This window comes from Bemisia tabaci, chromosome 3 (genome assembly GCF_918797505.1).
Source record: "Bemisia tabaci chromosome 3, PGI_BMITA_v3".
NCBI lineage: Eukaryota > Metazoa > Arthropoda > Insecta > Hemiptera > Aleyrodidae > Bemisia > Bemisia tabaci.
Window position 1 is genome coordinate 56,917,896 of NC_092795.1, and position 72,089 is coordinate 56,989,984.

The following is a 72,089-nucleotide window of genomic DNA, read 5'->3' on the forward strand; positions in this document are numbered from 1 at the left end:
GTGGAAAAATATGCAAATTACACGGTAATTTTTTTCTTAGATTCACAGTTTTCAGCGAGTAGAATAAAAATTGTCAATGGATAATTTGGTTTTTTTTCCAAGACAAAAGAAGTTGCACAAACTTAGCAACATTGCTATGCTCGTGGTTCCTTTTTGCATAATGCAAAAAATTTATCAGAGAGGTACCAACCCACATTTTCGAAAAAATTGAGTTAAGGATGTTTTTGAGTTCCACTAGTCGTTTATTCTCTCCTGCCAAAATCTGAAAGTTGAAAAAAAGAAATTAGTTTGTGAAAAGAGGGGTTGAAGTTTATTTTCTGCATTGAGCCTTATACAGGAATGAAACTTCAAACCTCTTTTTCTCAGTTTCAACTTCATGTGGGTTGGTTCCTTTCTGATGAACTCGGTTCATATATGTACTGTTAAAAATCCTGGAGTTTTTTTTAAAGGTGTCCCCAGGCATGAGCGACGGTCTATCCAAATGTTTGATAAAATCATCGGGATTTGATTGAAATGTTTAATTTTGGGGGTCAGAAGAAGGAATTTTTAATATTTTAAAACCAGGAAACGGAAAACTGAAATTTAGGAACTCATATGAGTATGTACATCTTTCGATTGAATAATACTACAACCCTCAATTTATCATGGAATTAATGCTTTAGTCTCGATGGAAAGAAGAAGGAAATAAATTCATCCTCTATTGAGCTGTAGAGGGTGATACAACTTTGCTCATTTTCTCTAATGTCAATGTTTTTAAAATCTTGCACCAACTTTCCGTAAATCATTCATACGGATTACGTTTGGGTACGAAGCACTTTAAGAATCCCAGAAAATTGAAATTCGTATGTGCCTCTTCGCAGTGCTCTTACGCTCGGACAGTTCTGTGCCTATCTCAAGATTTGAAGGCGAAACGCCGTTCTGTTCATGGCTTATTATCAGGATACTACCTCTGCAAGTTTTAACGTGTCAAATTCGGCTATTCAATAGAAACCGGTGAAAATAGAATGTCATATGAGTAAGGGTCTCTTAATTTTTTTAATTTGAACATAGATAACAATCAAGGGAAAAAACAGCCGTTTGGTGCCGGGACTGCCGGGCAGCTCAAAATTGAGAGATTCTCATCATTGCTTAGAGAAACGTTTCACAAAAATTCCAGCGGTAAAAAAAAATGTTCTGAAAATTCGAAACAAGCCGGAGTTATACAAAATTGATTTGAGGTGTTCATCCAAAAAAAAAAAAAAAAAAAAAAAAAAAAAAAAAAAAAAAAAAAAAAAAATAGTTTGAGGAAGATCTGTTTAAACGATAATCTGTCATGATCGTGACCCAAAAATGTTGGATTATGATGTAAAATACGCAGTTAATTTCATAGAGATTAATTAAATTGCTCGTGACTGATTCATCATATTTCCCCTTTTCGACCTACTTCAACAAAAATCGATCCCCGAGAAAATTCCCGTAATATATGCATAAAAACTCCTTTTTCTCCGCGAATGCTAACATTTTCGTTTGGATTTCAATTGAGTGATACATCTACGTGCAAGGGCTCAAAAAGAGAAATCCGTAGTGTGTTCCAACACAGATATGGAGAAGGACAGGTTTTGAAAATTTACTATGCTTGCACAAAAAAAAAACACTTAAAGCACTGGTCTTGTGGTGACTGCGCTGGTCTTGCCGCTCCATGGGAGCTCAAAAAAATGCATCTCGTACAATATCATCAAAGATAGACTATGCTAATGTGAGATGAAAATGTTGAGGAACAGGAGGAAAAAGCTAATTACGGATAGGGCTTTCCGGGAATTCAAGCCGTGTTTTTCCCATTTGATGGAGGCTTTTTAGACGTTGTGACATTTTGGGACAATAGACTTTGGCATAAGGTAGCTTCAAAGCAAAACGGTAAAAAACCATATATTTCTCTTAAATACAAAATCATAAGAGCACCGCGTAACGTATAACGTCTGTGACGCGGAGCGCTCAGGGTCGAACCGCAAAGCGGTCAGGGGGTGCACCGGCGCACAGTGGATCGACTCAACGGAAGAGGTCGGACCAAAATTTGGAAACTTTAAAAGCTCATAACTCCGTTTAAACAAAACTTTGATGTTTTAAAAGTGGTTCCATTGGTTTTCTTGTAAAATTTTCTGTCAGGGGCACCCCTTAAAATTTGAAATCTGACGAAATAAACATCAAAATTTGCAGTTTAAGTCAAAAAGTTTAGGTCCGACATCTCTGATTGACTCGATTCAACCCCCCCCCCCCTAGGGGATGCGACGCACCCCCTAATCGTTATTCATTCTTGAGCTAACGATGATCTAGCTGCCCTGGTAAAAATTGGCGATAGGAGCTGCGTTTCAAAATACCACAGGAGCTCTTATAGCCGACTAAAGAAGGCTATTGAAAATCATGTAGCTGGCTGTAGAAAGCGGAGCAAATCATATAGCCGGGCTATACGAAGCTATAAAAAAGTATACAGTCGGGCTATAGTTCCTATCGCCGGGCTTTACACTTTATCGCCATTGGCTATAAAAGGCTATAAGAAATTGTGTAGAAATTCGTGTGCATTGGAAATCATTAAGTTTGATACGGAACTACCTTAATATTTACAAAACACACATTATATTTTCCTTTAAAACATATTTTTTTTCATCAATTAAAATGAGAATAATCCATTCAGAGTGTGCAAACATTTCAAAATCATGAGTTGAAAAACGCTGACTCCGCGAGATTAAATATTGGAGCACAAAGCGGAGCGGCGACACACTGGCGCCTACAAACCTAACAGGGATACTTCACGCATTGCGCAATGCGTGAAGTATCCCTGTTAGGTTTGTAGGCGCCAATGCGCGTTTCGCGCTCTCTGCCCGCCCGCCGCGCTCGCAGCGTGCCATGGCGTCTGAAGCAACTATTTCACACCAGAGGTATTATACAGTATCATGAAAAATTGAAGGCGCTCCAACTTATTAAGAATGGCAGGCATCCTTCAAAAGTACGGAGCTGTCCTCGCAAAATAAATCAAGATACTACGGCGCAAAAAGAGAGCCTTAGTCCAAAAACTAACTAAGTCCTAGTATCCGTATTTTGTAACGTTTAGCATAAACTTTATCGTCTGGCTGTTGCTTAATCGCCATCGGCTATAAAAGGCTATAAGAAATTGTACAGCCGGCTACAGAAGCTATTGAAAATCTTACAGAAGGCTTTGTACTATGGTATTTTGGAACACAGATTCTACTGCCAATTTTTACCAGGGTGCACAATCTCGAGAATCAAAACTAACGATGATCTGGCTGCACAAGGTACTTGCTTTTTTAGAATTTTTCGGAGCATTCCGATCAGTATGGCACTGATACCAGTCACCGCCATAGCGAAGTCCTGTCTGCGTCGCACGAGTCTCGCAAGTAGTAAAATTCTCTATCAGTGGCGTGGCGTGAATTGCGATATATCGATTGTTATGCCATTTAAACCCATGAAAAAAGATCGATTATTATGGTGTTCGCAGCGAACACCTTAGTAATCGATTCTTTACCATAGTTTCAAATGGAGAGATATCGATAATCGATTATTCACGCCACGCCACTGTTCTCTATACTGAGCATTCCAGTGGCGTGGCGTGCTTTGCGATTTCGATTTATCGATTGACCTGCGTTTTAAACCCATGAAAAAGGATCAATACACAAGGTGTCCTTACTAATCGATTCGTTACCATAACTTCAAATGGGGAAATGTCGATAATCGATCATTCACGCCTCGCCACTGGAGCACTCGCATGCAAAATCATGCCGCAGAACTTCCATAGGAATTATATCACCTTTCATCTTTTACCAAGCACCCGATGATTTTTCTTAATACTCTGGGAAAATTATATTAGAATTTTAGGCATTAATGCCATTGAAATGCTCGCGTAAACAAATAAATTACGTGCCCCGTTCCCTGACTCGAGTCCCACAAAACGCGCAAATAAAATCCTGTATTTTGTAGAAAATATATGACGTGACAGAAATGTGTGATACTTCTCGGTTTTAGAACTAAAATCTTCAATTGATCATGAATTTAATAATGTATCTTCCATAGAAAAAAAGAAAGGAAGAAAGAAATTTGTCTTGTTGAGTACCTGCGGACGACGACACAACTTTGCTCATTTTCTGTAGTGTCAAGTTTTTTTTTAATCGTTTACTAAATTTCTATCTATCATTCTAATTGATTAAAATTGGGTAAAAAGCGTTTTTAATATCCTAGAAATCGACATTCGTGTGCCTGTGTGCAGTGGTCCTCCTTTCCGCTAGTTCTCTATGCACTCGCGGATATTTTGATATCACTATTGCGCCTCTTCTATGCCCGCAAGTGCCTATCTCAGAAATTGAAGGCGAAATACCGTTCTGTTCATTGCTTTATCATCAGGGTACTTCCCCTGCAAGTTTAACCGTGTCAAATTCGGCTATTCAATAGAGGATCAAAAAAATAGAAGGGAGATATTCTACATTGCTCAAATGTGTAGTAAGATGAAAATTGAAGGTTGATTTCCGTGTCAACAGCTTTTATTACATTTGTTCCCTGAAAAAATTGAACCAAACATGTTATCATGGAGCCAGAGGATGGAGGATGAATTTAACGGCTGGAATTTTAGACTTACTTCTTCCTTTATCTCAATTGAGTTTTAAGTTTTGCTAGTCTGGTCGCTTGCAGATCTATCTTTGGGCTATAAAAGTCCATCAATAATTTATTTTGTCCCAAACCGTGGCTCACCTCTTTTTTTCTCAACATTCCTCGGTAAAAATTACTCATAGTGCCACTGAATTTTTGCCTGAGGGCGTCGGGATGTGCTGTAAATTTGGATCTATAGAGCAATGTTGCTATGAGCTCTCAGTGTGACTCATATTGCCGTGCGAAGGAAAAACGCCTTATGAACATTCGGTAGTTGCCAAATTTCCCTGGATAGAACATGTATATTTGAGGAAAGTTACGCATATCTTTGTTTTAAATTTTCATATATTCTAGATTAAATGCGAACAAATTTGTCCATAAAATGCGAAGAAAATTATTCACAATTTTCCCAGAAAATTCGTCATTTATTTATGGGAATATAGCGACTTTTGAAGGCTCATACGGCGTTTTTTCTTATACCACGGCAGCATAGGAGATGGAAAATATTTATTGACAATTTTTAAAAGAAGCTCCGTAATGGCTTGTACCAAAAAATATTCAAACATATCATGAAAAACTTATACAAATTTCATAAATATTATGCTCAAATACCGTCCTGGCCCAAATCTAGAGATCGCACGGTTAAGGCATAGATCCATGTACTTTTCGATGAATTACTTTTTACAGGTGAAAATATAAATTTAACCTTGGCTACGCACTCAATTTTTTATCTTTCGCTATTTTTAATCACACGATGCTATAAATATTTGAAATACGGATCATTGCGTACAGCACTCACAAAGAAAAATATTTTTGCACCATGGACGGACGCACCGTGCCTTCGGTTGCGTCACAGACTGACGTTAGATGCGTCACGGCAGGGGCTCACATTTTTCGCGCACGCATTTTTCTCACTTCCCGCGAACAAGATTTCCCTCGAATGAAAATATGTGCGTAGCTCATTTTTATCACAATGGCTGTATTGGCGTCGATGGAGTCTCCGTCGGAAGAAAAAATGAAAAAAAAAGGTGAGAGGAAAATGTGGATCTGTGGCTCGGAGAGTGCAGGCGCGAATTTTCGCGTCATTCGGCTCGGCATTACGCGAGCCGGGACTATACGTCGAATACGTCGCTCTTCAGACGTTTGCGTGTCTTCATTTCCCCGTGAGCCGCGTCGGTCGAATAACTTCATGCTTCCCGCGGCTTTCGAGGAAATTCAAGTGCGTCTTTGCGTCACAGAGGTGCGACGACGTATTGAGTTCAGTTTCGTCGGGAGGGTAATTATGTTACGACCATTACGTAACGGCGTCGCGCTATGCAGCTGATGAGCCGGTGACATGATGTTCTGACTGCGGCTTGCGAATTGTGCAATCCAGGCGACGACAAAATCATCTCTCTCGCCAAAATCCTAATCGAAAGCGATCGATGGCGATAATCAATGCGGCCGACGCACCCGTGGACGAATGACCTAGGTCAGTTCCATCGGATCGGTCCTGGTTACTCAAGCCGATCACCACGCAAAAACGCCGTATGAGCCTTCAGACGTGGCCAACTTCCCTTTGACAAATCGCAAACTTTCGGGAAAATTTGGGAATGTTTTTTTTTCGCTTTTTCAGAGAATTTTGTTCGTGATTTGATCTGAGGGGTCTGAAAATTCCAAGGAAAAATATTCATAACTTTCTTCAAAAATGCACACTTCCCGAGAGGGAATTTAGCAGCATTCGAATGCTCTTGAGGCGTTACTCCTTTACTCCTCAGCACGGCGGATCAGTGGAGGCGTGATATAATTGGACGTATTTCTGTCAAACGAAACTATTTGCATTAAGACATGAGCCCTGAGACCCATAAGAATATTTGCATAACAGGGCTCACGTCATAATGCACGTAGTTCCGTTTCACAGAGATACGTCCAATTATAGTGGCAATGAAAGGTGATTTCACGCGTTATCATCTTCAATCTACAGATTCGAAATATTAAGAGTGATTATCTAGCGGTTTGCGGAATCCCCTCTTTGTAATGAATTTTGTGCTTCCATATGTATCATGGCCAGTATAATTTTTATTGCACATAGAAAGCACAGGAAGAAGAGGTAGAGAACAAAGACAGAAATATTGTGGCATTCTTTAAAAATCATTGAATATTGACGGTAAAAATCGGAACAAAGTGCTTCCCTTGCAACGTTAAAAATTGGCTGATCATGTTTCATCCTCATAAAAAAGTAGTAACAAAAATATATCCTTTAAATTTTCCGGGAATATGTATCCCTGGTAAAAATTGGCGATAAGAGCTGCGTTTCAAAATACCATAGCAATTCTTATAGCCGGCTAAAGAAGGCTACAGAAAATCATATAGTTGGCTGTAGAATGCGAAGAAAATCATACGGCCGGGATATACGAAGCGATAAAAAATTATGCAGCCGGGCTATAGTTCCTATCGCCGGGCTTTACACTTTATCGCCTGGCTGTTGCTTTTTCGCCGTCGATTATAAAAGGCTATAAGAAATTGCGTAGAAATTCGTGTGCTTTGGAAATCATTAAGTTTTATACGGAACCACCTTAATATTTACAAAACACACGTTATATTTTCCTTTAATACATATTTTTTCCATCAATTAAAACGAGAATAATCCGTAAAGGATGTGCAAACATTTCAAAATCATGAGTTGAATAACGCTGACTCAGCCAGATTAAATATTAGTCCTAACATAAAGCGGAGCGGCGACGCACTGGCGCCTACATTCCTACAAACCTAAGTGGATACTTCACGCGTTGCGCAATGTTTGAAGTATCCACTTAGGTTTGTAGGCGCTGGCCGTCCGCTCGCCGTGCCGCGCCGCAGCGTACCACGGCGCTTGAAGCAACTATTTCACACCAGAGGTATTGCATAGTATCATACGTAACTGAAGGCGCTCTAATATATTAGGAATGGCAGGCATCCATCAAAAGTACGGAGCTTTCCTCGCAAAATAAATCAAAATACTACGGCCCAAAAAGAGAGCAGTGGTCCAAAAACTCACTCAGTCCTAGCATCCGTAATTAGTGACGTTTAGCATACACTTTATCACCTGGCTGTGAGTTGCTTAATCGCCATCGGCTATAAAAGGCTATAAGAAATTGTGTAGACGGCTATAGAAGCTATTGGAAATCTTGCAGCCGGCCGTAGGTCTGTGGTATTTTGGAACACAGATTCTACTGCCAATTTTTACCAGGGTGCATGAGTGATGAACATTCACAGAAAAGATTAAGAAGGACTGTTGGCTATTTAGACTTCATTGAGAAAAATTAACATGAGCTGTGCTGTGGTACGCAACGATTCAACTTACGCAGCGAGGGAGACCGGTATTTCGCCTTCAATTGGGGGGACAGGCAAAAACGGTCCCGCGGGAGTTTCTTTAGTGGTATCAAAATATGCATGACTTGGGTGCAGGCGCGAGCACTCCTCATGGAAACAAGAGAAGAGAGTCCTTTCTTACGTGCTTTACGGATATTTTTTGGTGGGTCAATCTATTTCTCTACTTAATTTAAACTTGGAGACTTACTTATTTAGAGAAATTTTTGTAGGCACAGAATATGAAGAAAAATAATAATAATATTTTAACGGATAAAAAATAGTTTGAAGAAAATATAAACGAAATTCAAATTTTTGAGTGCGAGAAAAATTAACCAAATTGTATCACTTTACGTAGTTACTCCAAGGAAGCAAACCGCTTGTTTCATAGAAAAAAAAAATTATAGTTTGTGTTCTTATCATACTCTTGGAATTCATCGTGATGTTCTGTCTCATTATTATCTCTTCTTTTTTTTCCTCTCATTTTTCTTTTTCACCTTTTTCTCATTCCTCCTCTGCTATCTCTTCTCCACCCCTTCCTCCTCATCCCCCTCCCCCTATCCTTCCTCCTTCTTTATCTCAGTGAAAAATAAGTCAGTTCCGTGATGCGATCTAAGTCGAAAAAATTAAAATGAATTATTCAATTGACTATAGCCTAATACATTTTTTTTTACCATGAAAACGATCATAAATGACTGGAATACATTTTTCTGAGGAATTCTCAGCAGCGTGAACAATCCTGCACATCTCAATCGTGTTGAAAAAAAAAAAATAAAAAAAAAAACAATTTAAAAAAACCCTAAAATTTAAAGTGCCGAATTATGTTAAATTCATGCCACTAGTTTTTTGGCAGGATAAATTTAAGAGCAGGGGGGCTGTCCATCGGAACGTTTTTTTTTTACGAAGCTCATGTCGGTGCGGTGCAGTGTGGCGGTGACAAGTGACTTGAACCCGCCCTCCCGCCGCCGCTGGAAAACAAGGGTGGGAAGAGGAGGGGCCACATGTAGCAGACGAGTTCCCTCTATGCCGGCCCGGAGTCAGTCAGATGCTGTAGTTGCTACTAGAAGCACGTCTCTCTGCGTTTCGTCCAGTTCGCGATCGCGAATTTTTTTAACCTGGTGAAGACAAAAAAAATTTCTTTGTCACATCCTCACTGACTCGGATCTGAATTTGTTTAATGTTAAAAAATTAGCAGCGAAGATTACTCTCCGATAGCTCGACGAAAATTGTACAATTTTTTCTGTACATCGGTTTTCGTGGATTCATTAACTACATTGGATTCAGTGGTGAATTTAAGTGCAACTTTTAATTGTGTAACTGTTGGAATTCCTCACATTGCAACCTGCTATCCACTCCGCCTCACATCAGAGTGGATTTTCATAGTGCATCGTCCAGTCACTCGCCTGTTCGTGGTTAAATCTTCCAATATTTTGTCGGACAACCGGAATTTTAGTGTCCAGAAATTTTAGGAAATAAAAATTCCTCTTTTAAAGTTTGACATTCGTGCGAAAAGTTGATGATTCCTGCCGTATTTGATGTTTTAATGTTTAAGTTCATCTAGTCTTGGAATACGGTTCCAATGCGCGTTTTAAAATGTGAAGCGTTTCTCACTGGGATCGCATAATTTTTTACGCGTTCCTGCGGCAATTTTGTCGTTTCTTTCGACCGAGAGTGAAAACTTGCGCCGATGGAATGTCATCTTAGAAGTGCACGCTAGCTGCCGGCGCTTAATTTGTTTTTAACTGCATTTGGATACGTTCGTCACGCATAATTACCAGGAGTGATAGTTGCTGTTGGCCGTTGTATGTGTTTTTCTTGACATGGCAGAAATATTCGGTCTGATGGCCCCTAAGGATTTATCACCCCACATTACTGGTAAGACTTTAAGTTCTTCTTTACTTATCATCACAATGAGCTCAAAATGACATTCTATGTATACATGTATATTTCGATATGATGTATGCACGTCATTCACATCTTCTAGCTTGTAAGATACCTGGTCGCTGTTGGACCAATTTATCTTTGGAGGGGGGTGGGGGGGGGGGGTGCGGAAACCATTTTACATTTTACAGAAGTCTAATGGTATTGAGCGATTACATACGACCAATACTTTTCTGGTAGAAGCAACATTAGGGGGAGGGGAGTGGGGTCTTAGCCCCCCCTCCCCCGCCACAAGGGTCCTTCTTCCTTCGCTCATCAAGAAATATAGGGATCTGTACACGGGGCAATGTAAAATGTACTAACTGATGGCAGAAGTAAAGAAGCTGAGCCAGAAAACCCGCTGTTATCATGAAGAAGAGGGACACAGTATAATGTGTAAACATTACAATCGAAACTGTGAACAATATTTTCGAAATAAAAGGAGTTGATGTTTTGGGTGTCATAAAACTGAAAGTAAATAAGAGGGTTTAGTACCAGTATGTCAGGTTGTCTTCAGGTTCGAAGGGACCTGAGATCGCGAAAAAGCGCCGAAGTATCGTTTTGAGTGGATGCGCATTTTTTTGGAAAGGAACGGCAGGTGTCAATGAGAGGCAATGTCCTGACATTTCAACCCCTGTTACAATTCACGCATTGTGATCTGAAAGTAATATTTTCAACTCGGCGTTTAATGTAGAAGGCAAGTAAATGTCGCAGCGCGCCAAAGAGCATTGTAGAAGCGGCTTTTATATGAGATACATACGCTGAATTTAAGTACCACTTACGATATAAGAATCATTTCTTTCAATTATACCGGTATTAACGCTTATTCGAGTGAGATATAGGACTTACCTACACGTATAGTACGTATCTCAAAAATACAGAATCCATATCACGTCGTTATGATTCAAGGGAAGATGTTGGGAGCTCTACCTGTTTTTTGCATCGCTTGACTCTCTTCCCTTGATTAGGGTAGGTGTCCATTTTTCGCAGGAAAATTGTAATACCAGGTCCATTATCAAATGCCGGAATAAAATATTGAATTTGCGGATAATTGAAATCACCGAGCAAAAGTATCTATACAGGTGCAAAGGGGTTGAAAAAATCACACGGATTCTTGGAAGCATTAGTTAGGACAATCAGCTAGCCTTCTTCTTATTGACGTCCAAGTTTTTTTCCTAATTTTTTCGAACGTGTCTATACTAATACCCGTTGTTCTTCACGTGGTTCAAAAATAACAACGCATCCTTCGCTAAAATTCAAATGACAAGTGCATGTGTGCACGTGCAAAGCTTCGAAAACCTCTTTCCTCATTCTCTGCGAGACGTTTTTTTGTTGCGTCAAAAGCACGGTGTCAGTGTTGGCTATAGCTCTCAATTTCAAAATGTGATAGCGCAGCGTTTATATGAAAAAAATACCTGCATTTTTTGGCTCATTATAATCACCCACAAAGGTATTTTTGCAAATTCCCACAAAAACCGCTGTTCAATTGACAGTCGTCAAATAGAAAGACTATTTACAAAGAGTCTTGAAAAAAATGTCTCTTCTGAAGCACTTTAATGAGCCTACGACACAGTGTTTTCCAAAAAGTCCTTTGTAGATAAATTTGATGTGTGTGTGGAGCGTCACGCACTCTTCTGACGAGAAATAGTTATCTTCCAAGGAGAGATATTCATGCCCACCAAAAAGTACAATGAATAAAAATAAATGAAAATTAGTAGGTAGAATACACATTCTAGTCCTGCCGAAAACTCACCATTCTAACAAGTCGCTCGCTGACCGATGCGTCTGATGGTTAAGAGGGCTTAAGTATGCATAGTCAACGTAATGTAATCGTAAGCCTTCACATGAAGAAACGCATTCATAGCCTTTCGTTAAAGTCATTCCAGCGTGTAATTGCAAACACCCAAGTGAGAGGATGTACACACTCACCAACTTCAAAAGGCAGAACAAATGGAAAAAATATATCAATGCTTGTAATTAAATACGAAGAAAATGGAAAGTTCTAAGAGGGTTTTGTAATGTAATTTAGGCATGTAAAAATTTGCCTCTCGGTTAGCATTTGATAGTCATGGAAAAGCAAGTAAATTAAACGATATCTGTGAAAATTTTAGCGATCCCTCCAATATTCATCAAATTCCACATCTCATTTGCAACTGAAGTTGTCTCGCCATTCCGCGGAGATTGATGCTGTCTTCTAAGTGCAGTTCTTAATTTTGCATATCAGGCATTGTATCCTTTTGAAACCTCGCCTGGTCTTGTTTCGGCGACCTGAGGAAGAGCTTTGCAGCATGGGAAATTCTACCTAAGCCATTTTTAACATTATGGAATTGTTAACATGAGGAATTCCTTAACACGCTGATTCAAATATTACCAAACAAAGCGACCTCCAGTACCTATCATTCCCTCTTATCTACCTTTTCTACACATAGGTCACATGACTTACAGTGCGCAGTTCAGCCTAAATGGAACTCTTCACAGCTTCAGGAACACTGTCGAATTTTTTTCGATTTTATCCAGGAAAAACTGTAAATCAGCAGTTAATCTTCCATAAAGATTTTGTATCATATTTTTTTATTTTTATTTTTCTTGCACTCCTTTATAGATGCTCTGATGCCTGAACGTACCAGAGTTTACAGTCAAGATGGATGACGTGGTGTTTGGGAATGTCGGTGGACGAAAAGGCTGACGCGTCATCATTTTGCGCATCAGATTTTTGCTTAACATATTGTAACTTTTCTCACGTTTTAGATCTTCAATATACCTCGTTCAGTGAAGAATACTTTTTCGTGACCGGTGAAAATTTTTCTAATCTTCTAATAAGATTTTAATAATATTGAAAATACGCACATTTATCATCAATTCTGGTCCAGCTTTTAAAAGGGAAAGTATAGATATTAATTTTTCGGTCCGTTTCTCACCTGATCCCTCATTTTGAGTTCTGTTCTCCCTCTGATGTTTTTAAGCGGATTCAAGTCTCATCGATCGTAAAAAACAGTTGCTCATTTCCAATCCATTCTCGTTTCAAAACCGAACGTTTCTGAACCAAGCTTGGTAGTAAGTACTTTTTGTATAACTCGTGCATTCTTGATGCGCTAATTTGTCAGTTTTATGAATTTGACATATCCTGTCTCTCTCTCTCTCTCCCCCCCCCCCCTTTTTAACTCCTTTCCGCAAGTAACGCGCATTATCCTCAAACTCTTTGAATATAAGAGGTTTTAATCCTCTATTTTTCCTGGAAAATAGTTCATTTTCAGGAACTTGAGTAAATCCTTCTTCGGTCACGCTCAGTGAGTCTTTATACTTGTTCACGTTATCGACCGACAAATGCAAAACTATAATCGCACCTCACCCAAAAAAATATTTCAAATTTTTTCATTCCGCCCTAATGAAAGGATCTCTGTAGTTCGTATACGAGTATTCCGTCTCATTATTTATTATTACGGGTTATTTCATCGGTGATTCTGTCACAACACGACATCTGTAGTAACTTATAATTACTTTTTTATGAATTTTTTTTTTTTTTAAAGAAGCGGAAGACAGTTTGCGGCTGCTTTATACTTCTATTAATTTTATCACTGCATTGAAGGAAATGGCAGCCAATCGGATGATTAGGGTCAGGCGAAGGGACAAATGGACTACATTTTGCAATTTGGAGCTATAGATTCTAGCTCGGTTTAAAAGCAACGTATGTGCCATCAGTTTCCCTATGCACATAATCGTTTTTCCAGAAGAGCCAGAATTTATAGTTCGAAATTGCAAAATGCGGTCCACATCTCTCACTGAAATGAAATGTAAATCTGTATTGAGTACTCACTCAAGTACGTAAAAGTATAAACGGCGCGACAATTGGCGCGAAAAAGTCACGGACATCGAACAAACGATCCGCCCATACTTCAGTATCGTGCGCTTGGGCAACAGTCGCCTTCAAAATGATGAATATACAACCCCTTGACAGCCGTGTTCAAATAGTTATCGCTTGCAAGGTAAGGGGGATTTTGAAGCCGACCGTTATTTTTACAGCTAGAAAAACGCTTTGAACCCCGAGAACAGCTCACACTGAGGCTCTCATTAAATTTTTTAAAAGCGCATGCTGCTTTAGCCTGTTTTTATCAATAATTGTTTTCAGTGGTTATAGGCAGAGGAGAGAAAAGATACTCGATTTTGTGTGCGGTTCCACGATTCAGTATCATCTCAGTTAGGACAGAGTGCTTCGCTAATTTTGTCATAATATTGCCAACCTTTTCGGTTACCTAGTATATTTCTTTAGAAATTAAGTATTATTTCAATTTTCCTTCGTATACTTTTTCTCAATAAAGTGAAGAAAGAATATTCATAGAATATCACCAAAATCAGCATTTAAATAACAATAATAAAAAAATATCGGTATTTGAATGGTGAGTAAACATTTCAGTATAACATATCCTATAACGAATAATTGCCAAATAGTGAAAGATAGCATCAATGTTGCAGCTAGTCTTTTCACAATAAAACTGCCGAAAGCTCAAAAAAAAAAAAAAAAAATAAATAAATAAAAAAAATAACAAGATACTCAGTAAATATTGGTTCAATATCACCATAATGATTAATGCCACGTTTTCAGCCCTGAATTTATATGAACGTAATATTGAGTCCATAAATTCAAGAATATTGCCTAGAGTGTCAACCAAATATTGCCGAAATATTTTTGCCTTTACCGAGATTGTACCATGCAGAAGATGTACTTTCGCATAGTTGGACTGCGTTGAGCAGGCAGGAAGCAAGCCACACCAGTTATTGCCAAATATAATCGGGCAATTTAATTTTTTACATGATAACGGTTTTGCGGATTTTTGTGCGAGTTTCAGTGAATTTTCTGCATAGTACGCAGCAAATTCCTTAAAATTTTCGAAGGTATCCGCACAAACATTCTCTTGTAAAAAATTAAATTGCCCAGTTAAATTTGGCAATAGCCGATGTGGCTTGATGCCTTCCTGCTGAATGCGGTCCAGATATCATCGAGCGAGATAAAAAGAATCATCATCATGAGTCGGAAAATATTATAATTTTTTTTTAAATTTTTTAGTGAGTTGCTTCACTAAAATTTCCGGTTGCTATAAGATGGCGTTAGTGGGAAGCGAGCACGGCACGACGAATGTTAATCACGCCCCGAGCGCGCGAGGTTCGAGGTGTGCTCGCCACCGTTTCTCGAGCAAATCGACTGTTAACTTTGTAATCAGTCTCTTTCCAAAAGATGCAAAGATAAGCTGCATCGCCATTAATCTGATGCGGTCCCACGCGTCTGCACCCGCTGACCCGCGCCGTGTGTCTTCTGGCAACCCCCCCCCCCCCCCCCCCACCCTCAACCCAAAATTATAATTAATTACTCAGGGTGCATTTAAATACGCGCGCCGCGCGCCCCGAGACTTATTTTTGACTTTTGATTTCTGGACTAGCCTCCTGTTTGAAGCTGGTGAAGCGCCTTCAAACAGAGGGCTAGTCCAAAAATCAACAACATACAGACATATACGAAATCGCTCCGATTCTGCCGTGCCAAGGAAAAACGCCGTATGAGCCTTCAGATGCTGCCATATTTCCTTCAATGAAAGTCTTTACCAGGAAAATTGTGAATATTTTTTTTTTTTCAAAATTTTCAGACAATTTTGTTCGTAATTGAATTGAAAACATTTGAAAATTTCAAGGAAAACTATGCAAAACTTTCCTCACCAACACATGTTTTATCCGAGGCAATTGGGCAACTCTCGAATGTTCATACGCCGTTTTTCCCTAGCCCCGCGGGATTGTTGACCGTGGTATGCGGTTTTCGTGGACGCAAAATCACGTGACTTTCGATTCCTGTCATTTTTCTGTCACTCAATCCCTCAAAAATGTAGTAGTGTGTGTGTTCCACAGTTATTTTATCCCTTCAACTGAAAATGAGACGTACTGTTCGTAACCATGAGTACTTACTGGAATGAAAAAAAAATAATATTTTTTGTCGGAGAACAGTGATTTTACCTGCAATGAGTAATTCTCGGAAAATACCCGAATTGAAACGCCGCTATACTGTGGCTTCTAGTAATCAGAGCGCTCTGTTGGAATAGATTATCTCCCTATTCAACGCTCCAGACCTCATAAAAAATTAGAAAAATGTAGTATTCAATCCACCATTATCTTTATTCCACAAACGACCTTTAATTTAGGGAGAAATCTGGATATTTGTTTAATTGTTTCTAGCAAAGATATCTTCTCTTGAATAAATGTAGTCCAAAACCACTTTCCCCCTTCTTTCCTTCTTTTTCAAATTTAGCATTGATATAATTTGAAAAATATAATAATTTCGCCGAGGTAATCCGTTGGTTTGAACGACCAAAGGTACGAAAAAAATGAAATCTTGAATATTGTCCCAAATTAAAATGAACGTGAGTGACACCTCATTGGCAGCATAGAACGGAGCATTGCGAGTTCACGCCTCACGCCATCGCGCCTTCAATTTTCCAGACGCAACACGGACATCCATCAAGTACGAATAGTTGTATGTCTGCGCCGTCATCAACGCGCGTCGTTTTCCTTCATCTATTTCCATATTGTGTTGGTTCCATTCGTCTCATTTCTATTGGTGCTCCAAAAGCTACGTGAGCAACACAGCTAAAGACAGGTAGGACGTAATTGGGCCTGGTTTTTAAACTTTTCTCCCGAATCTGGAAGACACCTATCGGCAGCGCAGGGTGAAGCATAGCGAGTTCACGCCTCACGCCATCGCGCCTTCAATTTTGCAGACGCAACACGGACATCCATCAAGTACGAATAGTTGTATCTCTGCGCCGTCATCAACGCAAATTGAGGTGCCTCTTATTTTAAAAAAAATGGTCTACAGTCTCTTAAGCGCCCGTATAAAGTCGCACGTCTGAAAATTGGTATGTTCGCGAGGGTATCGTAGTTTCTCAATGGAATTCATCAGTTAAATTTTTCCGCACCCCTCGCGTGTCTCTCGTTCCGTCAATGCTAATATATCTCACGAAGTATTGTGTACGTTTCTCACACAAATAATACAAACTCATTTTAAAAATGTATATGTTTTTGACTGTTTTGATAGTTTCTTTCATTTTGACCGTTTTGACTGTCATTAAAAAACGCGACCGATGAATTTCAGGTAACGAGCGACTAGTTCCTGCTGTTCCAATAGGCGGGTATTCAGTTTGCCCCATCTATGCTCCTTTACTGTTCCTCGCAAAATCACTCGGTCTACCTGTGCTGCCGTGCTAAGGAAGGATGCCATATATGAACGTTCGAGAGTTGCCAAACTTTCTCCGATTAAATGTTTATTTTTGAGGAAAGTCATGAATATATTTCCTTGACATTTTCAGAAAATTTAGATCAAATTACAAACAAAATTATCTGAGAAATTGACCGAAAAATATTCAGAAGTTTTTCTGTAAATTAGCGATTTACCGAAGGAAATTGGCAACGCCTGAAGGTTCATGCGGCGTTTTTCCATAGCACGGCATCGTATGACAAACCTTAACTCTAAAAGCTCCCTAGACCAACCAATTGATTGTTGTTGCGCACGAATGCGAAAAGAGCAGTAGTCGCCGAGGCTTCGTTGTTGGCCAGAAGCTCGGAAAAGTGGGATTTGGAAGGAGTGGGCACTGGTCAGCGGACAAAACCTAAGCGGCGCGGTGGCGGCGGCGGCCGGGGAAAATCAATGCTCGGCGTCGCTGCGCCGGGTGAGACAACGTGGCCGAGGCGAGGGCGGGGTGGAATGGTTATGTAAAGCGAGACAGAAATGCACCGCGTCCGAGTATCCGATAACAATAAAATAGAAGTTTACCAATAGTGGTAAAAAAGAGCCGAGCGGAGCCGCATCCACCACGGCGCGGCGCGTCGGTGTGAGTGCCGACGCTTGTAGCCGCGGGTGTGGTAGTGAGTGTGGCACCTGTGCGCGCGATAAATTAACTCCGGGGTCCGGCAGCTCTCAACGAAACAGGTGTTCCGACACACGGATGCGGTGGGAAGAGGCTCGCTGGCGCCGCGCGCATACCATTCAGTCTAGCATCCCCCGCCTCCTTCCTCATCCCTCCCGCCCGCCCTCCGCAGCGATTATCACTCCGCGCCGAGCAGCCACCGCGGTCGGCTACACACCTACCCCCGCCGCGCCACCGCCCCGGCCCGGCCGTGTCGTCAATTCGTGGTGTCTTCCCGGCTTTAGACATACATATGTCTTCCCCGCTATATATACGTACGCTCCTCCGCGAAGGCGAAGGACCATCTGGCACGAAGCTCTGCGCCTCTGCTCGTTCTAAATTAACCGTCGCCCGGCCGCTCGGAATCTGTTTGTTTTCAGCTGGCACCTCACTACCACAGGTCAAGGCTTCCACCGCGGCGTAGTGTCCTGCTCGCGCTACTGCTTTCCACTTTCTTCGCCAAGTCACTCGCCTTCGCTTCTGCCTCCCGAAGTGTCGCGCGCATGCGAACGAGTTGTTTCTACAATAAGGGAACACGCTTTTTGAGATGAGTCCTGAAGTACGTAAGCATACTAACTCTGCGGGGTTCATCTAGAAGATGAACTTATATTCTTTTAGAAACAGTCCATTCTTCATCCAGAATCCTGTCGCAGTATAGTACAGTAGAATGACATCAGTATTGTCGTAACATACTGACGTCAAATCAGTACAAAGATAAGAAGCTTGGTAAACATTATCAAATCACTTCGAGCTAGTTACCGTATTACCAACTCATCTGCGCGGTCACACTGTCGAATGGATTTTTAAATGATACAACTATTCGTGCTCTGAAGCCACGCTAGGAGGTATTCCTCCCCATTGAAGGCGTTTCTTATGCGTCGTCAATTTTCATCATAGGATTATCTCAAGCAGCCGCTTTACTCGCTCATCTGCGCTGCTACTCTGTCGAATGGGTTTTTAAATGATACAACTATTCGTGCTCTGAAGCCACGCTAGGAGGTATTCCTCCCCATTGAAGGCGTTTCTTATGCGTCGTCAATTTTCATCATAGGATTATCTCAAGCAGCCGCTTTACTCGCTCATCTGCGCTGCTACTCTGTCGAATGGGTTTTTGAATGATGCAACTATTCGTCCTCCGAGGCCACGCTAGGAGGTATTCTTCCTTATTGAAGGCGTTTCTTATGCGTCGTCAGTTTTTATCAAAGGATTATCTCCAGCAGCCGCTTTACTCACTCATCTGCGCTGCTACTCTGTCGATTGGGTTTTTGAATGATGCAACTATTCGTCCTCCGAGGCCACGCTAGGAGGTATTCTTCCTTATTGAAGGCGCTTCTTATGCGTCGTCAGTTATTATCAAAGGATTATCTCAAGCAGCCGCTTTACTCACTCATCTGCGCTGCTACTCTGCCGAATGGTTTGTTAGGTGATACAACTATTCAGATATGCCTCTTGAGAAGAAGATATATCAACAAAAACGGTTAGAGCGGCTTCTTTTTGAAAAGAAACGCGAAACGCCGCGCTTCCAAAAGTCACATTCTTGTTTTGAAATTGAGCTCCTTTTTTTCAGTGAACCTAGAGTCCCTTTATACTGAGAGTCAAGACAACACCATTCATGGAGTCACAAACGGGAATAAAGATTACAGAAATTGAACGTTTTTCGTAATCTTTGATCGGCCCATTCTCGAATTCCTTTCTTCGTTCCTTCCCTCATTCCGTTTGTTCCTTGCCGAACCCGTAATTCCCCGGTCCATTCCAGATTATAATCTTTGCAATCGGTGAAACTGTAATCTTTATTCCCGTTTGTGACACTGTGAAGGCCTAAAATACGGGAACCAATCAGAAATGGATTTAAATTGTCTTGACTCTCAGTATAAAGGGACTCTAAGTGAACCCTGCGTTGACTGAGCCCACTTTGTTGATTTTACGGTTGACCTACGCATCTATGGCACCCGGTTGTGCGAACCCGTGGCGCGGCCAACTTCACACTGAGGGTACGATCGAGGCTGGGAGGCTTGAATTGCATGGATAATGGAAATCCGCGCGCACAATTAGCAACGCTCGCCTCACCTCCCGTTCCGGTCCGGTCTGGACATCGTCGCCGGTCGGACCGATCTTGATCTGACCGGAGAACACGAACACGCGGCTTGGGTCGCACACGCGCGTTTTCGCGGGTGCGTTGGCGCGCCGCGCCGGCCCCGCTCGCATTGAGCATTTCCGAGCCGTGTCATTACAAGGAATAATTCACTGTCGACCGGGCCTGCTCCTGCTCACGATTTTCTCATGATTAAAATCGAAGATTCCCTTAATCCTTAATCCTTTCGCGCCGTCGTTTTTCGCTCCTTATACGTCAGGCCTGGCGCCGCCGAGCTGCGCCTGCGCTGGCACTGTCTGTGAGCTGCAGAGCTGCTCCCACCGGGAGGCTCCCCGCCGCACACTGGATCCAGTAAAGAGGAGAGCTCGGACAAAATTTGGAAACTTTAAACGCTTATAACTCCGTCTATACAAACTTTGAGATTCTAAAAAAGGCTTCATTGGTTTTCCCGTGAAATTTTCTTTCTTAAGGTTTAAAATGTGACGAAATAAACACCAAAATTTGCAGTTTTAGTCAAAAATTTCACGTCCGACCTCTCTGATTGACGCGATCCACTGTGCGCCGCCGCCACCACCGCATTCCAGCCTCCCATACTTCGTCACCCCTCTAAAAGGGCTTATCTCAATCTCCACGTGAGCCATTTTCTACGATTAAATCCATGCTTCCTGGGGCTCATGCGGCAAACGAGATACGCTCTTACGTCAGAAGGAGCGACGACTTGCGCATCTCTCGGCTCTTGGTCCAGGTAAGGAGGCTCCGAAATATATCGGAATCCCTCGAGTACCGCTCCTCGGTAATTGCGCCTTTCCGCACGAAGGAAATCCATCAAATTGATGTCTGTGGAGAACTCCCGAAGTGGCCGGATGATTTTAAAGGGAGAAGTGGGTTCTTTATTTTTGGGAATACTTAAAAATCATATATAGTACCCTCGTCCGTGACCATCCACAGGAAATAGGACATTAGTTACAAATAACAACTCAAAATTAAGAAATTTGAACTACTGCTCCGAGAAGTGGTGAAGGACATTTTGGCGCAAAAAATGCTAGGAAATGTCAAATTAAACCAGAACTACATAGGTATATTCGTCTGAAGTTGCAGTTCGGAGAAGTACAAATACTTGGTTTTTAGAAAAAGGTATTTAAAGTTCTAGCGCACCATACCGAAGGCTCTAAAATGTTTCAGTAAGGAGTACCCATATACTAGGCATCGGCACAAAAATTAACTACATTGTTCGCAACCTACTCAGTTAAATACTATAGAGAGCTTTCAGTTGAAAATGTTCACAATTTGACTTACCCTAAGAAAATTATTTTCTCTGAAAAATTTGCCCCCGTATCCTGCGGCCTTTACCCCAGTAAACGGCCTCGTACGGGGTATACACGTATGCTCGAATTCAGGGAAATACAATGAGCCGCAAATGAAGGAGAAAATAATATTAAAAATGATTCCCCTCTTAATGAGTTCGACTTGGGTTACAATGATTTCGGCTAAAAATGCCTCTGACCCTCTACCTATTAAAATACAATCAACAACATGCCCGCCGACGAATGGGTGCAAGACATTACACAGTAGTGCTCAGCAATGCGGCATGATAAGTTCGACGCAAAGGTTGCCGAATTTGAAGGAAAATACTCTGAGCGCCCATTAACATACACGGCGAACAAAAATTTGCTGGTAAAAAAGAAATGTAAACGTGCCGCGGATGGGAAGCAGATGTCTCCAATCAGAGGGCGCGGCGGGGTTGACGACATGCGGTCGAAATGTGCGCGGATTCGGGCGTTATTTTATTGGCCCACACATGATCCGAAACGATTTAATCGAAAATTTTGATGAGAATACATGGCTAAACGGCGACTGTTCGCCGGGGTAGCCGGATACATGTGCGGCTAATGGCTGCCGCTGTGCTGCATGGGGTTTACGATCCAAACGCCGCCGACAGCTTGCGCCTATTAGTCACGTTATCATTATCTCATTGCGCTGCAAACCCTGATTTGGATTTGGACTTTTTATCCAATTAAAGTATACAGTATAAAATTATCGGATACTATTTGACAGTGGTTTTCTCGAAAGGTGTGCGAGTTAAATTTGAGTATACTTCACCGAAAACAAAACTCCGGCCGTGGGAGGGAGCCGCAATTACGGGCTATGTAGACATACCGTCCGTTCCGGGCTCAAAGGCCGAAAATTCCGGCTGCTGGAGCCGTAGCTTCGGCCTCTGAACCGGAGCAATCGAAGCCACGCCTCCAGCAGCCGGAATTTTCGGCCTTTGAGCCCGGAACGGACGGTATGTCTATATAGCCCGTAATTGCGGCTCCCACGGCCGGAGTTTTTTTTTCAGTGTTTCTGACATCAATCACAATCATCAATCTGACACACAATCATTTCTAATTGAAATGTGATATATTATGCTGAGAGGGACTCTATGAGATTTTTATAAAATGATTCCAACGGCAAACCGAGATATTCGGCAAAAAAGTTCGATCGTATCCATAATAGTAAAAAATCCGATGCGTTTCTCCAAAACATCCATTCAAGTCGAGCTGCGGAATCAAAACTACCTCTGGAGAAGTAACCTTTTGTAATATTTTTTTGGATGAAGACGAACGCTTTTTAAAACACGTGCCATTACTCGGACAGTTTTAAGTCTCTTTTCAAAAAGTTAAGCTCACATTAACCGTTTAAATCTCCTTTAGTCAAACACGCGAAAAACATGAATGACTACATTTCCCGCTAAGATGCAATATCAATTATTATCAATCAAATTATTATCAATACAAGAGATCAACTGTCATATGACGCTTCATAACACCACCTCATTTCATTTACGGTAGGAAATAACAAAGACGTCTAATTTCATCTTTTCAAAGAATTGAGAGACCACTCAATCCAAATTTTATGATAATTTTTGTGATAACAGCATGACTGCGTTTAACAATACGTCGCACCTGACGACCGATTTCTATCAGATTTTTTAACTTTTCTCAACCTAAATATCTGAGGAATGTTTGGAGCTCTTTCTACGACTGAAAGTTTTGAAATAAAGTGTGAAAAATACAGAATGGATAAGAATAAAAAGTCATTCATCTTTCAGCAGCGAACGATATTGTTAGAATAGCACTCCCGCACTCACACATGGCATGCCTCTTCCGCGCTGCGCCACAGCCGCGGATGTGCAATAGATTGATAGGGCACATCTGGCAAAGGTTGTATTCAGATCGGAATCGAATCCAATGTTGCCCATTTTCACCAAGCTGTCCAACATTCATTTTCAATTTGCGGATGCCGTTAGTATTCTATTGTTCTGAAGTACTTGCAGGCCCCGAGAAAAAATTAAGTAGCATAAGTATTATCCCTGCCCTTCAGCGTTACGAGAGGTGCTAAAATTAAATAAAGAGAAGAAAGACGTAGCGCCTTGAATGGGAGGATTCCTAGTTACACCAGTGAAAAAATTAGGATGAAAAAGCATTGGACAATATTTCATGAGACTGCAATCTCTCACAATGTCTTCCTTATGCCTTTGTGGAAGTCCGTTACTCCTTCAAATATGCGGATAGGTAAACAACCACACTGAGGAGTACAATTGGTAATTCACCCAATTTTGCGATGTCTGTGGCTCCGTATAATTTATCCGTGTAGTCGTTGTCGCCGCTTCCTTCGTTTTTATTCTTGATTGTGTCCAAAAACATGTAGAATTCCCGTGGAACCATCATTTTAGGCGACAAATGCCTGCATTTTCAAAACTTGCAACTGAGTTACGTGGCTCCGTACTAAAAAAAAGTCCGGCCAAATGAGCCGAACGCTCGGTGCTCTTGGTCAAATCAAAATTTCGGATCGTCAAAACAAACTTGTGGGTTTACAAACCGACCTTTCGGTTCGTGTAACCGAAACATAAGACCGAACTTCGTTCGTCAGTTCACTTCATTGCCGAAGGTCGGTTACACATACCAGAAGTTAGATTTGACAAACCGGATAGTTGGGCTGATATGGAACACCGGACGTTCGGTTCATGAGACCGAACTTTTTTTCAGTGGTGGAGTTGAGTCGCGGATTCTAAATCGTAACATTTGATTGGCTGCAGCTATGTGACGTCATGGTTGCGTTTTGGGCTGGAAGGCGGGAGCGCGGTTCCGGGTCGGGATCGGGATCGGTGGTTCTATTAATAAAAAGGAGGACGAGTGAATCGGTGATCGAGTACAGAAGGATGATGAATTCAACGGAGACAAAGAATTCATAGTGAATAACCCGGGTAAAAATAACCTCCGAAAGGCGCTGTGACCGCCCAATAATGCGCCATTGCCAAGCCTGTCCCCGTCCGGCACTTCCCGACTTTTGCCGAGCTTTGTACTTGCGAGCGTGTCCGCGTAAGGGAATCGGAGCGGAAAGGAACCAAGCCACATCCGCTATTCCCAAATTGGACTGGGTAGGTAATTCATTTTTCTACAAGAGAACGTTTTTGCGCATTCTTTTGAAAATTTTTAGGAATTTGCTTCGTCCTATGCAGGAAATTCACTGAAATTCGCACAAAAATCTGCACAACCGTTTTCTTGTGAAAAATTAAATTGCCCAGTTAAATTTGGAAATAGCTGATGTGGCTTGCTTTTTTCCTACTTAATGCCGCAATCACACGCTGAATGTGGCTTGAATGTGGAAGTCATCGGCCCGATGCCTGAATTTTGCGCGTGCACGCGCAAAATTCAGCAACGATTCTCAACAACCATAGGACTAATGTTGAATTTTTCTGAACTATTCGAGTAGATTTGATACACATCTGGATGAAAATAACTCGAATTTGCTAAATTTCAGCCGTTGGGCGATGACTGTTGACTTCCACATTCAGCTGCTAAATTCAGAATGTGATTGCGGCATAACGCGGTCCAATTATCGCTATGACCGAGCTGCGTTTTGATTGGCTCATCAGTTTAAGGCTTTTGATGAGGCTAATGTGGAAAAGAATTAGGGGTGCAGATAGTTCAAGCCTTCCCCCAAAATCAACCAACCCTCCCTCATGTTTACCTACATATAAATTCATGATCGGTTCTCCTGGCAGTAACTTTAATGTAGGGCCCGCAATTTGGGCAGGCCCCTGGCCCATGGCACTCTGAGACCCAATCGCTTGCTGACATTTTCACGTTTAATCCCTTAGTCGAGCTTGGGGATATTGAGGGGGCCTAGAATTACGGTCTGCGGCCGGACCTGAGTTTTGTGAGTAACCTCACTGCCTCCTGGAAACTTTAAAAGAAAAAAAAAACAAAGAGAAGGAAAAAGAGAAAAGGGAAAAAGAATTATCTATCCTAGAGAATTGGACTTCCTCTCCGCCATAATGCCGTATTTTACTAAGTGTTTCCCCACTATGTTTCGTTTTCATTGGGGTTCCCCCGTTTTCTCCTGGTCTCGCAGGGCTCCCCCATATGTAATAACTGAGCCTTGCGCTAAAATTAACCTTCCTTTACCTTATATTGTGTCCACCACCATTTCGAGTTAAATTTTTTATTGAACGTGTTTGAATGGCACCGTTGTGAAGGAAAATGTTAGTAAAAAAAATAAATAAGTAGAATGGGAAGTTGTTTTATGATTTTTACTTTCGATCTTTCACAACCAATGACGTCCTTGCCAAATTTGGTAAGCACGACTTTTTTTAGACCGGACTTTCGCATTTGAATTCCGAACGTAGGGCCGCTCAGTTTTCACGGATTCACAAGCATGAACTCATGCGGTTTTCTGTTTTTCTTTCGTCTCGCGATTTGTAAAAAGCTGGATAGCTAATTATTGAAAATATATTCAAAATATTAAATCGAGCATGCGGGATTCGGGATTATAATTGGCAACGTGGATCATACGCGACGAAAGGTGTGCACACCGAGTCTGAGCGAGCACTAGATCACGTGATAAGCATTATTAGCATGCGCTATTCAACGCATCTGATAGCTGATCTCTTTATTTTTAGTCGTCAATTTTGACCTATTGCTCCGCATTTGAGTTTTTACACCATGAAAATCACACTCGATAAACATGCCGGGTCAACGGTTCGTCCCCCCCCCCCTTGCCCCGCCCTCTCGTTTTGCTAGCAGACTCACCGCTCACAGCTTTTAACAATTCCTATACGTATGCCCGTAAAATTTCTCGCACTGCCCAATTACTTCCAGATGCACTAGTGAAGTTGAAAAGAATCAAGAGGACAAGCCTGATTTTCGATTATACAAGGTGTTCGAAAAGTCCCCTCCCCCCCCTCTAACTTTTGACCTAATTGAGGTAGAGATTTGAAACTTGGAGGGTGTTCCTATATCAAAGGAAGCTACTTTTTGACCCCCCCAAAATTTTGGGGGGGCCCCATTTTGGGGGGGTTACGGACCCTAACTTTTAATTTTCAAATGGGAAGACCCCCTTTGTGATACCTCGTTCGAAAGAGCATAAAAAAAGAACATTTTTCGCGCAAACCGGAAGTCATTATCTCAAACCGTTTCAAAATGGCGGCCGGTCAAAGTTCCAAATGGCCGAAAATTGGCACCTCTGCTATTTGCACATGGATTTGCTTGAAACTCGGTATCTGGGGGTATTTTGGCACGAGAAAAACGAATTTAACGTTAGATTTTCAAAAAAACCCTAATTTATCAAAATGGCGACCGGTTTAGGCTCAAAAAGGCCGAAAATTTGACAAACTCGATTTTTTTTGCACCTGAAATTCGGTATCTGGGGGTATTTTGACCCGAGAATAACGAATTCAACGTTAGATTTTTAAACAAACCCTAATTTTTCAAAATGGCCGCCGATTAAAGTTCAAAATGGTCAACAATTGGCAACCTCGACTTTTTGCCGATAGATTCGCCTCAAACTCGGTGTTTGAGGGTATCTGGGTGGGAGACAAACGAATTCGACGTTATTTCACCGAGTTTCAGGCGAATCTATCGGCAAAAAGTCGAGGTTGCCAATTGTTGACCATTTTGAACTTTAATCGGCGGCCATTTTGAAAAATTAGGGTTTGTTTAAAAATCTAACGTTGAATTCGTTATTCTCGGGTCAAAATACCCCCAGATACCGAATTTCAGGTGCAAAAAAATCGAGTTTGTCAAATTTTCGGCCTTTTTGAGCCTAAACCGGTCGCCATTTTGAAAAATTAGGGTTTTTTTGAAAATCTAACGTTAAATTCGTTTTTCTCGTGCCAAAATACCCCCAGATACCGAGTTTCAAGCAAATCCATGTGCAAATAGCAGAGGTGCCAATTTTCGGCCATTTGGAACTTTGACCGGCCGCCATTTTGAAACGGTTTGAGATAATGACTTCCGGTTTGCGCGAAAAATGTTCTTTTTTTATGCTCTTTCGAACGAGGTATCACAAAGGGGGTCTTCCCATTTGAAAATTAAAAGTTAGGGTCCGTAACCCCCCCAAAATGGGGCCCCCCCAAAATTTTGGGGGGGGTCAAAAAGTAGCTTCCTTTGATCTAGGAACACCCTCCAAGTTTCAAATTTCTACCTCAATCAGGTCAAAAGTTAGAGGGAGGGGAGGGGACTTTTCGAACACCCTGTACACCACAAGAGGTCCCGCGCCGCAAAGTCAACCCCCCCCCCCCCTCCTCACTTAACATAAACTTTTTAAGTTTTTTGGGACTATCTCCGCTTTGACACATAGACTCATTAAAATGTCAATAAGAAGCCCTCTCCTCTTATTTCCTCTTATTATGCTGCTTTGCTAAGGAAAAACGCCGTATGAACATTCGGAAGTTGCCAAATTTTCCCGGATAAACCATGTGTTTTTGAGGAAATATATTCCGATTTTTTCTTGAAATTTTTAAGTATTTTAGATAAGTTGCAAACAAAATTGTCGGAAAAATCTGAAAAAAAAATATTCCAAATTTGCCCCGTAAATTCGGTATTTATTGAGGTAAATATGGCAACGTCCTAAGACTCATGCGGCGTTTTCCCTTAGCACGGTAGAATGTGTCCCAAAAATGCCGCAATGCCCTTTAAGTGGGATTAAGATTTCAAAAAATGGGGGACGTCTCCTGGACCCCTGCTTCACTAAGAAATTCGCCACCTAATCCAAAAATCTGTAATCCAGCCCTAATCAAGAGTAAAGAAAGTTATCCTAAAAAGCTAGAAATGTGCACTGCTTGTGTCATTGCTGGTATATACAAATGAATCTACGAATTATATATTTTTTTGTCTGTTTCAGGTGAGTTTGCTTTGGAGTGTTAAGAATACATCCGCTCAAAACTGTAAGCGAAATTAGTTAATTACTACCTCACGCATTCCAAGTTTTCCGGCCCGAAGCCATTCCAGGCGAGGCACTTAAAAACAATTTTCACCTGTTTTTAAAGCATCATTAAACCCTACTTGTATTTTCTCATGTGATAACATACTTAAAACTAGGCGCTATTCTCCTATTCTCTACTTATTTAATGTAATGAAATAGACAAACTTAGATACTTTCCCGAATATATATATATTTTTTTTTGTCCGGAACATCGGCTGACTTTCGGGAGTTGTGGAGTGCTCACCACACTATCCTCGAATTGAATTATGATTTTTAATCAAATGATTACCACCCATACGGCTACTTCACGATGACGAGTATTTTTATTTGCAACTCGTGTGATTTGTGTCAAGTATCAGCTCTAGTAAATCCATAAATGCGTTTCAATTAGTTGTGACTGCAATAATCGTACGGTAGGAATGGACCCTTGCAGCTCGTATCAATAAGAATCGAGTGGCTGTGAATAGTAGACAAGATCATGTCGAGGCTCAAGTGTGTAATGTGAGCAGCGCAACAAAAACAATTAAAAAGGCATCAACTAGGGTGGACAGCAAACAGGGAGGCCCTTTTCAAGTGACGGACAGGGACAATACAAACGCGCTATTGCCAAACAGCATCCCATACTTCTTTCACTGATATTAGAGCGAGCCAGATACTGCTGTAATGTTCTTTATTCCAGCTTAAGCTGGGTTATTTTTTAATTGGATTTTTAGTGGAAGAATTTTATTCCCTCTGAAAGTTCAAAACCCTTAAAGTTTAAAGTCTTGCAATAGCTGCTGAAAAATTACCACCAAATTTCCCTTCTCACGCAACAGGGCAGTTCTGCACCCGTAAAGCTACGATATGGTTTCACAGTCGCGAAATGTGAATGATCGATTATCGATATTTCTCCATTTGAAGCCGTAGAAATAATTGATCCCTCAAGGTATTCGTTGCTGACACCTTATTTATCGATCCTTTTCCATCGGTTTAAATAAAAGATACATCGATATATCGCAAAGCACGCCACTCCGCTGGTTTCCATGTCCCTAAACTTCGGGCTTTCGAACTGATAAAATTGACTCGGATTTGTGTACGGTTTACGGACAGCAGGTCTACAAGAAAAAGGGCTACAAAAAAAGGGCTACTTTTTTTGGTCTACAGTCAAACTGTCGTCATGAAAATGCCTATTAAAGTAGTGTCTATAGTAAAATATGTCTGCGGTATTAAAATGTCTTCGGTCTGACTGCCTACTCCAAAAATGTCAAAGTATGCATTTATGTCGTCTGATAAGAATCTCATTTGAAAGTTTATCCCCAAAGACAGGACGAGGCTGTGGATGCTGCAGAAGCTGCTGCGTAAAAATTGTGAGTCACATTTCGCGAATAATTTACCCCATAAATATCAACATGTATATTTTATATATATTTTATTTATTTTTTTATTTTATAAATATATTTTATATATTTTTAGTGGCCAACATACCTAAATATTTTGACATTTTCGAAGTGGGCAAACAAACCGTAGACATTTGAATAGTGTGGACATATTTGACTGTAGACATAATTTCAGTAGGCATTTTAATGTAGACGTTTTGACTGTAGACTGAAAAAGGTAGCCCTTTTTTCTGTAGACGTACTGTCCGCATACCTTGTGTACATCGATGACTTCTGATAAGCTCCATTCGATCAACTTTCGAGTGTGCCTGAGGAGGAGGGCGCCGAGAGGTGGCAAACGGACCGCGGGGAGGTCGGGATGCAGACGGCAGGGATGATTAAAGCGAGAGATTAGCCGGCGAAGGGACAGAAGCCAGCTGTGGCCGGCGTGACGGGACACGGGACGCGCCACGGGTGACAGGGATGGGGCTCGCGGATCACGTGTGCCGCGACCGCGGGCCGCAGTTGCAATACCACCTACCCATACCTGGCCACGGGGGGATTGAGGTTATGTCGGCCGTGAATCGATACGAAGCGTTTGCTTACATAGGAGTGCATTGGCGAAACCTAGTGAAAACCGGATTATTATTAAAAGTTGACCGATTTTCTCGATGTTTTTGGGCAGTAATGATTCTTGAGACGTGAAGTGATATATTTGAATTCATTTTGAAGTAATAAAACTTAATTTTAGGAGATATAGTGTATAATTCACCAGTTTCTTATCTTGTGACTCGTCTGGCTCCCTATGTTAAGGGGAAAATATTTGTCCTTAGTGAATGTGGCGGCATAATTGTAAGTAAGGGTTCTGTTTGACTCGTCTATTAATATTTGGATTAATTAATCGTTCAATTTCTCAATGCAACCAATGAAACTTTAGTCTCATATCTCTGTTTAGTCAGGATGATGGTGTCAATCTGGTATCGCTTACAGTGATTTGTGTTCCCTGAAGGCATGTCTGTAACTACTCTTTCATAAGCAGTCATTTCTCCAAGGAGTGATAGTGGTTGAATATCAAAATCTTAAGAAATTCACGCCTCAGTGTCTGTCTACGAAAATCAGTGTCTGGTTTTAATAGTTTCCCTTTACTTTAATCAAGAGTTCTCTGTCAGTGTCACTCTATGTTCCTGGAAGTACACAAATTTTTGCTTTGAGCGCTGTTTTGAATTCAATGGACTCTTGTCAATACTGAAGATCCACTTGCTCAAAACTGTCTATCAAAGTTATTGTCACCATAGAATCTTATTAAAGCCAGTCTTCAAAGATGAACAAGTAATATGACTGGTAACACTTCAGCTTGAATAATACTTTATCAACCATTGGTTTTCTTCTCAGTGCTTCTGCTGCATGTCTCTCATCCTAGCAAATCATTCTACTGAATGTGGTATTAATAGAATGCCTTTACCTTGTATTTTGGAACATACATCTCATTCGATATTTACGCCTCTAGATAATGATGCAACGCTAACTGATGCTGGTACCAAAATGCTCAGCGCAAGCTATGAATTTATAAATGATTAAAAAACTACTCACATTTAATGAAGGTATTCATGTAGATCAAATCCATGCACCATGCAAACTTCTTCAGTGGTTGATTTTTGAGGATCAGGAGGCAAAAAGGTGGAAGTTAATTGAAGCAAGTTATAGGAGATGAGGATTGGATTGGATTGGTTGTTGATTAAAGTTGATGAAAGTTGATTGAAGCGAATGATAGGAGGTAAGGATTAGATTAGAGTTGTCCTTAATGCAGAACCAAGAGATGAGATGTCAAGGACGCGAGGGAAGCATATCTATTTACAGTTAATCATGATGATAGTTACGTAATTGCAAAACACACTTAAGTAAAAGCTTTAAAAAAAGCAAAGTCTAATGCATCAAATGTACGTAAAAAAGTTATTGATAAAAATAGATTTAAGTTTGTAAAAGTTTTATTACACAACACTGGCAAAAAGCTAAATGCTCAGCAACAAAAGTTTATCACGTGTCAAATAATGAAGGCAATTGAAGCTTGCTTGGTTTAAAGTTCAACGTTGCTTGATAAGAAAGCACCAAAAAGGTTCAGCCCAAATTTACTGTATAATATCTTAGCAGAAGCAATTTTAAGCAGGGATCAAAGTATACAATGCGCACTTGAACAAAAATTAAAGTTTTGCAAGCAAGGCAGGGTTTAAGTGCAAAAAAATTTAGGGAAATATAGGGAGAAAAATGTATGAAAGTTCATTTAAGCACTACCGAAAATGCAGGAAAATGCTTGAAGCAAAATGTTTAAAGAGAGCCTTTGGAACTCAATTTCGCAATTTTCCTTGCGTTCACATCCTTTACCTTGGCTTTTGAGTACTTAATTTTGCTTTCTGTGTCATTCGTCGGTGCATCTGCATCTTCCTCTATTTCATCTGTTAGCTGCTTTGCTTTTTCGGCTTCTTTCTTTGCATCTTCTGCTTTTTTCTTGGCTTCTTGCTTTGCTTCTTGTTTCTGCAACTTTATTGCTATTTGGCGAGTAATGTTTGACTCATTTAGAGTCTTCGTATAGTTATTTAAAAAAATATTTGCAAGTACTCCTGTAAATTTTTTTACAACTTTTTGCAAAGATAAATTGCAAGAATCAGACTCACAAGAAAAAAGCATATCATCGAGAGTTTGCTCACACAATTTTACTCCGAGAGTTTTGAAAGCTTTTCGCTGGTTGTTCAATTTCAAAAACTGCTTTTCATACTTCTGAGAAATTAGCGTCTGAAACAATTTGAAGGAATCCATACAAAAATGAAATGAAAAATCAGACGGCCGGTTCAGACCTCCTCTATCCAAGCCGCTCAGATATTCATAGGTCTCTTTCACTCGTTCAATTTCTAAAGGTTTATTTGTAACGAGTGTTTCTCTGCATTCAGCGCAGACTTCCTTCTCTTCACGCCTCAGCTTTTGTAGAGTCTTGGTAGCTGCATAGCTGGCCAGGCAAAGGAGCACTCTTCTATCCGTCAAAGTGACCGTGATTTCACTGATTTCACTGAGAGCACTTTCAAATAATGTTGTATCTTCAGCTTTCTCACTGAGTGCAGTTGCTGTTGCTTTGCATCCTTCCGCAAAGGAAGTAAGTGAAAATTCACCAGAATTGGCCGATTTTAGCTTCAATATGCTGAGCAATTTCAGTTTCCTCTCTGACTCCAGAACTTGCTCGACGGTGACAAAATAGCTACAACCTGAGATTCTGCGGTAACCACCAAATCTTGCCTCCAAATTATCGGTTTGTAGCTTGCCGAGTAAAACAAATCCCCATCCTAGATCTATGAGGACGAATTCGCACAGTTCGAGAGTCGCTTTTATGGTGTGATAAAAGGCTGTATGAGTTTGAACGGTGAAACTTTCAGGGAGTCCGGGGAGCTCCCAAATTTCAAGGAATAGCAGGAGGTCTCTCAAAAATTTCAGCTTCTGATCTTTGGTCCCCATCACCGGCTCACACCACATGTCATTGAGCCTCTTGCCTTTGTCAGGATTTTTGACATTCGAAATTTTCCACCATCTGCCAATAATTTGGAGGAACATGATGGACCCGTCTGATATCTGCACATTATCCTTTTTCAAAGTCTGAAGCGCTACTCTTGTTGAATCTTGAAAGACAGCGTTGACTAATGAAACATTCTGTCTTTCCACAGAGGATGGATACACAGCCTTTCGGGTCAACTTAGGCGCAAGCTTCAAGACTGCATTTGCTTCAGCATGGTAGAGATTTTTAACGTCTTCAAATTTTGCCTCGAGGAATGTCACTTCGTTGGGCACTGGTCGGACAACATTACAGTTTGAACTGTCAAATTCGATAGGATTCGATGTGTGCAAGGGCTTGTCAAAAAGTGGCACTTGCCTGACGTCAGGAATTTTAAGAACCTGGTTTGGGGCATTCAGCCAATTATTTCTAATGTTCTTAAATAAGTGCACTTGGTCAAAGAGCAGAAAAAGAGGTTTGCTGGGGTCAAACGGGTTTGGTATACGAGTCTTCAAAACACCGCCACACAATAACTCAAACATTTTCCTATTTACTTGATTGTTGTCGGAAATAGCACACAACACAAAGAATCCAACTTCCACCATTAACTTCAAAACAGCTTTAGTTAATTGAAGCAATATTTCTCCGTCTAAATTTCTTACTGGAAAGAGAGCGATAACATCTTTGTTCTTCGATTGTAGAGAAGAAGACATAAATGCCTGGATAGTTCCAGCAGTCAGATCTGAGGAAGTACCAGAACCATGTTCAGCAATGCCGAAAACTTTTCCACCTTTATACACAAGTTTAGAGTTAGTGTAAATTTCGTCTAGTTGTAAGTTTACGGTTTTGTCTTCCTCAGCCAACAATTTAAATTTCTCCATCAAGAAGGCTTTTTGAGTCGGTCCTATACCACAACCGTCATTTCCTATCTTACAAAGCAGTTTTTGAAGATACCTAGGATGAGGGAGAGTTAGTTGTTCAGTTGCTCTCATAGACTTATAAGCTCCAGGAAAAGCATAAAAGATTGCAGCAGCCCACTTCAGCATTTCTGGAGAGTAGCGGATTGAAGTTGCGACAGCCAACTTCAACTGCTCTATCAGAAAATTAAGTTTGGCTGCTTTCTCAGCTTCGATATCGTCTCCTATCTCGCACCACACTACAGCATCAGAAATTTTTGAAGCAAAGTTGGTAACTTTCTCTTTTAAAGCTCTCTCGTCTCTCACGGGTAACATTTGAATGAGCGATTCAAATTTTGACCAGCGGTCGCACTTGAGATCAGGTCCAAGACATGATTTAAATGGCTCATATGAAAGCTCAGCAAAATTATTAAAAACTTTAATGACAAGATCTTCGGATATTTTTATGAAGATGATGAATGGAAGAGATTCTAAATTATCATCCTCAACCTTTGAGAGTAACATGTACCCATTGTATGATTCAGATTTCAGAGTTCCAATGCTTCGCTTCAAGAAACCTTCCTTGAAATGTTTCAAGTCCCGGATAGTGTCTCTCTCCTCCTGCAGCTGAAAGCTCCTCTTGAGCTGAGCCCGGGCCATTTCTTGGTCTCGCTCTGACGGGTCTTTCCTTCTTTTGGCAGGAACTGTTGATCGGTAAGCCGGTTGATTTGGGAAGATGGTGGGGTATGCATCCTTCGTTAACTTTGGTACCTCCCTTGGCACCTGAATAACTGGACCCTCCTTAGTCTTAAATTCTTCGTGTGTCACAACGAATTGAGGGTGAAAGTGCTTAATGCACACGACAGAGCTTTTTGTGACGGTGAAATTATCCCTGCTTAGTGCATTAATCCATTTAGCATGGCGCTCTGGATCCTTCACAGAATCAGGGAATTTGAACGTTGAAACATTCGGACCAGGCGAGCTCGCATAGTTAGATTTACAGCCAGGTACGCAACAACATCTACCCATTGTTCTCAAATTTAACTAATTCTAAATAGTCAGAGTTCTCTATTCTAATTATTGACTAGCAAGAGTTCCGCTTAAAGCCACCATTACCGAAAAATATTCAAAAAGTGCAGAGAACCAATGCTCATAGCGTGGCAAAGGAAAATTCAGAGTAAAACAGTAAAAAACCCAAATGCTTATAGCATGCCAAAAAATAATTCAAAGCACCATTAATGTGAAAATCCATGCTTTTAACAAAACGAATGCAAAATATCCACACACATATTTAGATTTAGAAATTCTTACGTCGTCAGGGATCCTGTTCGACCGCAAGAAGTTGCACTGCAGATAAAATGAAGTAAAATGAAGCTGTTTCACTACACTGAGAGTGCAATGAAACAAACTGGACCAAAGGTCTCAATCTTAATTTTACTTCATTTATAATTGAGAGGTCATCAAAATTAATTGGTGATGATAATCCCTCTTCTATGACAAAGTAAGCCATCGTACTGCAGCTACAACTTGTTACGATGATGGTAAAACAAACAGGGTGTGCCTTCACTTTAACACTAAATTGATTTGCAAACTTCCAGGAGAGCTGGATGGTGATAATCCATACAAAAAATAAACTTTTTAGTGGAAGGAATTGAGATAAATTTGCACAAAAAGCTTTCTCCTCCCGACACATGGAGAGGAGCCGACCGGACAAACATGAAATACGAACGAAAATGCATTGAAATAAATTCATTTTGCTGTTTTTCATCTCCTCGGCGGAAAGAACGACGGCACGGAATGAATAATTACCGAAATTGAGAGACTTTTAACGAAAAAACCCGGAAAAACACTTGATTTCGCACCACGATTCCATAAAAACACACGGAAGCACGTTCACCAAGCCGATTCACGGCCGACATAACCTCAATCCCCCTGTGGCCAGGTATGGGTAGGTGGTATTGGCAGTTGCCCATAAGGGTCGCCGCCGCGCCGCGTCGAAAGTATACGGGCCATTATTCAACCAGCCGCGCGGAGTCAGGTGCGGAACCCCTACTCCAACCCTTCCAACTTATCCACCGGTGGCTAAAAAACACGCCTTAATTGAAACCGTACTCACCCAACTGCAATCCAGTAACAGTCTTGATGATTCCCGGTCGGGTCAATGCCTCTATCAGGAGAGACATGCTTGAGGAGAGGGTGGTGATAAGAGGTTGTCGTCACTTTCCGGCTGAAGTATCACAAGCGCCATGCGACGTCTCAAAATTTCTGTCACCGTTTTTTTTTTTTTTTTTTTGACAGAGAAATTGTTTGTTGGATCTGTTTGAAAATTTTAACGAATCTTATCGGCAGCACGAAGAAAATTCAGTGAAATTTTCCAACTGCTTCGTCGAACAATTTCTCTGTAAAAAAATAAAATAGCGGCGGAAACTTTGAAACGTCGCATGGTGCTTGTGATGCTTTGGCCGTAAGGTGACGATGTTCCAGGCAGTTAGTTAAATCAGACATTTTATCTAATGCTAAGGCGACTAGTCAAATTTTGATAGTTCACGGAATGTTTTAAATTTATTGCGAAGAACTCACGAGTTTTCAATACATCGGGAAAAATAACTCATCAAATCTACGAACTCTCCTTGTTCCTTGCTTTTCAACCTCTTAAATGCTTTACATGTATTTATATGCTAAAATTTTAAAAAAATTGTATTTTATAATGGTATGCTGTAAATTTTTTGATAAAACGTTCAGGAGCTGAAAATCATATCAAGTACTACTGCATAGCGCAAATTTTTACAGATAATTCTTTCCTACAGGAGCAATGCACAGCTTTGTCTGAAATTAGAAAAATAATCGAAATTTCAATATGATTGAAAATACGTGACTAGGTTATCCCGCCAACAAGTAGAATCTCCATGAGCCCGGGCGGATTAACACTTGAGCGTGATGTTGAGTTCTCCTTCAAACCAGCGAGTATGCAATCCGGGCTACCGGGAAGTCGAAATAGTTGTATGGCGCCATACGCATAGTCACGTTGCGCACCTTCAAACCAGCGAGTATGCAATCCGGGCTACTGGGAAGTCGAAATAGTTGTATGGCGCCTTACGCATAGTCACGTTGCGCACCTTCAAACCAGCGAGTATGCAATCCGGGCTACTGGGAAGTCGAAATAGTTGAATGGCGCCTTACGCATAGTCACGTTGCGCACCTTCAAACCAGCGAGTATGCAATCCGGGCTACTGGGAAGTCGAAATAGTTGTATGGCGCCTTACGCATGGTCACGTTGCGCACCTTCAAACCAGCGAGTATGCAATCCGGGCTGCTGGGAAGTGGGAAGTCGAAATAGTTGAATGGCGCCGTACGCATAGTCACGTTGCGCACCTTCAAACCAGCGAGTATGCAATCCGGGCTACTGGGAAGTCGAAATAGTTGTATGGCGCCTTACGCATGGTCACGTTGCGCACCAACCGCCCCCTTCCTCATTCACCGGAATGCTCCCACTCCGACCCCTTCTCGCGTGTGCACGATCGAGCGATTCGGATCATTCCGGCGTGTGATTAGAGAGCGTTGGCGTTCGTCTACACATCGTTTGATAAGCGCGATAGGGCAGCAATTGCCGTGGCGGCCTTCGCACTCGCACTCGCACGCGGAAAAGCGGTGCAGTTGAGTCGTACAGCTGCTGCAGTGACCCACATGCGGGACAGATGTCGCCCGCACCCCCATCCCTCGCGCCACCGCGCCGTCGCCCCCGCGCGTCGGTTTAGCGCCACCGATCCGCCGCCGCGCCGCTCCGACGCGCCCCAACGCCTTGCCTTGCGTCGCGTCGCAGCTTTCGCCCCCCCCCCCCCCCCCCGCCACCTCCAGCGCCGCGCCGCTCGGGTTCGATTCGCCTCTCGGGAACACACGGCTCCAGTTGATCGCGATTTCATTGGCTTCGGACCACGTGGGGCGCCGCCGGCTCAATCAAACCCGAGTTCACCACTCTGCTATTCTCAGGAAAAACGCCGTATGAGCCTGCCAAGTTTCCTCCGATAAAAACCGAAATTACCGGGAAAATTCTGAATATTGTTTTCTGAAAATTTCATACAATTTTATACGCAATTTAATCTAAAATATCTTAAAATTTTAAAGGAAAATGCGCATAAATATCGTCAAAAATACATGTTTTATCTAGGAGAATTTGGCAACTCTCGAATGTTCATACGACGTTTGTTCTTAGCACGGGAGCACTACCGTGCTAAGGAAGAACGCCGTATGTGCATTCGAGCGTTGCCAAACTCCCCCGGATATGAAATGTAGTTTTGAGGAAAGTTGTGCATATTTTCCCCGAAATTTTCAGATATTTAGATTAAATTCCGTTAAATATTCTCTGAAAAATTTGGATAAAAAGATTCACAGTTTTCTAGCGTAGTTAATATGGGCTTCACCAAAACTAAAAGAAGAACAATTTTTCATTCGACAACTTTCCGTGTCTCGGATGCCCTTGTCAGAATGTCCAACTTCTTGTTCACACCACCTCTCCATTTGTCTCCATTCATTTCATCTCTCTCAATATTTTTTTCGTTATTCGTCAGTTTTTCGCATCAACACCCTCTTGTGATTTTGACTGCGGCATTCCGAAACCCTTCCTGCCCTCTCCTATCGAACCCAGGCGTCTCTCTCAACATGAGCCACTTCTTACGAGATGGCAGTAAAAAATCTTCGAGGGACCTGCGACTGTAGATCATGATTAATTATAACCCCTTCGGTGCCTATGAGATGTAGACTGCCGGTTCCAATTTCGGTTCTTTTTCAAAGTCACGTTGATTTTGTTGCATTTTGCTCAAATGCAGTCCCTCAAAAATAGACATAGCACGAAAATGAAAGCAAGAAGGTGAAAAAAAGTCAATCATGCTAATAGTCTATCGAAATAAATTGAAGTCAACTGACTTCTTCCGTACCTGTCGATGTGATCGTTAAATTTTCGATCTTTCAAAAAGGTTCCATCTCCTTGAAAATGCAGAAGTACATGGAATGATGGGGGTCAAGGCAAAAAGGTGGGTGCTACAGCGACGAAATAAGGAGCTTTGGGAAGAGTGAAAGTACACTAAAATCGCGTGGGTCGACCATGAATGGAGGGGAGGGGGGGGGGGGTCATATATGTCATTAGCGGCGTCTTTTTCGGTGTTTATGTAGCTGTGGCTGCTAATGTGCATTTAGGGATGTTTTAAAATAGACGTCCCGCCGCGGCTCGGGTGTTGTTGAGTGTTGACTAGAGAGGTGTCGGCGACTGATGAGTGTTGAGCGTTGCGCCTCGGCGGTCTTCCGCCAACACCATCCGAATTTCGAATCGGCGCCCGGGCCGGCAAATGAAAATGACAACGGCCCACTTGAGAACACAAAACCGGCAGAAACCGCAGTCGGCGCGGCGCAGCTGTGGTTCCTCCCCCCTCCCCACAACCCCCCCCCCCCTCGCAAGTTTCGCGCTCGTCGCAATCGATGAGTCGTCTGTATTAACTTTTTATTTATTATTTATCTAACCGCGATTCGTTTGCGTGAATTCTGCCAAAGCTGCTACCTACTTAAAAAGGGGGGAAAAGTTCGTTCAACTTATCGTGCCTGCTGCTCCTGGAATTAAAAAAAAAAATTTAATGCCGTCTGTTTCTTCCAGTGATTCGAGGAATCAAATCCCCGGTCCGGAAAAGCTCTCTGAAAGTCCATGATTACAGGTTTCAGACCCCCTTACCTCTTGAAAAGCAACACCACTTGCTTGCCTGTGCTGCCTCTTCCCTAAATTTTCCTGGTTTCTCAAGGAGATTGTGTGAGCGAAAAATGGTGTGAATCCCCAAAGCCCTCCGTGAAACGATCTTCCCATATTCGCGCTGTACAGGTACTCTAGCTCAAGCTTTCCCAAAATCAGAGTATCTATATACGGGACAGTATTGCCATCTCTGTGCCGCTCTCTGATTGGTTCATCAGTTTTTGGCTATTATGGAGCTCCAAAGTTGGCTCAATGTAAACAAACCTGACCCATAGGAACACGGCTGAGAAAGGAGCAGAGACAAGAGACCCTCCACTGGCCTCTTGGCGACAGGTGGAAGCTTTTACTTTCGGGGATTCAACAGTTCCTTATGGGCAATTATAAGGGAGCAACAGTCATCACCCTAATTTCGGCTGTTGACCAACCTACATGGTCGATGATGAGCTTCGGGTGACGTCATGAGCCAAACAAGTTTCCTAAACTTCGGCCATTTTCGGCTTGTTTGCAAAACGAAACTGCAACACGTTGTTAAACATCAACCATGTAGGTAAGTCAACAGTAGAATGCTGAAGTCCCGAAAGTAAAAGCTTCCATCATGGCCAAGATACTAGTGGAGGGTCTCTTGTCTCTGGAAAGGAGTGATAATCACACTTAAAGGTTAATTTTCGGCAAAAATATGCATCAAAGTACGATCCGAACTCAATTCAGAGGTTGATTATAAAAAAAAAACTTCATAGAACTTTGTCGCCATCTTGTTTGTTTACATTGGGCCGAACTAGGAGCGGAGGGGCTGGGGTTTGTTTACGTTGGGCCAACTTTGGGGCTCCATGATAGTCGATCAATCAGAGAGTGGCACACTTTTTCTTTAGTAAAAGGATTGAGATGGCAATGCTTTTCCGTATACAATTACTCTACCAAAAATGGCATGACATCTAAGGGAAACCGTGTCCGCTTCAAATCCTAGCTCATGATAGTGTAGGTCTCTTGCCGTTCGGCCGACCATCTCGGAATTCCAAACGAGGAGGTCTTCGACGTCACGTCACCTGGAGTTACATTCCGTTGGAATTCCCGCGATTTCATCTGGAAGCGCCGGGTCGGGCAACCGGTGGATCTCAGTGTCCCACCGGCCCCCGAGGGGGGGGGGGGGGGGGACGCGTATGGATCGGATTCCTCCGTAAATAACTCACAATAGCGCATCGGGCATGGCGTCGCCTTCAATTATTTTGAATGACTCTCGTGGCGCCATATTCACATCCGCCGCCACCGATCGACGTTCACCGATCATCGGCTCGGATTCCTGCGAATCATCACTCTTCCGTCGAGCGGCGACGACGCCAGCCCCTGCAAAAACGAGTTCGCAGCGGCGAAACCGAGCATATTTTCACGGCTGGATCCGAGGATCCCTCGAAATGAGTCGCGGCGCCACACAGTGGTTCGAGTCAAGAGGAGAGGTCGGGAAAAATTCGGAAACTTTAAACGGTTATAACTCCGTTCATACAAAACTTTGAGGTTTTGAAAGTGGCTCCGTTGGCTTTTTCGTGAAATTTCCTTTCAAAAACACCCTTTGTAATTTAAAATGTGACGAATTAGACACCAAAATTCGCAGATTTGGAAAGAAAATTCATGTCCGACCTCTTCAATTGACTTGTTCCACTGTGGAAAAAAGTAAAAGAAGAGGTCGAACATGAAATTTTCAACTTAAACTGCCAATTTTGATGTTAAATTCGTCCCATTTTAAATTCTAAGGGGTGCCTCGAGCAGAAAAATTTCATGACAAAGCCAATGAAACCACTTTCAGAACCTCAAAGGTCAAACGGAGTTATAAGCGTTTAAAGTTTCCGAATTCTGTCCGATCTCTACCATTGACTCGATCCACTGTGCGTCATCAGAGCCACTATTTTGCCGTGTTAAGGAAAAAACGCCGTATGACCATTCGAGAGTTGCCAAATTCCCTCCGGTAAAATGATTATTTTCGAGGAAAGTTATGAAGATTTCTCCTTGAACTTTTCAGGAATTTGAGGTAAAATTGCGAAAAAAATTATTTGAAACATTAGAGGAAAAATACTCACAGATTCTCTGGGAAATTCGAGTTTTCTCGAAGGAAATTTGGCAACGCCCGGGGGTCTATACGGCGTTCTCCCTCCAACATGGCAGTATTGATTAAAGGTCATTGATCAGGAAGGTTTTAATTAGCGGTGAGGGTCACTATTCGCTATCGAGTAAAGTCCACTTTGGTGTCGTTTCAACGTCTCTGGTTCCTTTTAGTATTAATACGGCCAAGTAGCATCATATTTCGCCGAAGTTTAGTGGAAAATATACTTTTCACAAACTTACAATTGCCTCAATTTGTTTGAAAATTTAAGGAGACTTTTCTAGTGTTAAAGGAGAAAATTTCCCAAAAATTTTAAGAACCCGGGTGAGACCGCTCTCGTATTAAAAAAAAAAATACTCATAAAAATTAGCATCGGCTGTGGTATTCCATGGTTCTTTTCCGAGAAAAAAACCCCTAATGCAAATTTTTTGTCGGTATCATTGCAAAACATTGAAATTCGATAACTGAAAAGTGAAAAGTTTTTAATTCACCTTCGGAGGTGGAAATGGCAACCTGTCGAGATTAAATAATTAAAAATGAAATACAGGTTTTCTTGCAACTAAAATCAAGCGGGTATACCGAAAATCTAAGGAAGTTAATCCAGGCAATTCAACTTATTCCTTTCACCTCTCTAAATTCTATTTTAATTCGCGGAGTAAAATATCTCTACGGAAGTTGAGCCAAAATAAGTGGACAGAAAGTATGTAAACAAACTCGTTTAACCTATACCGTGGAGGACAAGGGGACAAGTTGACGGCGCAAAATATACCGCAAATCAAACGTGAATATAATGAATAAATTAGGCGAGGAATTCATGCTACTTATTTTTTGCTAAAAATGCTTGGCATTTTAACCAGACTCCGTGTGAACCAACCTTGAAATGCCAACACTCCGACAAGTCACAAAGGACAACCTGCGTCTGAAAAATGTGCAAGCTTCCGTTATTGCAGCACGTTTTTAGTGAGAGTTATTTATCCTGAACAATGAGCATTGGATCATTTTAGGATCGCGTAACGCATCTGAGAGGGTGTAAGATCTAAGACCAGGCCATCGGGAGAAAAAACGAGGGTGAACGGGGGAGAGCGTAACATCCAACACAACAATTAAAACATTAATCAAAAAATATTTTTAAGCCATGTGCGGTAAAAAAAGGAATGAAAATTGGTGGGGAGGCTTGGTCCTACCCCAGCTGCACGTTCATAAAATGTGCGCTTGCATCACGGGTTTCTTGAGCGAGAAAGTGGGCCAAAAATTGAAACTGTGCGTTATAATACTTGGCCATGTGCTCTCATACACAAAATACACGGTATATGCTCAATTTCCATCGACATCAAATGAGCATTGATTTCTCGAGGAACTTTTGGTTGCTAATTTCCAGGGATTCCTGTCTCTGTTCCTCTCTCATCTCTTCTCTCATTCCATTTGTTCCTCGACGCACCCCCAAATCCCCGGTCCATTCCAGTTTATAATCTTTGCAGTTCTTTAAAACGTAATCTTAATTCCCGAATGTGGCACTGTGAAGGCCTAAAATACGGGAACCAATCAGAAATAGTTCGCATTGTCTTTACTCTTAAGTATAAAGGGTCTCTAGTTCAAATGGCGGTAAATTCAGGAGTAATCAGCGCCTTATCGTCAGTTTTGATGAAGCGATATTGAGCAGACGCAGACCTCCTCACATGGCCGGATTTACCTACTTGCCGCCCATGGGCCGCCTGTATTTTGCCGCCCTCTTCTCATTCATTTTGAAATATCAATAAAAACCATCAAGTGAACGTATCGGAAGGAGAAGGGTGCATGGGACGCGTTCACTCGTGTTGGACACATTTTTTGCGTAAGCCCTGTCAACACCACTAGCAAAAGTTCACGGAACTTCGCGCGAAAGTTCAGTTCCGTAAACCTATCTGTGTGGGGACAAGGCCTTTCATTTGTAAGAAATGAACTAAAAAATTAAGAAAGAACAAACATAAATGTGGTTTAATAATTTTAACTTCCGCCGCCGTGCCGCGCTAACCATACTGTTTGGCGCAATGCGTGAAGTACTCATGTAGTCTTGTAGGCACTGTGCGTTTCACGCCGCGCAGACCGCTGTTGACCGTACTGTGTTTGACGCAATGCGTGAAGTATTCGTGCAGTCTCGTAGGCGCTAATATGTGTTACCTGCCGACCGCCGCGTCGAGGGCTTCTCCTTTTCATCTCAAGTCCTCGTCATCATTTCTCTTTGCGCCGCGCCGCTCCAGGCCAAATTACGTGTTTGGTTTCTCTCTTAACTCAACTAATTAAAGGCGCGCAGTCTTTTGTAGCACCGAAATACGGCAAAATTAGAAATAAATGAAGTCTCAGGAAATGAGAGATTTTGTCACCTTTTCTTGTCTGTAATTTTTTTCTGAATCCGATTTTTTTGTACCTGTATTTAAAAAAATTGCAAAATTTGGGCCGCGGCCCATGTGGCCACCCCCCTAATCCGGCCAAGCCTCTTCATGCATTTTTTTGCTTTCTGCATTTTCCATCGGATCCGATTAGAAATACGCGACACGTCCGGAAGCCTCGCAGTGAAGTGTCATAGAAAACGGCAAATTGAAACCGAGGCGAGGTCATGTGTCCGAGTGTCCGCTCGGGGCGAGGGGAAAGAACAATACGAGGAGAGTCCGGAGTCAGGTACGACATTCACCGGTGACACGGAGAATGAGATGAGAGCGTGCGTCCCGTTTACAGGAGCGTAAGCAAATAGCACGACAATGCAATGCCAAATGATCCGCATGAATCACGTCACCAACACAAACAGAGCTGGCTCCAGCATCTTCTACCCTTTCATCCACACTCCTCTGCTGGACGCTGCATCCCCCTCATCCCCCCACCCATTGCACCCCCCCTCCCCGGCCGCCACCCTGTCCAAGGGACGTGCACTATTAACGATTACTACCCTCTCCTGAGGAAAAACTTCGGGCGACCATCTGAACTTTGCCAAATTTTCCCCGATAAAATGTTTAGTCTCAAAGAAAATTATGAAAACTTTTTCTACACTGGAAAAAAAACACATTGTATCTAGAGTCCAGACTCTTGAAAACATTGACACGAAAAAATACTCTTGATTCAATCGGATTTTTGCTTGAATCAAAACGAAATCCACTTAAATTAAGAGGCTTCGTTCTTGATTTAAGCTAGATTCTAATTGAATCAAGAGTAATTTTTCTTGTCGATGTTTTTAAGAGTCTGGACTCTAAATCCAATGTGTTTTTTTTTCCAGTGTAGGTAATTTTAGATACCTACTTCATATCGACGGTGAAACCATCATTAGAAAATGACCCTATTTTCTTGATAAAATTAAAGCAGCCAATTGAAGAAAAACTTGCAACGCTCGGTGATTTTACAGAAATAAACTAATAATTTTTACGAGGTGTGGTCAGAAGCAGCCGCGTCATTCAGGGGGAGCAGGGGTAGCACATACCTACCCTTGTGTGATCTAGAACTATACGAACCTTTGATGTTAGCGTATTTATACCCTATACAACAGATGACCATCCGAGCATAGCTGTGTAATTAACTGCATTCATTTCTGCCCTGCTTATGCTTAAGCTAGACAATATTGATTTTCACAGTCTCCAACGATACGAATCTCGAAAGCCAGAGAAGTGTCAACCGTGAGATTTCATAACCACTCGAGTTGGCGTAATTGTCAGAATGCAGATCGTTGTTGAAATAAGAGAAACCCTCATTTTTAATCCATTGCCCACCCTCGAGTATAGAATTCCGTGCTAAGGAAGAACACCTTATGAGTCTCTGGACGTTGTCAAATTTCCATAGAAAACTGTGTTTTTAAAGGAGAGTACCTATATCTTTCCGTGAAATTTGTTGATACTTTCTACCTAATTACGAACAATGTTCTCTAGGGAAAAAATTGAAAGAAAAATATTCCCTGGTTTTCCTGAAAATTCGGGTTTAATCGAAGAAAATGCGACTGTGTCTAAAGGCTCTTACGGTGTTCTTCCTTAGGACGGCAATGAAGGTAACTGCGTCCGCGACGCGGCGCACAGTGGATCGAGTCAATCAGATCGATCGAACATAAAATTTTTGACTAAAATTGCAAATTTTGATGTTTATTCCGTCACATTTTAAATTTGAAGGGGTGTCTATAGAAGGAAATTTTACGAGAAAATCAATGGGACCACTTTTAGAACCTCAAAATTGTGTATAAACGGAGTTATAAGCTTTTAAAGTTTCCACATTTTGTCCGACCTCTCCTATCGACTCGATCCACTGTGCGAGATGACCGACGCGACATGACGCCGGGCGGGTGTGAAATTGTGAATCCCGGCCGCGTGTGAAAATGGTCCAGGAAGCAAATCATGGAAATGTGAGAATTCCTGTCTCTCCACTGTGAGAATCCACCAAACGCGGTGGAGATGGGAGTGTGCGCTTTCCGTTCCTCTGCGGTTCGCACGCGCAAACCGCCCACTTTGCGAACGTCTTTCGTATTACTCCGCTTTTCTTCCGAGAAAACGCGTAAACAAAAGGCTTTCTCGGAAATACTCACGGGGGTTTGTAATGGAGCGGTACGCACTCACTTATTCAATAGCCGCGGATAACCCACTCGGGTTTTAAAAATAAACCAACAGACGCGCAATCCGAGATTCTGCAGGTATCTTATTTTTCAAGGCTGAATGTCCTGGTTTGGGTCGTCGCACTTTCTCAGTAATCAGGAAAGAAACGAAATTGAAATACATGACTTGAATGACTTACTTTTATTTTTTAAGGTCGGTGACTGATAAAGTCTTAAAAAAAAGTGTGCGTTGTGCTACAACATAGTGAAATTGAAATGTCCTCTCTGTTAGGAGATATAGTTTTCTCAATGCGAATCAGGGAAGATGGAAAAATGTAAAATTTCATGTTTATCTTCAAATTTTCATGAAGATATCGTTCTCATCGTTAGTTTTGCAGCGTAGGACAAAAATGAGTTTAAGCCCTTTCGTACAGCCACTTAATTTTATTGAAAATTTTGATTAACTGCAAGATTGCAATGAGGTAATAATATTTAACCCCGAATAATTTAGTGTATGACTGTTTGAGCTTTTTCAATGCACATAGATAATGGAATATTGTATTTTATTTTGTGCACGACTAATTAATCGATACTCCTTTTACAGAGGCGGATCCTGCAACTTGGCAACATCGGATTCCCTCTATTTAAACCTATATATGTTAAAAAATCGATTCTTGTCGGAGCACCTGGCCCCTCCAAGAATCGATACATTTTCATAGATTTAAATAGAAAAAACAAAGTTGCCAATTTGCTGGATCCGACAATGTCCTTTTAGCTTACTTATTCGTTTAAGTTTAATTCTACGAACTTTTTAGCAGGATTTCCCAGGTTTTTATACATTTTCCGCACTAGAGCCGCTTCGTACTTTTACAAGATTTTCCGGTCATTACCGCGTTGACGCCGACCCTCCTGCCTCTATTCCATCCCTAATTTATATCAATCCAGCAATCCCAATATTTACCCTTTGGAGTGTCACTATCAGGAGCCCCTTCGAACACAGGCGGAAATGTAATGAATCGGAATTGCTCGGGGGGTGGATTTGGGGCTGCAACATCTGGTCGACGACGTGTGCGCAAGTCCCTCGGGAACTCCAACAGAGTTACCGGACTGATGGTTTACTTTTTCCTACACCCCTACTCCCACCCCCAACCCCCGGTCCAACCATTTTCCGCGTAAACCTTGACTGGATCCATCAAAAGAAAGACTGACGCAAAAAACGAATGAACCCAACTCACTCAAAAACATACTTGAATTCGGTTACTGTCAAGAAATGGTACAATTAGTATGCGCCTTCATTTTTTTACGTATACTACATGCATTCCCAAGCCTTGAAATAGAGATATCTTTGTGCTAGTGGTCACTTTTGTGGCAAATATTAAAGGAGGTTTTCCTCGGTTTCAAAGAGAAATTGAACGCCTTCAAAAAATAGGATCATTCATTATCACTTTGTTCAAATTGCATATTGCTCTACACATTGCTCTAAGTGGTACTCATCGATAAGAAAAAATTGGGACCCTGGTAAAAATTTGCAGTAGGATCTGTGTTCCAAAATACTATAGACCTACAACCGGTTGTAAGATTTCCTATAGCTTCTATAGCCAGCTATACGATTTCTTTTAAGCCGTTAATAGCCGATGGCGATACAGCTACAGCCAGGCGATGAACTGTATAGCCCGGCTGTATGATTATCTTCGTTTTCTTCAGCCAGCTATATGATTTTCTATCACCTTCTGCAGCCGGCTATCCTATGGTATTTTGAAACGCAGATTTTAATACCAATTTTTACCAGGGTATCGTTTCCCGATGGTAACTTTTGAACTACGAGAAACCGAAGGATTTTATCTCCGGTTGCAACGGAAGTCCAGAGCAGCCGTTCCATCAGTCAACATCCAGGAGCCACCGAAAGCGAAACTCATCAGGGGCTCAACAAAAGGCTGGAGAATACATATTGGCGCTCGGTATTCACGGGCACACGTCGGAGTTTAGCCGACGACCTTTGACCCCCGGTGCCCCGGTGACGGGTGGCGCGCCCGGGTCCCAGATGCGCTCCACTCGACTCGCCCCTGCTCTTGAATGGAGCCCGGCCCAAGAATAGCGGTGCCCACCCCGCAACCCGCTCGCCGCGTCTTCACTTAATTAATCGTCCCCTATTTAGAGCGGCTAATTCGGGACACCGGCGACTTCGCGGGCTGCGCGCACCCTTTCCCGAGACCTCCCCCCGACCCCCGCCCCTCCGCCGTCCCCCGGGGGTTTGTTTGCTGTCACCCGCACTGAACCGCCCTCCTCCCCCCGACCCTGACGCCGGCCCTGCGGTCGGACCCTAAATAGCTCCTGAACTTTGTGTTTTGACGGGAAGGCGAGAAGAACCGGGAGGGAGCTTTTGATATTTTTAGTCGGGCGCGGAGTTTCAATCCGGAGGGCGCAGCTGACTCGGACGCAGGAGCCGCGAATTATCGAGAGTTTCTGTTCCTCGGAAACTTGGATTTAAAACTGAATTTAGTGTGTTATAAACTTTCAAATTCATTAGAGATTGTATAAGACGTAAAACGGAGAAGAGGAAAGTAAACTACGCGTTGCAAAATTAATAACGAATGCGATTTGAATGAACGGTTATTACTAAAAAATGGAAAATATAACTTGTAATTTTTAGAAGGATAAAAGTTTACTCTGTACACAGAGTCAAAATATCTCAGTCCACGTTGCCCAAATCATTTGGCTATTCGCTCGACAAAACTTGCGATTTCTAAAACCAAAACAACTATTCTTTCCCCTCGAAAAGCTTCTATGTGCTCTGTTTTATCTACTCAGGGCGACTGAGCTAAATCATGTGTAATTTGAACGAAGAAACTGATCAACTTGAACTTCTCAGAAATCCAATATTTTGTGTTTTGATCCCTAGTATTAAAGTCTAATCTGAACTGAACGTTAGTTTAAACAGCCAAACCTCTGTGCCGTAAAAGATGCATTACATGGCCCGAGAGTTGAGTTTGAGAAACCGAATTTTCAGTACCGTGCATTCGATCGACTTATCTAACTTATCTAAATGTAAGTTATGTTTTTGTGTATTGTCCAAAAAATAAGTAAGAGCATCATTTTTAAAACTGTGGAGGTCACTGAAAATAAACCCATTGTAAATTTTGGAAAATCTCTCCTAGTACACAGTCGACGATTTCCGTGTTTATGTTGACCTCTTTTACTTTTTTCCGATCAGTTTAAATGCGTTGATACAACTATTCGTGCTTGATGGATGTCCATGTTGCAAAGCCAAAAATTAAAGGCGCCTGCGTTTCGGTTAGTTGAAAGGCGTTGATACAACTATTCGTGATTGATGGATGTCCATGTTGCATAGCCAAAAATTGAAGGCGCCTTCGCTTCGAAGAAGAATTTTTTATTTCCTTCTCTCTTTTACTCCTTATTTAGTATGCTGTCCAACATTTCCGTGTTTAAGGTTACTCGCGGTTACTTTGAGTTACTCTTTTTCGGTCGGATCAACCAAATTCTTGGTTGAATTAATCGAAACTGTCGGTTACGCTAATGCATCTGGGAATGAAGGGAACGTCCTGCTGAAGTGACCTGAACTGATGTACTCTGGTTTCTCTCGACGTCATAGAGATGTTGCAACTCACGAGTGGTTCATTTAACCGAGGTCGCAAATTTTCAATCCAAAGATTTTGGCAACGTAACCCAAAGATCTGGTCGGTAATAAAGAAAAACTAACAAAAAAATTTTAACCGCCCATTTTGCCGGTCTTTTTTCTTGCTGAGCGAAGAATCTCGGAAAAACTCTCCCTAGACGGTCGTGAATTATCTAACCCGCTTAACCAGATATTTCACTGAATATGAGTGGATAAGTCTAGCGTTGATGGCGCATTACTACAAGAAACTGAGGAGATGCCGTCATCTTCCGGCCGAAGAATCACAAGCGCAATGCGAAGTTTCAACATTTCCGCCGCCATTTTATTTTTTGCAGAGAAACCGTTCAACGAAGCTGTCCGAAAATTTCACTGAATTTTCTTTGTGCTGTCGACAAAATTCAGTGAAATTTTCAAACAGATTCAACCGACAATTTCTCTGTAAAAAAAATAAAATCGCGTCGGAAATTTTGAAACGTGGCATGGCGCTTGTGGTACTTTGGCCGGAAACTGAGGATGTGAGGCGAGCCGATGAAGAAGAATCCGGTGGAGGCCGAGCGGAACCCAAGATAATTTCTGCTGGGCGGAGTAAGGAAGGCGTCGAGGTGCGCGGCCGCACAGTGGATCGAGTCAATAGGAGGGGTCGGACAAAATTTGGAAACTTTAAAAGCTTATAACTCCGTTTCTACAAAACTTTGAGGTTTTAAAAGTGGCTCCATTGGTTTTCTCGTGAAATTTTCTTCTCGAAGCACCCCTTATTATTTAAAATATGACGAAAAAAACATCAAAATTTAGAGTTTTAGTTAAAAGATTTCATGTCCGACCTCTCTAATTGACTCGATCCACTGTGGGCCGGTTGTTTGAACGGAGCATGAGCAGGGAGCACGGAGCTTGAGTCGGATCGGTGGCGCGTAAACCGGGCATTTGGGCGTTCATTCATAAAAAGCGCCCAAGCCCACGACTCAAGGAGTCACGGGGCCAGCTCATCGTTGTCGGACCTCCCTGTCTTGATTTACTCGCGTTAGGGAGGCTTGGACAGGGTGTCTATTGGTCGGAGAGGGTACGGATACACTGAAAAAGCACGGAATTTAGAAAACTGGTACGGAAGTACGCACTGAAAAAAAAACTCCGGCCGTGGGAGCCGCAATTACGGGCTATATTGACGTACCGTCCGTTCCGGGCTCAAAGGCCGAAAATTCCGGCTGCTGGAGGCGTAGCTTCGATTGCTCCGGGTTCAGAGGCCGAAGCTACGGCTCCAGCAGCCGGAATTTCCGGCCTTTGAGCCCGGTACGGCCAGTATGTCTATATAGCCCGTAATTGCGGCTCCCGCGGCCGGAGTTTTTTTTTCAGTGCGGGAAAGGTATGGAAATTCGAAATTTTCGTGATAAACTCCAAAATGTAGTCCCAGGGACAACAAAAACAGAGACAGCTACCGATAGCTGAATTGAATGCGAGTTTTTTTTCCTAACACTATTCCCCTTTCATTTTTCGGAATTTTGCTGATTTTTGGATTTAGAATGATTCTTTAGGCTCATACGCAGGGGCTATCGTCCTTTTTTCTGCTAAAAATTCAAAATTGACCGAGATTTTTTATCTAATCGATGCGCTATATCGTATGCTTGTTCCGCCTCGTCACTTGAGCTCGACGAATCACCTTAAGGAATTTGCTTCGCACTATGCGGGAAATTCATCGAAACTTTTGCAAAAATTCGCACTACCGTTTTTATGTACAAAATCTAATTGCTCGGTTCAATTCGGCGATAGCTGATGCGACTTGGTTCCTTTCTGCAAAGACGAGGCGTTTCCGGTTTCGGATCCGTCATTTCCGTCACGCCGCCTTACTCGGAGCCCCGTGTAAAAACACGGGATCAGCCATCGGTCGGCGGGTATCGCACGCGCTCGTGCGCGGCAGCGCGCGTGCTGACCGCGAGGGGGGGGGGGGGGTGCTGGGGGTGCCGAGGCCCCTTCCGTTCTGCATGGGCTCACAAATTGGTCCGCCTTGTCACCGCGAAGCGACGCGACGCAACGCCCGACGCCCGACGCCCGAAGCAGCGTCATCCGACAACTGCTATGCCCACTCACCGGTGTAAGCGCACCTTTCGGCGCATCTCCCTTGCTGCCACGTCTCTCGCTCTTCGACTTTTCAGCGCTGATGGGTTCATCTAGAGTCCCTTTATACTGAGAGTCAAGACAATGCGAATCCATTTCTGATTGGTTAACCGGATTTTAGGCCTTCACAGTGTCGCAAACGGGAATAAAGATTACATTTTCACCAATTGCAAAGATTATAATCTGGAATGGACCGAGGAATTTCGGGTTCGACAAGGAACAAACGGAATGAGAGAAGGAACGGAGAGAGGAATTTAAGAATGAGCCGATCAAAGATTACGAAAAACGTTCAATTTCTGTAATCTTTATTCCCGTTTGTGACTCCATGAGGGGTGTTGTCTTGACTCTCAGTATAAAGGGACTCTAGGTTCATCAAGAACAGGAGGTACGAATTTCATACATTCGGGAACCTCGAACACTGAACATTGAAATTGAAGGAAAATTCCCTGAAATAATGTCAGCTCTCGGGAGTCTCTCGCATCTTTCAGGGTAAAAAACTGACCCCCGTGGACCCCCTGAAATCCCTCCTCACCTGAATGTTTTGATGTTTGGAGGCCATGGGTGAGGTCGGTGCTAAAAAAATGGGGGCAGCCTTTTTCGTGAGTTATGGTTCGTAACTGTAACCACAATTCAAAAAAGACGATGATTATCCCCAAAAATCTATGGGGGGGGGGGGGGGAAGGCGTAGCTTGGACTGTAGGTGCTTTCGGACCAAAACCTGAACAAAGGGAAAGCACAATCCTAGAATCTGGGGGTTTAACCCTGCACCATCCCGTACTTTTAGAATCGGAGAAACATTAAATCCAATTATCGCGAAAGTTTTTATCCACTAATTTGTAAGTCGAATATCATTCGGATGAGGTGGTGGTGGGGGAGGGTGGGGGGGGGGTCGTCACTCACTTATACCCAGCGTCCCTTTACGAAGCTCAAGAAATGTAAAGCAGAATTACCAGTCTCTTGGTCATCAAAAGATATATTTCCGGAGACTTTAACGCACGGCAACAAAAACAAACTAAAATTTATTGTCGCAACCTGTTTGAGCTTTTACTTTCTGGTTTTTTCTTCTCTCCTCTTTCTTTCCTTTCTTTTTTATCTTCACTCGGTTTTTGGCTGGTAGGGAGGAGGGGGGGGGGAGAGAATACCATCTTTCCCCCTGAAACCAGAAATGTCTGAATGGGGTTCACCAGTGCTACGTCTATCTTAAAAAAAATCTCACTTGTTCTGAAGGGAACTGATGAAACTACCTATTAACTTAGAAACGTTCATGGTGGATGTCCGTGTTGCATATCGTCTCCAATGGGTCATACTCAGCAACCGGGTCGTAAGATACCGAGGTGACGGGATGACGGATCTCACTATAGAGAGTGTGTGGTTGTAACATTTTTTGCCCGATCTGTCAACTTTACTTTCCGCTCCGGATGAGTTCCCGAGTGCCACCTTCGTAGTTCCATCTTTCTTTATTCATGTGTCGTGGTCTTCGCTTGTTTAAATTTGAATAAAATAAGTCGGCCTACATACTTAATCGCTGGCATGGCGGTGCGCCCTCAGATTTTCCTCTGACTCACCAGTCTGTGCCGGCCGTGTCCGCTTGTGATCTGTGTGTGAATCACGGGTTAAGTTGCGGCTGTGGTTGTGGGCGGGGGGGGGGGGGTATTGGGGATAAATCTCATTTAAATCTGAATGTGGGTTGTAAGGTTGGGTGCACCTGCTGAAGCCGTGAGCAATTCAGGGAAATGTAGATAGTTAGACTCTAAGATGGATGTCTGGAACAAGATTTCATTTCAAGTACTGCTCCTTAAATTTTTGTCATCCCCTTCACCCATCGTAAATTGTATTTCCGGACGTAACGCGCCCATTTGGCCTCGAATCCTCTCACAAAGAAAAGTTTGGTCTGGGATTCCCCTCTGGAAATTATTTTTTTACATCTGGTTGGAAAGGGGGAGTAGCCAATTGTCTTAAACTGGTTTGATTCCAGCCCCGAGCTGTGCTTTTGACCAACGCCAAATTCTAACCTCTTGTTTTGTTTTTTTGTTGCAGATTTGAAGATGGCTTCTCCAGGCGACAACCGTGACGCAGGCTTCTGCTCGGGCGAAGACGAGGATCTAGACGTGGACCACGCAGACACCGACGCGGACAACTCGCCGACGGACGTCAGCGAAGACAGCGTCGACGTCAAAGTCCACGTCATCGGCGGTATCACCCAAAAGCGCAAGCTCACTGCCCGTTCGGACTCCAACCCCAAACGCTCCAAGCAAGAGGACTCGAAAACCCGAAGCCCTTTCCGGCCGTGGAGTCACGAGACACCCCGTCCGCACATCCCTGCGCCTCCTCTAGTCCCGTGCGGCTACACGCCTCCCCTATGCCGCCCCATCGAGCAAGCCGAGCCCTTGTCGCTAGTGGTCAAGACCAGAGACAGGATCTACAAGCCCAAGTACGCGGGCCGACTCCGAGCCTCGCCGGAACCCATCAAGACAGAACCCATCTCTCCCACCTCGGAACCAATCTCGCCACTTCTGAGGCCACCAGAGCTCTCTGCCATCCCCAGAGAGTCGCTTCTCGGCCACGTGGCGTACCCAATGCACCTAGTTCCTCCTATCGGACAAGACCGAATCCCCGTCTGGCCGCCGCGAGCCACTCCCAAAGAGCCAATCTCTCGAGACTTGAACCCAGTCTTTCCCGCCGAGTCAATCCCCAGCCCCAATGTGATCCGATCTCCTTCGGAGACCGTAACGATTGACGCCACGTCGAGCCGGTCTCCGGGATACGTCTCCGCGGAGCCCGTGGTGAGGTGCAGCGTTTTAAGGCCACCCTCCGTTTCCGAGGATCGAGTCCCACGGCCTGAATCTCTACTCAGACCCAACGGCCCCAAGCGGGAGCCTAGTCCCAGTCACGGACCCCCGAAGCTGCGGATCAAGATGGAACACCGGGATACGGATGACAGGTTGAGTAGGGTACCGGAGGATTCGTGTGGACGACTCGCGGTACCGGAGGATCCGAGTGGTCGGTTTGTGGTACCGGAGGATCCGAGTGGTCGCTTCGCGGTACCGGAGGATCCGAGTGGTCGCTTCGCGGTATCGGAGTCGGGGGACCTGAACCCGGCGTACCGGGAGGTGACGGTGAAGGAGGAACCGGAAGAGGAGCCGCGGGAGGGGAGGAGGAAGTCTAGTCAGCAGCAGCGGAACTACAAGAACATGACGCGCGAGCGGCGGATGGAGGCGAACGCGCGGGAGCGAACGCGGGTGCACACGATCAGCGCGGCGTTCGAGACGCTGCGCCACGCGGTGCCGGCCTACTCGCACAACCAGAAGCTCTCCAAGCTCTCGGTCCTGAGGATCGCGTGCAGCTACATCATGACGCTGTCGCGGATCGCCGGGCTCGACTACAGCGCCGACCAGAGCGAGCCCTCCGTCGCCTCCTGCGTCGAGAACGTCTCCCGCACCATCCAGATGGAGGGCAAGCTCCGCAAGAAGAAGGATGAGCATTGAAACAAGTACATTTGACTGTGACATTGTTAAGCGCAAGATACACCTGCTTGTTAGACGCGCGTCTAGACGCCGAAAGTAGGATATGATCCTACTTTGAAGGAGTTGTAACCTGATTGGCTGCGGAGATTGCCGAATACGGTCGACGGCCTACTCTCCGCTCAAGACGCGCGTCTGGCTCAGTGGCGTGGCGTGAATTACGATATATCGCTTGTTAAGAATAACACCTGATGGACCTATGGAAAAGGATCGATAAATAGGGTGTTCGCAGCGAACACCTTAATCATCGATTCTTTACCATAGGTTTAAATGGCATAACAATCGATGTATCGCAATTCACGCCACGCCACTGGTCTGGCTCGCAGGTGTACCTGGCACTTTAGATATAGTTTGGCACTTGTATCCACCTAGTCCTCTTCACATTTTTTTGTCAGACCACTCGATCGTTTTTACCTCATACAACTGTGAAACATTTCTGCTGACCTGTTCACCTGTCCACTGGTGGTAAGGGATAAAATGTGCAAGTTAAGTCTAAAATGCGGGAAACACGATAACCCCTTCAAAATTGCGCCACGCTAGGTAGAATGTCAACTTCACCCCAATTTGCATAGTTTTTCTCCCAATTTGGGCCCAAAAATTGTGTTATCCTCCTTATAGTCATTCTTAAAATGTTCTCTATACTGTTTAGCTGAGCCTCATTTTCCCTTGTAACGTAACTGCTGATTCACGTTTCTCAAGTTGTTTGCGGGCATCTTCTAAAATGTTTTCAAAACTAAAAGCCTTGGTATCGCCACTCAAAGTGTAAACTAACCAAAACAAAGTCTCCTCTTCAGACATTCTGTAATTAATTTTCTCTTGTATCTCTTTCAATATACCCTGAAATGGCTTCATTTCTCCATTTTTTCTTCTCTCCAACTATTTAATTATATATAATGATAATACACTTCAAAAGTAAACATCCATCCAGATACAACAGTCGCTGTGCGACTCGGGCTATAAATCTGATTTATGTGCGCTGATCAAATGCACCAGACATGTCAGCAAAAAATTTGCCACAATTGGTTCACTCAGATGTGCTTAAAGTTTGTTTTTGTAGAGTGAAAACTTTGGACGTGTTGTAATGACTGTTTCATGAAAAAACCCTGTACCTCCGACCTTTAAGAACTTATTTTATAGTGGTTTAAACGGTGTAAAACTGTTGCAGTACTTTAGATAGAGTCAATTTTTTGTGCCTTCGGAGTTGCAGCTGGGTAGGATTGTTGTGTTAAAAAACTACATGACCGTTTTTTTCTTAGTTCCTCGCAATGCGTCTGGATCGACTTCAACTAAAAATCTGTGCCATTAAATCATGCAAATGCCATGTAATTTATTCATGGATTCAAATGTATTTAAGGAAGTCGATGTAAACACCCAGACAGTGTCTTCACCCTCCAATTTCCGGATGGCACGTCAGGTAGGAATCTGAGATGGAAAAATTTCTTTCTCATTTATAATCCGTCAAAGACGCTGTTACATATTAAGCATTTTATGCTTTTGTTTAAGTAACCTATAAAATGTTTAATATCAATTCAATTTATTGTTTCCTCCAACTGATCACATTGAGCTGCAAGGACCAAAAAAAAAAAACAGCTTGGAATAATTTTGGCCTCTGACACGCCCTTTTGGGTATTCATAACTTGAAAAATAGTCAGTAATTCCACTTTATAGACATTAAAATGGAAAACTGTTTTCCGAACAATTTTTTCCATTTCTTTATAAATCATACTGGTTTAAGCGCATCATTTATGCTCAAATATTGGCTGTAATGTTTGTAATTTGATATTGAAATTGTCTTGAATTCAGAAATTTTCTTTTCGTTTCATCGCCTACTATACTATTGCTATTTGTATGGGCAATTCCAAAGAGTCATGGATTGGATTTGGTATTTTCGCGCTTTAGTCAGCTAACTTTTTGTCAAGCAACTCTCCTGAAAAATGCACCCGTTTTTTCGGAATAATTTAAGGAGAGAGAGTCATCAGCGTAATTTTGGTGAAAACATATAATGTACGTCAACCATGAATTTGAAATTCTATCAATGAATATGCACAACTTTGACTTGCCCAATGATTTGTGCAAAAATGTGGAACTCATACTTCTAGTGTATAAATGTCAATTCGAATCTGTTGAAAAGATGCCGAATGTAGCAATGCGTATTATTTCTAGTTATTGTCCCACGGATATTCGGGTGCGATCATTGTTGAAATATGTTGTATATCTGATAATATCTCCATCAGAGAAAATAAAAATTCCAAAATTAATTTATGTACATACATACACGTTATTGTATAAATCAAATGTTTTATTAAATTATTTCGTCTTGTTTATGCTCATAAGTACCTCTAATCATAAGTATTAATATGCTTGAATTTGCATATAATTTATTGAGTTTGTAAACATAATTTTAACATTGATATGCGCGTTGGTTATTTTTTATTTTGTTATTTTGTGATTGTTTTTTTTCAATTTTTGAAATACCAGTTGAAAGTATTTATATGAATAAAATTATTCAGACTTTTAAATTCATTGTTTTTCTTTACAACGAAAGCTCCAAACTTTACTTTTTTTAACCACTACAGCTTCTTTGCATCTTTAAAAGAATCACTAGTTCTCTCCTTTCCGTAAAAAGCTAATGGTAATGGTGCCAAAATAAGTTTAAGTATTTGATTCGCAATTTTATATTTGCTTAAAAAAATCTTTGTCACCTGTGATTGATGGAGGTACGTCTGCGAATTTTTTCCAATCATAAATTGACGTCAAAAATTTTGATGAGCTCTATGAAACTACGAGTGCATCAAAAGAAATTGTCAAATTGTCGTCAATAACCAAGGCAATTACCTTCACGACCAAGTTATGTTATGGCAACTTTCCAACTAATTTACACCTAACACAGTTTTGTAAGCAAACATGAAAGTGCTCGCTTCATTTCAAATAACTCAAACTTATCTGCTCTTTTGGAGATGACATTGCCATTAACTTTGCCTCACTAATCAGTTCCATAAAAGTGTATCGATTCTACGATCACGCTACTTCCACCTTTTGACGTTTCTTTCACTTGGTGCGAGAAAAAGTGTGATCAATTTTTCCAAAAATGTTGTTCAATGATTGGGGAGACAAATATATCATTCAACACTAGACAAATTATATGCTCAACAAATCACTCATGGATCGGACTATACATTTAATCGGGAACTACAACTTGTGGCTCATCCGTAAAAACAATTATGTGCATAGGGAAACTAAAGGTACACGCGTTCTTCCGAAGCTGAGCCAGACGTATACGTTCCTAATTGAAGCGCTGGTAGAGGTGGCTTCTTGGTTGCAGTGACTCAGGATCTCGGTAAACGTTTTGTCGACAATAATTAAAGGAAATGCACGGAATTCAGTAAAACTCTTAGTTAATTTTCTCTATGATTTTACAATCGTGAAAAATAAAAATTTCAGGAAATTCACCCACTCTAGCTAGGCTCCTGCCTAAAGTATAACATAGGCGTGAAAATTCTGAAACACCGCAACCTAGAAATGCCCTTTCTGCACCCAACGCCTCAATGCTGCCGTGCTAAGGAAAGACGCCGTTTGAACCTTCAGGCATTGCCAAATCTCCTTTGAAAAAATACGAATCTTCAGGGAAACTTTAGTACATTTTTCTCCCAATTTTTCAGAGAATTCTAGTCGCAATTTTATCTACAGTGTCTCCCTGGTAAAAATTGGTAGTAGAATGTGTGTTCCAAAATACTATAGACCTAAAGCCGGCTGTAAGATTTCCAATAGCTTCTGTAGCCGGCTGTACAATTTCTTATAGCCTTTTATAGCCGATGGCGACTAAGCAACAGCCAGATGATAAAGTTTATGCTAAACGTTACTAAATACGGATACTAGGACTTAGTTAGTTTTTGGACTACCGCTCTCTTTTTGTGCCGTAGTATCTTGATTTATTTTGCGAGGATAGCTCCGTACTTTTGAAGGATGCCTGTCATTCTTAATATGTTGGAGCGCCTTCAATTTCTAATAATACTGTGCAATACCTCTGGAGTGAAATAGTTGCTTCAAACGCCGTGGCACGCTTCGGCGCGGCGGGCGGGCAGAGAGCGCGAAACGCGCAATGGCGCCTACAAACCTAACAGGGATACTTCACGCATTGCGCAATGCGTGAAGTATCCCTGTTAGGTTTGTAGGCGCCAGTTCGTCGCCACTCCGCTTTGTGTTAGGCTCTAATATTTAATCTCGCGGCGTCAGCATTTTTCAACTCATGATTTTGAAATGTTTGCACACTCTGTATGGACTATTCTCATTTTAATTGATGAAAAAAAAAATGTTTTAAAGGAAAATATAATGTGTGTTTTGTAAATATAAAGGTAGTTCCGTATTAAACTTAATGATTCCTTGAGCACACGAATTTCTACACAATTTCTTATAGCATTTTATAGCCAATGGCGATAAAGTGTAAAGCCCGGCGACAGGAACTATAGCCCGACTGTATACTTTTTTATAGCTTCGTATAGCGCGGCTATATGATTTGCTCCGCTTTCTACAGCCAGCTATATGATTTTCAATAGCCCTCTTTAGTCGGCTATAAGAACTCCTATGGTATTTTGAAATGCAGCTCCTATCGCCAATTTTTACCAGGGCTGAAAATTTCAAGGTAAAATAAATCTAATTTTCCGCAAAGGCAACGTCCGACTTGGGTCCCGTGGTCCCGTGTCGGTGATTAGGTAACCGACTTGGGTCCCGGTGGACTTTGCTCCCGATCCAGTTGGGTCCCAATGGACTTCGGTCACTCCTAACGTTAAAGGAAGATAGTAGTAAATTCGGCAACCGTGCCTCGCTATGGAATCGCCGAGAAGCAACACAATCTTTTTTCTTTATAATATTTTATTTTTCTTGTATAGAAAAAACAATACATTTGTTCCTAATCATTTTTATAAATCAGGGAAACAAGGAACGGTCACGTTTTGTGACCTAGTCAGTACAAATAAAACAATCTAAAAATGACAAGACACTTACGACGGAAGGAACTTTTTAGAAACTAAGCGAACGTATTCAAAACGATTTACTTCTTTGATCAAGTACTTGGTCATAGTTTCATCTATGAATTTTTTCTTCTTAATGTGTTCAGAAGGTTTAACGGGTGGGGAAGTATCATTGAATTTGATATACGTTTCCGTTTGAACTTTCACTAAAGCGTTTGCTAATGTAAAAATATTTGGACTTTTACACTTACTATTTGCACAGCACCACCGCTCAACGTTTTTGCTTAGTTTTTCATGGAAACGGAATTTATAATTGTTAATCACTAATAACTGTTTGCCTTTTGAACTGAACATATGCTCCATAGCTGCTCCGACGCTACGTCAGACTGATTACTGATTACTGATTACTGATGTGGTGTGTAAACAACACCTATCATCACACGGCCGAATGACTGGGAATCTGATAAGACGTGAGACATTTCATCGCTTACATAGTTGCCAAACTAGCAAACTTCCTGATTCAATGCCGATTACGCGGGACTTAATTAGGTTGGAACATAAATGCATTGGGACCCAAGTCGGATCTCCTTAATTGACCGCGGGACCCAAGTCGGATATTTTTTTGGGGAACGGGACCCAAGTCGGAAACTGCGTCCGCAAAATGACTGTCTCACAGGGAGAAATTTGGCAACACGTGGATGTTCATACGGCGTTTTTCCTTAGCACGGCACAATGGTAAAATGCAATCCAATCATGAGTGGGCTAAAAGTGGCGATGACCTCCAAACCTGACTTTTGCTTCCCTCGAATACATTGCTTACATCTGGAGTGCAGGGCCTCTAAAATATGTCGTCTCTGATTTCGAGTTTATTCATGTGTAATAGGAGGGAATTTCACTTTTAAAAGTAAAAAACCTCTCCATTGCTTATTCATCCAGCATCCGATCAAATGGAGAATTTGCAGATGCCATACATTTTGTAAATTTCATCTTTACAATGAGACTACTAGGAAAACTGTTTATGAGGATTTCCTTGGGTTCTAAATTGAACAATTGGAGAAGATACGTCAGAATAACCTAATCTGCCAAAAAACATGTGTTTAAATGGAAAATGCCGCCAGATGACGTCACAAGGCGGCACATTTTCTCATTTTAAAATCAATTTTTCTCCAATTGCCCATGTCAGAAAAAATTATGGAAAATACCGCGATCTCAGCTCATACAGCACTCTCAGATGAAGCAATAACATTTTTGTGTGCAAAGTCTCCATTATAATTTGTCGCATTTCCCCGAACGAGGAACTACGTCAAACGGGCGTTCAATGCCCCGCAATCGTGTGACACCTGATTGAATCATCGATGGATCATCGAGTGAGCCGGCTGGAGGCGATGCGATGTCGTTTCGCCAACTTTTTGCTCAATCGATTGCATAAGCGCATCCATCCACTCGCGATGGGAGGTTGTATTGGGTGTATCGATGATCGAATAAAAACGACGTGACTCACGGAGGTCGTCGCGCACCAGCGGGTCGATTGTTGAATCGTTATCGAATGACCTTGATCGATATATAGCATTGTGAAGATAGGGAGTTATCGATCGGAATCATTCGATAACGATTCAACAATCGACCTGCTGGACGAGGTGGATTCGGGATCTTCCTCCGCGGTCGGGGAATCCTCGCGGGCGACGTCGTGACGTCATGCAGGTGATTTCAGTCCCACTCGTGCGTATGACGTCAACCTGGTGTTGCGAAGTTTTTGAAAATAGATTTCACTTGGATTTTAGTAGGCTGCGCGTTTTGTAACGCCAAGCTATTTAATTTAAGAAGCTTGAGCATATAGATCAGTGGCAGATACAGCAAATAATCGGCAACGTTGTCTTTTCTCAATTTATATCTATGGAAATGTATCGATCCTTGGAGGGGCCATGTGCTCCGACAATAATCGATTATTTAGCATAGGTTTAAATGGAAGAAATCCGGTGGGTACCCAATTTCTGGATCCGTTTCTGATATAGATACGAAGGAAAAGCCGATTCTCTAGGGAAAATCTGTACATTTGTGACAGTTTACGGAAAATAGGACCTTACGTGACCTCGTGAAGCTCAAAATTAAGTCATTGATACCATAGCAGAGGGAGAGATACTTAGTGGCGATTCTTGAAAGTTCGCACCACTATTCTGCCGTGCTAAGAGAAAACGCCTTAGAAGCCTTTAGACGTTGCCAAATTTCCTTTATTAGATCACGAATTTTCGGTAAAATTTGTGAACGTTATTCTTCCAATGTTTCAGATAATTTTGTACGCAATTTTACCTAAATTTCCTGAAAATTTCAAGGAAAAATATTTATAGCTTTCTCCCAAAATAAACATTTTATCGAAGGAAATTTGGCAACTCTTGAATGATCATACGGCGTTTTTCCTTAGACGAATCGAAATATTATCATCTCTCGAATCTAAATTTTTACATAAACAACTCCTGTTCGGCATTAAGTATAATCACAGAATATATATCGATTGCCAAGGTGCTAAACCAAGTATCTTTATCGCGGTGTTTCAAAATTTCTTAATCTATTTTATTGTTTCGAAGGAAAACGAACCATCATTATACGTTGACTTTTTTACTATATATTCTGCCAGTCAAGAAGGAAAATCAAGGAAGTTTTCAAAAAATTACGTTGGCTAGTTTTCTAAAGAAAAAATGAAGAATGACAGGTAGTCTGCCACTTTACAGACGTAAATACGTGGTTTCGCACTTTGCCCATCGATATAATCATCCAAGGGAGAAATTAAAACACCCCAACCAGTGGTTTGAATGAACCACCCGATTCAGCACTGAGAATTACTGCACCATATTCAAATTTCGTCTCATTTGGCAACGCTGAACCAAGTCTTGTAATAAAGTTAGCCTAGCCGGCAGGAAATTACGTCAAATCGGCTTATGTATTTAAACTTTTGAGCCAACCTCGAAAATTCAGAAGTTATATCAGTAACTAACATGTGATTTCAGGCTGCGCTAAGTTAATTATGTAATCTGTCATCGAAATCTCCGATTTTCGCAAAGAATATAGGTAACCTAACTCACGTGTAGTGACATTATGGAATAAAAAATATGTCTCGAAAACTCAAATTAGCGATATTCAACAAATGTTTCTGCGTCAACAGAAAAAAAGTATCAGAAACAGAAGCGAGAAAGTTAGATGATATTTCACTGTGACCCAAGCTTGTATCAAATATAGACTTCCTCAGTATTGAGAGTGCGAAAATTTCTTGGGAATAGACCTCTAGACAAGATATGAATTTTTTTACTGAATTCAATTTAAGCACTCTGATACATAATTCTTCACTAAAATTTCATGCAAGCACGATTCTTGCATCAATATTTACTCAAATAAACTCCTAAATAAGATATTAACGTTTTAATTTTACATTGGTTGTAGGAAAATCGATTTCATTTTTACCATTCAACTTTTTTCCTCCAATTTTTAGGGTAATTTTGTTCCCGACTTCACCTAAGGCTCCTAAAAATTTCAAAGAAAACTATTCACAATAATCCTCAAAAATGAACATTTCGTCGGAGGAATTTCGGCAACTCTCCATCCGATCTATTCCTAAATGCTGTCTTTCATCCTTACAATGAAATGAGCGAAAAGAAGGATATACAACTCCTAAAAGTTCTGGCGCCAAACTGCGATTATTCGCAGTAGATTGAAAGAACCAGTGAGGCTGAAGGAGTATGAGAGAAAAGGGAAAGATTATACCTTATTCTGCGGTTAAATTTGCATTCTTTCCTCTATGCTGCCGTGCTAAGGAAAATTGCCGTGTGAGCCCTCAACCGTTGCCAAATTTCCTTCGACAAAACACAATTTTCCGGGAAAATTCGCAAGTATTATTCCTTCGATTTGTTAGAGAATTTTACTCGCACTTTAATCTAAAACATCCGAAAATTTCAAGGAAAAATTCGCATAGCTCTCTCCAAAAATAAATATTTTCCGGAGGGAAATTTGACGACATTGGAATGCTCATACGGTTCGTTTCCTTAGCACAAATTCCACCGATTCCATCTCGGTTCATTCGCAATTTTGAATACCTTGTTTCCTATCGATGAAAACTGAGCATGACCATCCAAATTAAAGCCACGCGAAACCCTCCACAGGGCAACTGACGAAATTTAGTCGAAGCGCCAGGCACTTTATTAGGTAAAATCCTCGGCTAATTAGATGTAACCACCTTGCCAACTCCGCCTCTCATCGAAGCAGCATTATTTTTAAAAAGCACGACCGAATGATCCGCCCGGGAGAGGGGAGCAGCCGTGGGCATACAAGACCACTGGCCGGTAGGCCCTAATTTAGGATTCATTTGCATATTTTCGGTTGATTTGTGATTTTGTGGTAGAAAATGTATAAACTTGTTTGATTTACGACAGGACAACCAATCGCTGTCGGGTGTGATTCTGTGCTCGGTCAGCTTATTTGGATCACATCTGCTCTGGATGCAATTTTCGATGTTCGGATCTTATCAGCTTGTGAAAATTGTATGGTGCCCTGGAAGTAGGCAGACTTAATGATTTGCTTACTAATGATATACTTGACGAGCTATATTTTTGACGAGTAAACTCGTCGGCATGTCGACAGAAATGGAACACAAAACAAAGTCCTCTTTTATCGTTTTGCGTTGAAAAAGTTTGACGCAGCAAGGCAAAGCTCTGAAATTCAGACCCTTCATTGCGTCCCCTGGTCGCTGAATAATACATGTATAATGAAAAGCCTTCCAATGAACGTTTTAAATTCAATATTTTCACAATCAAAAATTTACTAGGAGACATTTTAGACTCAACATCACCAATATCCTTTTTATTATAGCGTTTACATTTTTTGTGTGTATCATTCAATGACATACATCTCGGACCACTGAAAATTGGTGGAACTTCAAAGAGTTTCGCTAGCATGTTATATGCATACCATATAATGAAACTTCACAGATTTTTTCAAAAGGAGAAAGGCAAAGATCGTCTACCTTCAATTCCAACAATTTTCACAACTTCGCTTTCCAGCATTAACTGTAGCAGAGACTGACACGTTATTTTAACGATCTTGTTTTGTCCTGCAAACATACCAAAAAAGTGGACAATGAGCTTCCTCATTAAAAGCTCCATCTTTTAGTCACGCCTATACTGTCTGTACTCTAAGAGTTTCCCGCTCACTCAATTTGTTGCTGATGACATTTTCCCTCCTCTATCCATAAATTATTCGTGCAGTCGCGCAACAAAATTTCCGATTTTCCCTCACTTTATTATTTTATTGCCCCATAAAATAAACCAAGTGGTACCATTAGTAGCAGAAATCAAACTTTCATTCCTTTACGGAATTTTCGCTTTTCCCCCATTTAGAAAAAATGAGATTTTCTACGTTTACTATCCAATGTCCGATATTAAATGCGTTCGTAAATAACAATTGCGGTATTTCCCGGTGAATTAATTTCCCCCAAACTGCTTTTTGCTTCTCCCCTTCACGCTGGGAAAAATGTAATGACTGGAATACCTCCTCCTTAATTACTGCACTATGCAACATATTTTACCTGCGTTCTCTTTTTTCGCGAATGTATTCCCTCTATATATTTTTTTATCTCTGAAACTGCAATTCTCTTTTTAAAGATTCAAGTCTCTCATTGCATAGCAGTAGAAAAACAATATCTGGGTAGCAGTAAGTTTTGTCTCGTAATAATTCTCTCTAAAATTCTTATCAAGCAATGACTCGCTAAGTATAGGACTAAATTACACACAACATAACTCGTAAATTTTATGTACATCTTTACCGGTAATTTTAGAGATTCACTGATTCAGTGTACAAAAACGTATTACGGAACCGTCTATAGTTGGGTGTAGCGCGAAATTGGAATTGTTTCCGAGAGAGACCAACGACTTTCTAAATCACATACTTGAATTTCATTTACAAGTAATTCATGTAAGAATACGACATTACGTCTACTTTTTGAAGGATATTATAAATGTACGTTATTCATTTTTGGTAGGTCTCGATTATTTCCACCAACACTAAGAGAAATTTTTGTAGAACATGGACTCTGACATCACGTGTAAAGGTAAACACACGCTGCTAATGCAAATCATATCCTCATTTGCCGGTCGGTAAAAATTTCAAAAAAGTATACCTAATTAAAACTGGAAATATGAGAATCAAACTTAATGCAGATTTTTTTTCATTAAGTATTACTTTGATTTCGTGGAAAAAATTGGTAAACTGCGTTGCGACTCGACCAAATTAATGGACCGGGAAATAAGCCCGTGACGATGGTAGATAGCCTAAGTACAAATGGACTACATTTCGCAATTAGGAACCTCAATTTCTGGCTCATCCGCAAAAACACTCATGTTTATGGGGAAATTGATGGAAAATGCGTTGCTCCTGAACTGAGCAACGAATTGCAGCTATCCTAATTACAAAATGAAGTCCTATTGAGTTTCCTCGCAAACGCGTCGAACAATTTTTGGAACCTAGGCTTATGTGGACCGCGTCTAACAGAAAGGAACCAAGCCACATCAGATATTGCTAAATTCAACGAGGCAATTCATTTTTTTATAAATGAACGTTTCTGTGGATTCCTTAGAGAATTTTGAGGAATTTGCTTCGTACTATGCAGAAAATTCACTGAAAGCACAAAAATCCGCACAACGGTTTTTATGTAAAAAAATTAAAATGCCCGATTACAGTTAGCAATAGCTGATGTGGCTTGGTTCCTTTCTGTTAAACTCGGCCCATTTTAAAGTATACATAATACGTTCATGATGGTTTTATTAATCTGTTTTGATTCGGATGATATCAAATAATGAAACTTACTTTTGTGATGACCTTCGCGACTTATCCTGTGCAGCGGAGATTTTTCTGTTGCTTCGTTTAAGTCTCCAGCTTTGCAAAGAAGGAGGAAAAAAAGGAGGGGAAAAAAGCAATACGACTTACGCACTTTCGTGTTAATTGTCTCTCTCTCTCTCTCTCTCTCTCCTCTCCCAACCCTCTTTTTTGGGTATGAAACTAACAGACCGAAGGACATAGCCTTTGTTTTATACCCCTTTACCGTTCTTTGTGCGGAATCACGGGAAATTATAAATGTTGCGCCCGAGGCGCGAGGTTTCGGTCAATGGTTTTTACAATTCACTTCTCTTTGTCAACCTCATCAGATTCGATAAAACAAAAATGGTTTGAACAGTTAAAAACATTTCTTTTTAAAAAGGCGCCTAAGTAGTCGCTCCTGCAAAAAGCCCGAAAAATATACTGAACTTGGTTTCCATCGATAAGTTTGATTTCTTGCTATTTTATTTGATTATTTTCAATGGGATGAGATGAATGAATGGAATCGCTAAAAAACTTTATCAAAATAATCCAGATTTTTGAAATCGGCTGAAAGCTTAAAAAGTCCTTTCTTTCTTCTTCTTATCTAACCACCGATCAGCAGTTGAGCTATCTGACTGCCGAGTATCAATATTTGAGCTTTACGTAGCTTGTCAGTAGAGAAAAAAGTATTCCCTTTATAATGATGATTAATGAGACCTCCGCATTTTTCTGCGAACAGTACGCTGATAAAAATGTCGGAAACAGGGGAAAAAAGTTCTTTTCGCAGAAAATACCTAGTGTCTTCCATACTGTCTGCTCGATAAAGTTACGAGTTCAGAAATAAATTGTAAAAGCACCGTTATGGAGTAAACTGCAAGATAACCGTTATTTTACCAGCAGTAAGTTGCATGTTCAGCGGATTTGCTTTAAAAACAGACACTGTCGATATACATCAATTGCGATCGTCACAATTTCTTTCATTGTAGCGAGGTGCACCATTTTACAATAGTTCGCGGAGGCATTCGCGTGTCGTTCATTTTCCTTTTTTAAATTAAAAATATAGCTCCGTAAACCCACTAATTTAATACGCTTGATCACAGCGTTCATGAACGTAATTTAGTATAAGGAAGGTTTATAGTCCCTGTAATGTGGTATTGGATTCATATGCCTGGGGTTGTCGAAATTACCAATTCAATTTTACAGTGGAAGTAATCCACGCATAATTTTGATGCCACATTTTTTTTAACAGGGCGGTTTTTTGACACGCCCCTATCCTAGCTACATATGTGAGAATCGCATTCACAGCGTTCTCTGGCGCTTTGCAACGCCTAACCGCCACAGTAACCAGTCCCCCCCACCACGACTCGTCAAGGAGTTGGCACTCTTTCATTTCATTTAAAACCCCTGCCACCACCCTTTCACTAGGCGTCTCCTTCGTCTCCTTCCAGGAGGAACCCAATCAAGCATCTTCTTCGGTAGCATCTCTTCCGTCATTTTGTAAACATGACCGTACCACCAGACCGGACCGTGCGCGCCTAGCTACCCCTCCGAAACACTTCATATTCCATAATAGTATGCCGGACACTCCAGAAATATTATGTACCTTCATCCACCTTTCCTCCTCCTCCTCACAATTATTAAGAACAAAAAATGCAAAACTGCAACAAAACAAAACAAACAAAAATGCAAAACTTACAGTAAATTTACAAATCCGATTGGGTTGCTATATTTACTACCCAAAGCAAACTTATTGATGCTGGTTAATTACGACTAGGCGTTTATCTTCCCTGATACTTCTTTCTCAACACCGAGTGATCAAAACTGCTGAAAATCCCCTAAAAATCTGTGAAAATCGTGCAACTTCGAACAACTTATTTTCACACTTCGTAACTCCCTTTCACTTCACGCTGCATATGCGTAACGCTGGAAAAGATGCCACCAGGCCACCTCCCCTCCTAAACATTACGTAATTTTTGGAGATAGTCTCAAAAGTCAAGTCTTTTCTTTTCTTCTCTCTGCTGATCATTTCTTAAAACTTCTCATAAAAAATAAATGATTTCCTGTTCTTATATATTTTGGCGTGTCCTTTTCCGAGCTGAATTTAAATTTATTAAATGCGAACCTAAATTTAAGATGCGTTGCAAATATATTTTGCTTGCGTGAACGGAGCTTGTATTTACGCTATTAACGCTACTCCTTGCGCGATGAGGGCTTCATTAGAACAGATTCCGAAATTTCGAATCGCGTCATCGACAATTTAACGCCCATCTCCTCACGTAATTCACGAATGCGTCGATGGTTCATTTATACGGAATAAAAACTTTGAGAGCTCCTTTGACGCGAGCGAACGCTCTGAAATACGCCAGATTGATATTCTCGCATTTATTTCTTCAACTAGTATTTATGTTTTACCACCTTTTTTACTCGCGCTTTTTACTCGTGCTTTTTATCGTCGTTACGCACTGTGCCCGGTGCAAGTTGTTTTTATCCGCCGCACAGTGGATCAAGACAGCCAGAGAGATCGAATATCAAATTTTTGGCTAAAACTGCAAATTTTTACGTTCTCTGGAAAAAAAAAACACATTGGATCTAGAGTCCAGACTCTTGAAAACAATGACAAGAAAAAATACTCTTGATTCAATCGGATTTTTGCTTGAATCAAAATGAAATCCGCTTAAATTAAGAGGCTTGGTTTTGATTTAAGCTAGATTCTGATTGAATCAAGAGTGCTTTTTCTTGTCGATGTTTTTAAGAGTCTGGACTCTAGATCCATAGTGTGTTTTTCCAGTGTTATTTGTCACTTTTACATTTCAAGGAGTGCTAAGTGATTTAAGGACGAGGATTTTGTGTCGAGCGACATGCGATACATCGCATCGATTAGTTCCATTTTTTTAGCTACTCGTCATTTTTCTCGAATTTTGAGATCGCAATCCTTTTGTCAGAAAACTAAAGAATCCACTCGCCAATTTTGACTGGCAAATTCAACGTGATAAAGGCATGATTTTTCTAGAGGAAAAATATCGCATTCGATACTGATATCGAAATTGCACTCGCATGCGATATCTTTTCCTCTAAAAAAACCATGCCTTTATCACGTTAAAGCCTGTCAAAATTGGCAAGTGAATTCTTTAGTTTCCCGACAACAGAATTGCGATCTCATAATTCGAGAAAAATGACGAGTAGCTGAAAAAATGGAACAAATCGATGCGATAGATCGCGTGTCGTTCTGACACAGAATATGGCGTCCATCGAATCACCTGAAGGAAGAGAATTTCACGAGAAAACAATGAAACCACTTATGGAACCTCAAAGTGTTGTATAAACGGAGTTGTAAGCGTTTAAAGTTTCCAAATTTCGTCCGACCTCTAATATTGACGCGACCCACTGTGCGCGTACGTTCGCACACTTGCGATTCATTTTTTTAAAGCATGGCCGTTGCCGTCACGGATTAAAAGCTGCTCCCGTGAAATGTCGTCAAAAGCTTAAAAGTGCCATTGTTCGACTGAAGTTGAAACTGCTCTTCCCGAAAGCAGATTGGTTTTACCTAATCTGTCTCATCATGACAGAGCAGGGATTTTTTCCTTTCTTTAATATATTTTTCGCAACACGTTGTATTTTGCACCTCCGCGAATTTGCATTACGGCGGTCTTGATGATGACGTACAGGAAATAGCTTCTATGATGTAACTCCGCTATTTTTAAAATGTATGTCGTTTATTATCTACGTCATCTCTCTATGAAAGTCGCATTCCACAAAAGACGCAATCTTAGTTTGATGCAAATAACATGTGTTATGAATTTCTATGACTATTTTTAAAGCATTTTTTCTGACGACATAGATTCAGCTCTTTAAAATTAAATTTGACGCACAGATGTAGCTAACGCTACACTTTAAAAACTCGCGCGAGCTTCCAACGCTCTTTAATGTGTCTTCAAGATGCAGATGCAAGTCACTTTAAATTAGATATACGCGTGATCAAACATCACCAGATAAGTGAGCCGCTGCAATAGGAATCTATATTGCCAGTAAAAACATAAAATTAATTTAACGAGATTTATAATTTCAGATAATTTAACCTCGAGTTAGCCTACTGATCTACATCAAATTATAAACTAATGTTTCCCAGGGGGCCTTTATCAAGCTTATATGTTATTTTTCCAGCGTAAATCATATAATATGAATAGTATGTGCAGTGCAAACTTGCATGAGAGTGATGAACGATAAAGAGACTAGATAAAATAATAAAGGGAGACTCTCGATTCTTCAGGTCTCACTTGACTTTCGAAATGTGAATAGTTTTCTCTTGATACTGTGCTTGCCAAGACTTACCATTATCTCAAAATTTTTAGTTTGGGCAACTCATAAATGACTTCAAATGACTTTGTAAAACTCTCATTATTGTAAGTTCTCCATATACTCTTCAATGAAACAATTTATTTCATTTAATTAACACGCAAAATGCGATGTCTCAATTATTTGTAAATTTCCGCTGAAAAAGGAAAAGAAGGTAAATAAGGAGAGGTTGGGAGAAAAAAGAAGAATAAAAAGACAAAGTAGATGAGGAGGAATGAGGAAATAAGAGGGTAGATGAAGTCATAATATGAGATCGTCTATTTATTTGTAACAGAATTCAAGACTCAATTTTTGTTCTCCATTCTGGCACTCCTGTTGTTATTTATGGGGGCGTGGGAGGGGGGGGGGGGGGGTATGAGATCACTCAAGA

The 72,089-nt window shown here is 41.6% G+C and overlaps 2 protein-coding genes and 1 long non-coding RNA gene across 3 annotated transcripts; 2 read left to right on the forward strand and 1 right to left on the reverse strand.

The window, feature by feature from the left end:
• Positions 1-8,996: 8,996 nt before the first annotated feature.
• Positions 8,997-58,081, forward strand: net (atonal bHLH transcription factor 8-like protein net). The gene is made up of 2 exons (XM_019047173.2): positions 8,997-9,834; positions 54,079-58,081. Exons 1-2 carry the CDS (start codon positions 9,780-9,782, stop codon positions 55,524-55,526), a joined length of 1,503 nt encoding a protein of 500 aa, XP_018902718.2. The 5' UTR covers positions 8,997-9,779; the 3' UTR covers positions 55,527-58,081.
• Positions 30,035-35,908, reverse strand: LOC109042346 (uncharacterized). Its single transcript, XM_019059034.2, has 2 exons — positions 31,104-35,908; positions 30,035-30,140 (listed from the first exon to the last, which is right to left on the reverse strand). The coding sequence occupies exon 1, from the start codon at positions 34,968-34,970 to the stop codon at positions 31,836-31,838; it is 3,135 nt and encodes a 1,044-aa protein (XP_018914579.1). The 5' UTR covers positions 34,971-35,908; the 3' UTR covers positions 30,035-30,140; positions 31,104-31,835.
• On the forward strand, positions 30,043-34,626 carry LOC140224333 (uncharacterized). Its single transcript, XR_011899634.1, has 3 exons — positions 30,043-30,365; positions 33,218-33,284; positions 34,487-34,626. It is a non-coding gene; the product is annotated as an uncharacterized lncRNA (long non-coding RNA).
• Positions 58,082-72,089: the final 14,008 nt, after the last annotated feature.

Excerpts from the sequence above, each read along its gene's own strand:
- net (XM_019047173.2), top strand. The coding sequence starts at position 9,780 with ATGGCAGAAATATTCGGTCTGATGGCCCCTAAGGATTTATCACCCCAC. Across the intron at positions 9,835-54,078 it reads TTTATCACCCCACATTACTG|ATTTGAAGATGGCTTCTCCA; the intron begins GTAAGACTTTAA and ends TTTTTGTTGCAG.
- LOC109042346 (XM_019059034.2), bottom strand. The coding sequence starts at position 34,970 with ATGGGTAGATGTTGTTGCGTACCTGGCTGTAAATCTAACTATGCGAGC.